Below are 72,089 nucleotides of genomic sequence, written 5' to 3'. Positions count from 1 at the left end.
TCTAAAGAAGTTTTGACCAAAAACGCCCTGTTTTTGTACGTTTATTATTGTCCTGTAGAACTGATAAGAGGAATAGTCACCAACATCTTGATTTGACTTGTGCAACTACTGAACATTCTCTTTGCGTCAGCCCTATATGAGAGAGCATAATTAGGGACAGGGCGAAGGTTAGAGCATGCTCATAAAGCGTGCTCAGCTATGTCCATCGTCTGCTAGGCTATTTTTTCTTAAAGACGACATCGTATATTAGCGAACATTTCACCAAAAGTCATTGTAAGCATGTTGAAGGTTTTGGTTTAATTTCGCGTTCCTGCAAACGTCAATTCTGCAGCGAGAAATCAAGGGAAAAACATGAGTGTAGGAGACACACTCTAATTCATGAGATAACCCGAAAATATGGTTCGCCAGAACCTCTTTACTTGTGAGGTCCTTATGTAAGACCTTACTTAAGGTCTTTAGGCGAGCTTTGTGGACATGAGCTAACTTCCTACACCAGTTTGTGGCTTGTCTCGTCATATAGCACTGTCATTCGGTTAAATCAACTCCCGCAAACGTACGCTGAAGATTTGGGCACCTGCGCATTTCCCAATATGTGTCCTCGTCCTTATTCATTCTGAAAATTTATTACACCAATTGAATACCCCCATCAGAGGTTTCTATAGTGACATTATGCTGGCAGCCGTAAAGCAGCTGTGAACCACCATAGTAGTCTAGTGGCAAAGGCACTTGACTGACGCACAGGTCGTGGGATTGAATCCCGGCCGCGGCGGCTGCATTTTCGAGGGGGAGAGCAGATGCCTTCAGCCATTGAGCTTAGGTTTATGTGCTTGTCAAAGAACTCCAGGTGGTCGAAACTTCCGGAGCCGTCTACTACAGCATTCCTCATAATTATATCCTGGTTTTCGGACAATGAAAATTTAAGTATATTATTAGTAAAGCTGATGTGACTGTCATACTCGTACGCCCTTGCAAACGTTCTAGAGCAGTGAATATGTTTTCGCATATCACTTTGCACTCGCATTGCCTAAGAGCTGCCTCGTTTTCCAGGTTGGGCAATGCCTAATCAAGCCATTTGCCTAAAAATTCATGGCGTTTACCCGGGTACTCTGGTCCGAATAAAAATGCGCTCACCAAAAAGCCCGGAGCGTCAGTCACAAGTAGTTGTGCATGTCGGGGACGTCTATAATGTGCCTCCACTTTATCCTACGTCCTCTTTCTTCGTAATCCACATCTGACCGTGTTTTTGTGTAGTTGCACAGGGGTGCCTGGACTTACGATATCCCTCAATCCATTGTTGGGAGCCATGCGCACCACCACAGTCACTCTTTCTCCGCCTTGTCTATTGAGCAGTATTCGTCTCCTTAACGAGCTCAACTTTTCGTGCATGTGGGCTTACGCAAAGCAACCATGGGCGGAGAGAAGGCTTGAAACCCATACATTGAACAGGGCTGGTTTTAGTGACGCACGACAGGAGTTAGGCAATGCGATTGAATGAGTGATTTCTGCTGTGCTTGTGGTTATTTTCTAAACACTCCGACGTTATCACTGTAAATTAATTGAGGCACTTGATCTATATAAAGGTCATGATGAATACGTGCCTCTAATACGGCCCGAGATGCCCTGAAAACTGATGATCAGCTTCGTGACTGCGAGTGCAAGAGCAATAAAGAAACAATGATGAGGGCAGGACTATTTAAACGCCAACTGAAGAAAAAAATCACAGGCATGGCTCATGACAATTAAAATCTAATAATTGCCCACGGATTGGAAATAACTTTAAATCGGAAATGCTAACGTTACCTGTTCCATGGACTGTCCATCATCAAAGACAAGTAGCGAAAAGCAGCTCACAGATTTGCTTACAACTTTCTGGCTCTGCCGCAACGGTTGTTTAACTATTTTGATTAGCCCCATCGACAGTAGACGCTCATCAATCAAATTTTTACGCTACGGGTGCTTTGTGTGGTGATTCTAACTTAACATTATCTCACAGCACCCACGCCTCATGGCATCACCCTGTGCCATATCTGTTCTCGAACGACTGAAGAACTTTTCGTATAATAAAGTTGTTCTCTACTTTCGTCGTACAACCTACCTTGAGTATCGGGAAGGGTGCTGGTGCATTGGAAAGCAAGCAAGACTCTTCAATCATTTAACCAGGCAAGTACCTCCGGGATATACATTACTAAATACCAGTGGTACCTGCAAGCTCTGTTGAAAGACTCGTAGAACGAATGGCGCTGGGGTGCTAAAAATGGTTTCTGGAGAAGGAAGTGGTATCCTAACTATTGTGCATCTTAACTATTGTGCGCTTTCGTGGGCCACCACCACAAAAGGCAACGCTCATGCACTTCTACAGCTTTAAAAACACGCGCTTCACCAAATAGCAAATGTACCTAATTTTTATTCCACTGCGCCACTTTTTCGAAAACATAAGATATTATGCGCGACAAGTCTCTGCGAAGACCGACTTTTACATTCAATTTGTTTCGGCTCCGACAATATGGTATCCTTCTAAAAGTATAGGTCACGGCTTGATTACAAAAATAGTGACTCACGCACTTGTAGCTTCGACATGTTGTCCGTACCATACAGGTGTACAAATTTCCTTGTGCAATCCCTGAGGCATAGCCTACCTTCGATGCTGAAATAATTGGACAGGGAAGCATCTATTTCTAATATTTTACAGGCAAACAAGTTCGAGAATATTTCTGCAAGTACAAATGAAGTGGTAAAGAACAATTTTTGCACTTTTCTTTTTTTTATTTTTTATAACTGCTCCCTCAGTGTTTCGATAACCGTTGTATTATACCATTGTGCCTCAAAGCCACATACTAGTCATTTTTTTACGTTGTAACCACCACTGTTTATGTGTATAGCAATGTATGAATGCATTTTTCTTTCTAAATGCTTTAAATATGCAATTTTTATAAATAACGTGTTTTTAAGTGCTATTCAAATCATGCTCTTTTGTTCAATTCTGTAAAAAAAAACGGAATTTTTTTCCCCTGGATATATTTTTTAAACATGTATATATGCTTGCTTTGATGTTACTGCTGCCATATGATGGCCTTCAGGCACATACAAGCAGTATGGTGCAGCTTTTCGCCTCTCGTACCTTAAAAGTTTTGTTGAAAAAAAAACCTTTCTTTCTGACACACAGACGCGTTGACTGGGTTCCCCAAAAAATATACACATCGCTTGCACGTGACGTCATCAACGCAGCTTATGAAAAAGACTGTTGGAGGCTTTGTTGAAGAACAATTTGCGTGTGTGTGAAAATTCTACCACAGGGACGTATCTGCACGTGAATAATGAAAAAACTTGAGTGTCATGATTTGATAACAATAATGTGAAATCGGGAACGTCACGGCTCAATATGCTAGTTCTTCTGCATTGCATTTTCAGAGACGTAAGTGCAAGCCATCTATTGACAAATTGATTTACTGATTGATTGATGGATTGATATGTGGGGTTCATCGTCCGAAACCCTCCATATGTTTATGAGAGACGCCGTAGTGGAGAGCTCCGGAAATTTCAACCACCTGAGGTTCTTTAATGTGCACCCGAATCTGAGCACACGGGCATACATGAGCACTCTGTCAATAAATTCGCGCCACCGGGCTGGCCTATTGGCTAAGGTACTCGGCTGCTGACCCGCAGGTCACGGGATCGATCCCGGCTTCGGCGGCTGCACTTTCGCCTCCACCGAAAATGCAGCCGCCGAAGCCGGGATTCGATACCGTGACCTGCGGGTCAGCAGCCGAGTACCTTAGCCAATAGGCCAGCCCGGTGGCGCGAATTTATTGACAGAGTGCTCACTTTTTAAAGAAAGGCTGAACAATATAAACAGTGGCACCTATTGACAACTGCAGTATTTTCTGAAGTTGAACATACTCGCGAGTTGTTCTGCATGACACCCTTTTGAACGCTCTTGTAGCGTACGAGAGCCAGCCAAATTTAAGAAAGAATAATCTTCTTTGCAACTGCAGGTGGTGATACAAGCTATCGTACATTCTATCATAACATGTGTCAAGGTGCAGTCCTCCGCCCAACATTGTTTTACAGAGAACTCATTGTCCTCCCTGAAAAGTTAGAAGCCGAAGTCTCGGTGTAGGTGCACGCAGATGACATGTATTTCGATCACAAGCCTAGCGCATCTGCAAGCTCAAATGAAGCTACAATAAATGGTATCGCTAACGCCCACATACATCTATAGTCGTGGACTGCAACTCTAGCCGATTAAAAAGCGTAACCTTGGTATTCACGAGACTGTGCATGGCTTCTCGTACGTAGTGATTGATGCAATGGTCAAACACTAGGAAACTCGTAAGTTCTTAGGACTCGTCTTCTGCCGTGAAATATCTCGCAGAAGCTCGTAACCGCATCAAGAGAGCAACTAGACAGGTTTGTTCCGGTCATTCGCCATGGGTCTCTACTACAGCTTTACCAGGCATTTTCTTTTTGATATCTCCACTACAGCGATCCTGCTCTTTAACTAGTTTCCAAATCTGCTTTCTATACCGTTCATTGTGCTCATGCTCCTGCCCTCGAAATTTGTTTAGGAGTAGTTCAACGTACTTCGACGTGGGACACAATCACAGGAGGACATGCTTCTCCAGCTCAGCACGTTCACTTTCAACTCGAGCCACTGCATGCACATCTGAGATTACTGGCTGTAGCCACCGAGATAGTTCACTGAAATACGTTAAGACATAGTTAGATGCTGTGTACTTGAAAGCTGTCGTGCAGCTGCAAGACATGCTGCTTTCAAGTTATGCGCAACTAGCGTGTTATCTGGAATACTTCTCTGGACAATGCCTAATCTGGTCGTGTGATTTTTGCTATCTGGGATACCCAAGAATCCCGAAATACCATTCGCTGAACGTAACGATTTCGCTCCATCGCATATTCCCTATTTGTACAGATATATAATGGGTATTTCAGCTGACGGTCTTGTCATGCAGACCTCCTCAGCAACAGCGTTCGCGGTACTTAAATGGGCGTAACGAAAGGTTTGAATATAGCACATCCTATATCTTCCACTGCCGCTATGTTGCCCGTTGTGAGACAAGCTGCTTGCTTCAAGGCACAGCATAGTTACGCGAAATTGTTTTACGCCTCGAAAACAGCATTCAAATTATTAGCGAACATATGAAGCACGCAAATACGTATATATCTATGTATATATCTATGGTGCATGGCGTGATACTTACGTAAATTTAGGCATCTTAACTTGCATATATCGCTGAAACGTGATGGGTACACCCAGTCACTTTGGCATATATGGGAACAAACAAGCTGCTGCAGAAACAATAGTAATTTATGCTAACGGCGAATTCATTTAAATCATATATACCGACGTGACATACACGCCTGGCCACCCAAGCCTAAAGAACAACTAAAACCCGCTATTGGATGATTCACGTTTCTGCTAAGAACACCTTTACAGACTTGAGCAGACCCTTGTCAGCATTGTCAGTTCTTGAAAACCGACATGATCTGTTTTGCAGAGCAATTCAGGGAAAGCATTATTGAACTTTTTGCGTGGTAGTGGCCTATTGATAAGGCTACAGCACCCCCACTCTCTTTTTATTCTTCCCGCGTCTATTTCGCTCTCCGCTTTATTTCTCATCTTCCATTTTTATTCCCCTTTCTGTTGTTGCAAGGTACAAAACAGGATGCACCTATTTCCGGTTAACCCCCTTGCGTTTCCCTCATTCCCGGCATTTCCCTCAAACACACAGGCCCACAAAAAAGGAGCCGATTCAGGCCTTCACGACTGCCTATTGGCGCGCGGCGGCTAATTTCTGTGAGTAATGGCCACCAGTTTCCGTTTCGACGAGCTCACCGAAAAAGCTCTGAAAGTAGCTTTCAGAGATGTTGTGTTTGCGAATAGTCTGAATAACTGAATCTCATAATGCGAATGATATCCAACTAAGGAAAAAATTTGTAGACCCATGATATGCGAAGCACAAATGAGGAAGGTAGATATGTCACTTTAAAATGAGCACGGCATTAGAATGCCGACGTAAATTATGCCATACACGACTTCCATATCATCATTATCATGTTAGGACGTGTCATTTACCTTTGTTCTCTATTCGCGTCACGTCATACAAAAATTGGAATATGTGGAGCTAGCGATACGGCCATGAGGACGCTATGAGCGTAGCAAGCAGTCATGTTTTACATAGCACGAATGTCAAGATTATTATGTTTGGACGCGTCATTCACTTTCGTCGTCTATTCTCGTCACGTAATACAAAACTTGGTATATGTGGAGCTAGCGGTACGGCCGCGAACAATTTGTGAGCGTAGCAAGTAGTCATGTTTCCCATGATACTAATCTCATGATTATTATTTTTGGACGGTCATTCACTTTCGTTGTCTGTTCACGTCACGTGATAACTATTTAGGTATATGTGAAGCTAAAGAAACGGTCGTGAGCACGTCACGAGCATAGCATGTAGTCATGTCTCCTACAGGACGCACGTCTCTTTATTATGATGTTTGCACCAGCAACATATATCCGTCATCCATTTATGTCCCCTAATACGAAGTTTGTAATTTGAAAAGCTAGCCAAACAATTGCGAGCGCACCATGAGCGTGGCGTATAGTGATGACTTACCTGACATGACTGTTATGATTTCCCCACTCGGCTCAGGAAAGATTGGGATAACGGGTTTAGTAAGTATACCGACGGTTTAGATGGCCACTATATATAACGCGTTCGAGCACTGGACAGGCCCAGTTGCTTACTTCATGAAAACTTCCGTTTATTTGCACACTGACGCATATTTTCAACCAAAAGGTGGGGTGGCCACCAAATCGACCGCAAAGTAAGCACTCGGCTGCATTAACGGCGGCGTTACTTGCCGAGACCTCAGTATACTTCACAATCAACAGAAACTTCTCGATGTAGTGTCAAACCCTGAATGAGATTCGGCACAAAGCACGATCTCTGCTCATGCAGAATAGCAGAGTGTGGGAATGCAGAGCCTCTGCCCCTGCATTCCCACACTCTGCTATCCTCATCCTCCAAGAAATCGACTAAATAAAAACTGTGTAATTTCTTCAACGTGCTGCCTAAAATACTTTTGTGCAACAACAAGCATGGCTAGACCATGGGTCGGCTGTCTAAAGTTAGTAGAGATGATGCTTACGTCTGTCCACACTTGCTAAGAGATCACGTCGCCACATTATCCTGTCGGGATTCGTGTCGCGACATGGACCACTTGTTTCTCAGTCTGGCTAATCATGAGAAGAACGCTTCCATCGTGCGGGTGGCTCACCAGCACAGGTGCTGTGAACAAAGGCTCATGGGTTTTCACAACAAAGGCGCGTGCAGGGGCGGCTGGCTTAGTACTTCCTCTACGCAGCCACTTAATTGCGAAGCATTTCTTAGTGAAATTCAGCGACATTGATCGTATCTATCTATCTATCTATCTATCTATCTATCTATCTATCTATCTATCTATCTGTCTGTCTGTCTGTCTGTCTGTCTGTCTGTCTGTCTGTCTGTCTGTCTGTCTGTCTCGCCGCCTACGACTTTTAGCTATCCTGGCCGTTTCTATGATGGTATCAATACCAGACTTAGTAGGGCATAACATGACTGTATGAAGAACATATTTGATTAGACACAACATGGAAATCATGATTTGTGAATATAATGACTTGTATGTCGTGAATGTCATGATTGACATTTCTTGCTCCTACAGCTTTCGCGGTGGTTGCATTCCCAAGGCATGTTGCAAAACTGGTATTGTATGGCGTGATTGCATGGCGAACACAAGCGATAGACGCAAACATGAAAATTATGACATGCGTGCATTGTTACACATGACTACAAGACACGCTCATGAAGCACTCGCGGCCGTTTCGCTAGCGTCACATATACCAAGTTTGGTATTAAAATACGTGAACGGACGACGAAGGTATGTCACTGGTGCAAACATTATAAACATCAGATGCGTGCCATGTAACAACATGACTACATTCCATGCTCATGAAGTGCTGGTGGCTGTTTCACTAGCTTCACCTATGGCAAATTTGGCGTTAAGGGATGTGAATGGATGACAAAGGCATGATACTGGTCCAAACGTAATAAACAGGAGATGCGTGTCATGTAAGAACATGACTGCATGCTTCGCACATGATGCGCTCGGGGCCGTTTAGCTAGCTTCACATGTACCAAACTTCGTATTACGTGACGCGAACGGACGACATAGGTAAATGACACATCCAAACATGGTAATAACGACATGCTTGTCATGGAACAACATGACTACATGCCACACAAATGATGCGTTCGCGGCCATTTTGCTAGCTTCACTTTTAGTATTACGTGACGCCAAGGCATGACGAAGGTATGTGACTGGTCCAAACACGATAATTATGAGATGCGTGTCATGTGAAAACATGAATACATGCCACTGTCAAGGTGCCAGTACATTTCGACGTGATGCGGTGCGCGTGGTCACCGGCGTTCATTTCGTCTTGTCATGGCGGCGTTGCCACTCCAGGCGTCTGTCCTGCCATACACTCGCAGGCACGCGCCACGCTGCGTTGCTTTGACGCATACGCGTTTTAACGCGTCTGGTGTCCCTCTGTCACGAAAAGAGGGACAGAAGGTGTTGTCTGGGTAACGCATCGGTGCGAGATGCAGCATGTCGCATTTCGCACCGGTTGACGTCAGGCCGCGCCGACGGTCGCGCCTGGCGCTTTGCTAACGTAGCGTCGTTGTGCCCACCGTGCTTGCGCGTCAATGCTACATTAGAGTATATTAAGTCTTTCATGGAGCTCCCGCGACCATTTTGCTAGCTCCACATACACCAAATTGGGTGTTACGTGATGTCAATGGACGACAAAATATATGACGTGTGCAAACGTAATAATGGTGACTCGCGTGTCATGTAAGAACATAACACACCACGATCAAGCATGCTCGCGGTCGTTTCGCTAGCCCGACATACGATATTGGCATCAGGTGACGTAAATAGATAATGAAGGTAATAGACACATCCAGACATGATAGTCATGACACGCAAGTCATGTACGGCATCATTTAGCTTCACCACGTAACGTTGTGCTGATTTTAAGATGACATATTAACATTCCTCATTCGTGTTTCGCTCATCATCGATTCTCACTATACGTGGGATCTGTCAATTTTTATTATCTTCCCTTTTGGTCAGGTGCAGTCTATCGACTGGCCATCATTCACTTGACCCAGAAATAACTGGTTCTGTCACGTAAGTTCGCCATGCACTCAGGTGTTACCATACTATTTCTCCAATATATTATGTGAACGAAACCACCGCAAAATGATCCATACCGTGAAATGTAAATAATACATTTGGCAGACCCCACGTACAGTGGGAACCGGTGGCATGCGAAGCACGAATAAAGAAAGTTGATACGTCACTTTAAAATCAGTCCAACGTTACTAGGCGGGGGTAAATTATGCCGTACATGACTTCCATGTCATAATTATCATATGACCCTGTCATTCACATTCTTTGTCCATTCAAATCAAGTATTACCAAATTTGGTGTATATGAAGCTAGTGAAGCGGCTGCAAGCATGCTATGAGCGTAGCATGTAGTTTTGCTTTACATGACGCACATATCTTGATTATTATGTTTGGACGTGTCATTTACCTTCGTCGTCTATTCACGTCACGTGATATCAAATTTGGTATATATGAAGTTAGTGAAACGGGCGCCAGCGCATCATTAGCGTTTCATGTTGTCATGTTGTTACATGGCCCGCGTGTCAAAATTATCATGTTTGCCCCAGTCATATACCTTTGTCGTTCATTGACGTCACGTACCTCCATATTTCGTATATGTGGAACTACCGAAATGACCAGGAGCGCCTCATGAATGGTCCAATATACTTCGACCTAACGTTGACGAGCGCGCACGTTACGCGAGGAAAGCAGACGCCAGGCGCGAGCAGCGGCAACCGGTGCAAAATATGACAAGCTGCATTTCGCGCCCATGACGTTACCCAGCTCTACCAAGTGAGCACCGTGTCGGCCTCTCTTCGTCATGGAGCGACGCCGGGTGCAATCAAACGCGCGTCGTCAAAGCAACGCAGGCGCAGATGGGCGCCGGGCGCGGCATTGACAGCGTGACGCGACGGAACGAACGCCTGCGCGCACGTGTGCTGGGTCACGTCGAAGTGTATTGGCGCCTTGAGTGTGACATGTAGTCATGTTTAAGGGGCGAAGCTCCTTATGGCGTGGCTTGTGCGTCCCACGTAGTACGTAACCACGAGTGGCACATACCTGAAATAAGTATAACATTTTACGTCCAAGGTGGTGCCGGTGAGAGATTTCTTCGGTGCGTTGTTTAACAATAAAAATAGTGTTCAATGTACATGCCAATGGCTGCTAATGGGGAATGAGAGACAGGAGCATTCGGCTTTTAGTCAACGCGCACGCTGCGATCCCCATCAGCAGCCATTGGCATGTACATTGAGCACTATCGGACAAGAAAGGGATGCTACATTATACTTGCTGGGTGTAACCTCCTTTGTTTTAGAAAGGTTTAGCGAGCGTTGAGCCGCAGGGTCATGAATACAATGAACTAGTATATACCATGAATGAATTCGAGGTGGTTAAAGGGGGGAAGCAGATACGAAGCGCAAGCTGTAAGAAATTAAAAGCTGAATCCTCCTGTCTCTCATTTCACATTAGCAGCCACTGGCATGTACATCGAGCACTATCTGACAGGAAAAGGTTGCTACGTTATACTCGCTGGGCGTAACCTCCTTGGTTTTAGAAAGGTTTAACGAGCATTGGGCCGCAGTGCCATGAATACAGTGAACTAGTATATACCATGAACTCAAGGTGGTTAAAGGTGGAAAGTAGACCCGAAGCGCAAGCCGTAAGGAAGTGTGCGTGTGCCACCTCTTGTTTAGTCCTTGGAATGTCCACTGAATGGCGGCGCTTCTATATGGGGAATATATAATAAAGAGATGCGAGATGGTGGGACTTCGAGTGTTGAATAGATGGACGAACGGACACACAGACAGATGCATGGATAGACGCATGAACAGATGCAGGGGCGGATGCATGAACGAACACAAGGACGGGCGCACGAACAGACGCATGGACGGTCACACAGACGGACGCATGGACGGACGAATGCTTCGACCCACTCTCCATCATTCACTCCGTGGATATGCTGCCATTTTTTGACAGAACACGCATCTCATGTTTACCATGTTTGCACCAGTATCATACCTTTGTCATCCATTCACGTCCCGTAATACCAAATATGATATAAGTGAAGCTAGCGAAACGGCCTCCAGTGCATCATGAGCGTGACATGTAGTCATGTTGTTACATGGCACGCATCTCATGGTTATCTTGTTTTCACCAGTGACATACCTTCGTCGTCCATTCACGTATTTTAATGCCAAATTTGGTTTATGAGGCGCTATCGAAACGGCTGTGAGCGCATCATGAGCATGGCATGTAGTCATGTTCTTACATGACACGCATCTTATGATTATCATCTTTGCACCAATCACATACACTGGTCTTCCAGTGACGTCCTGTAATACCAAACTTGATTTATGCGACGCTAGCGAAATGGCCGTGAGCACATCGTTTGTGCGGCATGTAGTCATGTTGTTATATGACACGCATGTCATAATTTTCATCTTAGGGTCTGTTGGTTGTGTTCGCCATGCAGTCGTGTCATACCATACCAGCTTTGCAACATATTATTTGAATGAAACCCTGTCAAGAGCTGCAACACCACGAATTGTGAATCATGACATTCATGACATACAAATCACAATTCTCCTGCTATGACTAGTCAAATATGCTCATCATATGGTCATGATATGGCATAGCAATTTTGGTTAAGATACCATTATCCAAACGACCAGGAGAGCTAAAAGTCATATGCGGCGAGATAGATAGATAGATAGATAGATAGATGGATAGATAGATAGATAGATAGATAGATAGATAGATAGATAGATAGATAGATAGATAGATAGATAGATAGATAGATAGATAGATAGATAGATAGATAGATAGATAGATAGATAGATAGATAGATGAATGAATGGATGGATAGATAGATAGATAGATAGATAGATAGATAGATAGATAGATAGATAGATAGATAGATAGATAGATAGATAGATAGATAGATAGATAGATAGATAGATAGATAGATAGATAGATAGATAGATAGATAGATAGATAGATAGATAGATAGATAGATAGATAGATAGATAGATGAATGGATGGATAGATAGATAGATAGATAGATAGATAGATAGATAGATAGATAGATAGATAGATAGATAGATAGATAGATAGATAGATAGATAGATAGATAGATAGATAGATAGATAGATAGATAGATAGATAGATAGATAGATAGATAGATAGATAGATAGATAGATAGATAGATAGATAGACTAGAAGTCGCCGAAGTTCGCTAAGAAATGCTTCGCGTATAAAGGTTTCTGAAAAACGCAACTATTTTCTCATTCAATCCTTTAAACAAGTGACTGCTATGAAGTAAAAGTGCGTGCAACGTGCCGCATCAGTGTCTCCTTTGAAGTTCGCACAAACAAGGCATAACATAAATTGAAAGAATAAACTATAGTCATAAAGATTATTGACGATATGAATAAATATGTTTACTTCAATGCTTCGTGTGAAATGGGAGCGCCTCAATGCAGATATCTTCACGTCGACATTGAATGGGGCAAATAAGTTCAGAGGCATGCCCGTATGTATCATTCAAGTTCACTCATTAGTGTAAGCTTTAGCATTTACGTTGTGAAGGTGTGTGTAACTAGGCCATCCGTAACTGCTAGCAGAGTGGGTGGCGAATAAAAACTCCTAGTGGAAGTATGTCCCACAAAAAATGATGGAACACCACAACTCACCACTTGTCCGCTGACGTGGAGTCTAATTTATCTACATACATGCCGTGTTCCACAGAGTGGCCTGACATCAACAGCAACCACTTTAGCATGGCGGCAATATTTTTCAGCTTTCCTTTAAGAAAGATTGAATTGGCTCCTCTCACTCGCACCGGGATCCAGCGGGCCAGAGCACATCGGGGACAGGAAATGCTCCCTAGCCCCGCAACGTGTATTTTTCGAGGCCGATTTTTCTGCAACACAAGTTGCCCAGATTGACCCGATGTTCACATATTAAACGGCAGCTATGAAAGCCAGAAAAAAAACTAAGTTTAGGTGCGGTAGATGATCATTCTGTGCTCTCGCACAAGTTTTTCATTAGGTAGAGGGTGGACACTGGATTGATTTTGATATACATGGGTCATATCACTTAACAAAGTTATAAGAAGAAACTAGCTCCGTGGAACTAGCTCTGTTTTTACGGGCATTCAAAATCTCTCCCCCACCAGTCACTACACGCACATTGTAACATTGTTCATTTTGTTTGGCCGTGTCAAGGGTCAAACAGAATTGGTTTTTTTTGGCACTTTTCATGAGATCCTTTGCTCTGGCTGGTTGCGATCCACCATGTCTGCCCGGTAACATGTTTTGAGAAACGTCTTCGCCGCTAGCTGGTGCCTGGTCACCTCCGGTAGCAAGATCCGCTGGGTGAGCTCATAATACGTTTTTTTTCTAGGCTGCTGCAGACACCTTTAGCTTTCCCGCTACTTGACAGATGTCCTAGCTGCGCATTTTTTCGCTCCTAAATTCAGAGGTTGTGAAATTCAGCATGAGCCTATAAAATTACAGCATATCCACAAAGAGAATGATCATGAGTGGAGCGAAGCTTCAGTGAATTTTAACAGTAAACGTTGCATCCTCCGTCCGTCCATTTATCGCTCTGCCTGTCCATCGGTCCGTCCGTCTGCCTCTTTTTTCATCCGAGGATCTGTCTTTTTGTCTGTCTGGATGTCCGTGTTTATGTCCGTCTGTCCCCCCCCCCCCCGTTCACCGTCTGTCTGCCTGTCTCTGCCTGCCTGCCTGCCTGCCTGCCTGCCTGCCTGCCTGCCTGCTTGCCTGTCTGTCTGTCTGTCTGTCTGTCTGTCTGTCTGTCTGTCTGTCTGTCTGTCTGTACCTGCTGAGGGAGTCATAAAACTAGGCGGTCACGTATCAGGAGAGACGCACATGTACAGACCTAAGGCTTAAGGAACTTCGCCTCTAAAAGAAGACGCTTGCTGATCAAATGTGTACGTGAATATCGGGCACAAAACGCCATGCGCATGGTGCAAGCCACACAAGACTGTTCATGACGTGACCAAATTACACATAATGCTAAAATGAAGAAATTCAAAAGAGTTGCCCCGCCGCGGTGGTCTAGTGGCTAAGGTACTCGGCTGCTGACCCGCAGGTCGCGGGTTCAAATCCCGGCTGCGGCGGCTGCATTTCCGATGGAGGCGGAAATGTTGTAGGCCCGTGTACTCAGATTTGGGTGCACGTTAAAGAACCCCAGGTGGTCGAAATTTCCGGAGCCCTCCACTACGGCGTCTCTCATAATCATATGGTGGTTTTGGGACGTTAAACCCCACATATCAATCAAAAGAGCCTATGCTAGAATAAAAGGGACGTTAAATACTTGTCGGCATGTTTGATTTTGGCTGTGCGCGTTTCTGAACCTTTAATCAGTATTCAGTTCACTTTCTGCTTCACTTTCTGCTTGACAAACAAGTTGGACGGCACCTTTCAAGCTGTATAATAGAAAGTAATATATAGGGTTCAACTGGTTCAAGGGGGAACCTCATTCGAAAAAATCACTCGCGCATCCGCAAAGTCGGAACTCTTCTTTGTCTTTAAAACATGAGAAAAGATGAAAACGAATGGGCATTACCACGCGCCTGCATGCAAACATTATTTTTAGGTTATAGACTGTTTTTCCCGCGAGGCTATGTTGTATAGCAAGCTGACATATACAATGGAAGCAATATGCTGTTAAATACGTCATTCGCACACTCGATTAAGCATATTACGAACCGCCGATAAGGATTTCTCGAAAATAATGAAATCTGAATTGTAAAAGTTTTAATAATTGTAATATCGGCGTACTAAATTCCTTACCATAGCCTTAACATAAACTAGACAAAGCGAGCACACCCCCTCCGTCACGGACGCCAATTTTTGGCGGCCCCGCGTCACGGCAATTAACGGGCGCCGTACTTCTCCACTGACCGTGGGAACGGCGGGCGCATGAAAGGGAGCTGAGAAGTGCAGAACGGGGTGCTCTTCTTAGAACGCCGCCGTCGACGATTGATCCTTTTGTAACTGCGGCGGCGTCTGCAAGGTCATGGAAGGCCGCGATGTACCCCGAACAAGGATTAGGCTACGGGACGCACCGGCTGAGAGCCAAACAGTCTGACCGCTTCCCATGGGGAAAAGCCTGGGAAACCCTCTGGTGGCCAAGCCGTATGACAACAACCCAACAGGTTGTCACTCTCGCTAGTTGACGGCCCTTTCCGAATTAAAAAGGGGTGGGGTCAATATATTTTTGAGGTGAAGTTTCCATCAATTAAACGCACATGATTGGACCCATGTAGAGGTCTCTTGTCTCCAAGGAAGAGAGCGAGGAGACACGAGGGGGATTTAAGCGCAGGATTTTGCCCTGCTAGGCAGACCAGTCGCTGACCAACATGGTGTAGAAACAGATCAACAAGCATTTCTTCTAGAAGTTTTTAGTGTGGCTCTGTATCGGTTGGCCACCTAAACTTAGCCGTTCGTCTAGTTGTGACGCGATATTAACGTCTGCAACGTAGACATCGGGACTTCGCCACGAGTTAGCTCAACCTACTCGAAGTCACCTGCAAGCACTAGCCTCCCGGAGCCACCAGCGTTGCAACACCGCCAACATCGCAGTCATGCCAGAACTCTCTTCGACTTCTCGCATCCGATCGTCGGGGACACAACACGGCCGGTCATCACACGTATGCCTTCACTTGTTTATATCTTCGAACTTTCTCCTGCATAGCACTATTGTTGTTAGTTTGTGTAGTTTGTAATAGTTGTCTCACGTAAGCTGATTTATTGTTTTTATATATTTTTGTTGTATCAAGTGTTGATGTATTTTGTTAGTTGTATTGAAGTGATCCCGTGTGCTGTAATATCACTAGAGTAAAGTTTGTTTTGTTTTCTCACGTCTCTGATCTCTTCGCCGTCTCTGCTTGCGTACGGAACGAACCGACCTGCTGTCATTCCCGTCGCCGACTTTGCGCTGGTGACGCTAGAGTGGCAGTTTTGTAATACACTCCTTTACACGGCATGAAATGCGAATCTAGGACTGCCAATTTACCATGTGTCCACGAAGCTTCTTGGCTCTAAGAATAAAAGAAAGTGTACATGTTACAACTTTCCAAGATTTCTGATTTGCCGCGTATAAGACTCTCTTTATGAAGATGCATTATTTCTCTTGGAGGCCCACAGTTACTGTACTCTAAGCGAGTACTTTGACATTCTTAGAAAGAGCTGCAAGTATGAGTCCACATATATACCTTATAAAGTTTACGGAGGGATGAACACCACCCTAGCTCAGTTGTAGACCATCAATGCGTTCTTCTCAGGTAGCCGGGTCGATCCTTGCCTGTGGCAAGTTGTCCTTTCGTATGCTTTTTTTTCTTTACATTTAAATTTCCATATGTTTGTAGTAACACTTCTGATACTTTCGTCGGCATCGTTGCCTGTCAATTCTCATTATTACTTTCTTCAAAAGCTACCGTGGTGTTAACTCCTCCAAAACTCATGACGATTTTCTTTTCTTTTTGAGTGCCCAAGTGATGTTAGGAAAGGAATTCAAAAACATGCGAAAGCTGATAGATGTGACTCCAAGTAAGAAAAACTTTGACTTGAACAGACGAAGCGTAGGTTCTCTTACTGACTAGCTTATGGCTACACGCACCTTCCCCACGAACATTTTCTGCCGTACACAGTGCCTTCTATGCATGCGGTTACCTAAGAAAAGTAGTGGAGGTTTGTGAGTGCATGACGTGAGTTGCAGTCGTTTGAGCGCCACCTACCCCAAACGACATTTCTGCGAGACGAAAAAAATTTTGCAGTAGCACTTTGCCGACTTTTGCAGAAACAGAGAGAGCAAGAATTCTTTTAAGCCTGTGCGGTTTGTCAGTCAGCCAAGTTTCTCGTTTCGTGAGCTCACTGTGCTCAAACATAAAATGCTTCGCACTTGTGCTTGTATTTCAAATCTGTTGTGGACAATATGCTGAACACTCCGAAAAAAGAAAACGAAAGGAGAGCCATTGCAGATAAAGCAATCGCGACTTCTGCACACCTCAACGGGCTTACTGAAATGCTATACTAGAAAGAGCTCTGTGTAAACGCCATGGTTGCATAGTGGTCGGCTGCGGAGTCGGAAGAAGTGGGATCAATCCTCAACACGGCAGTCTCATTTCTGTGGAGGCGAAATGGAACGGGCCCGTTTATATACATTTAGGTCCACGTTAGTGTACACCAAAAGGTCAAATGTGCTGAGCCCTTCCTTTAACCACGCCTAATAAGTGTATCATAATTATGCGGCGTAAAACTCAATGCACTTTCATTTTAAATGTCTCATTGTGGGGACAGTTGAATTGGGCTTTCCCATGAGGCCCCTAATTTACAATTGAGTTGCTTTTCAGTGAACTATTGTTTATGAAGTTCTGCATGCATCCAATAACAACGTATGAACTACCGAAAAAAGCAAAGAACAGATGTGGATATGTAATATCAAGCGTATCAGCTAGTAATGGTTTACGAAGACAATAAATTCAATAGTATTTGGAGGTTGGCGTGTCAAAATCATGATATGGTAAGGCAAGCTGTAGTGGAGGGATACGGAAGCTTTTGGGTCATCTAGAAATATAAAACGTCCGCTGATATCGCACAGCACACACGCCTATAAGATTTCTCCTAAATCAATATGCGATCGCCGCGGCTAGGACAAACTCCAAGCCTTCGAGCCAGCATCCCAGCGCCGTAGGTATTGTTGCACTGAGGTAGAGCCAGCGTTTATGGGCAGCAACATGCTACTCGATAAGACGGGAACACCGGACTCGTATGCGAAACAATGTGACTCAGCCCGTTCGTGTGCTTTGTTTCACTACGCGAAAGATGCAATGTACTCTTGTCTGATGCTTTATGGCAATATCGAGCCCAATCCAGAGCCTGAAGCGGAAAATATTCTGCGTGAACTTCTTGAAAGTCAAAAGTCAATGCATAAAAAACTAGAGAAGTTGGAAAACAGGCTTAAGAATGACGAAGACTCAGTGGCAATCGTTAAAGAACTCGGAGCTAAACTTGTGAATTTGGAACACACAGTGACACATTCAGATAAAAAGTCGATGAAGCTTCAGGGCAGGAGCAGGCGGAACAATCTTTTTGTTTTCGGCGTTCCGGAGCCGTCTGGGGAATCTCAAGAATCACTGGCGCAGAAAGTGACTGAGGATATATTTCGAGATACATTAGGAGTGGAGGTATCCTCCGTAAAAATAATTCATAGATTTGGCCGTCTACATGCAAACTAGTCATGCCCTGTGATTCTAAAGTGGTTTCACCATCGCAAGAAAGTTTCCGTTTTCAGCAACGATTACAAATTAAAGGGAAAGACCATATCAATCTCAGAGGATTTCTCGGCTGCCACTAGAGAGGTTCGAAAGTGTCTATGGGATAGCGCAGCTGATGACAGGTGAAATGAGACAAAGATAAAATTAGTTTATAATAACAGAAAAATCGGCAGTGAATCATGCGAGTGGGACCGAACGAAAAAGGCACGAGTACCAAGTAACCAAAACCACGAAAAGAGGTGGACCACCGGCCGTCAGCTCCGCTCAGGCGCGAGAGTCGCGGAATGAAATAAAGGCCTCAAAATACTTTCCGATGTCTTAACCTGAATGACCGAAGTATAATAAAGAAAACAGATGACCTAGAAAGCATAGTTGCCACTCACAGCCCCTATGTAACAGTTATTACAGAAACGTGGCTGCACGGTGACATAATTAACTCGGAAGTCACACCGCGTAGATACCGTATCTACCGCAAGGACCCTGATTCTCACGGTGGCGGCGTTGCTATTTTGTACATCGACTGAACGCGCGTTACACGACTACCTGACATTACCAGCATAGAATGCATATTGCTGAAAGTTCATCTCGAGGAATTCCATTTGGTAATTGGTGGATTTCACCACCCTCCGAACAGTGACGGTACTTTTTTTGAGGCGCTAAATGAGTTCATGTGCAGGAACCACGCTTATAACCTTGTGCTAACTGGAGATTTCAACACTGCACTAATTAACTGGGATGGTAATTTTCCTAAAGCACTCTGTGCCTCCGCTGAACCACTCGTAGACATTGTTTCATTACATGGCCTAACACAACTAGTAAAGGTGCCCACAAGAATACAAGGAGATAGTCAATCAATTTTCGATCTCTTCATTTTAAGCGACAGTTTTCTTGATCGTGCCCAGAGAGTTGACATATTCAAAGGTATCTCAGACCGCAAGCTCGTATGCTTAAATCTCGAAGTGAAATTCCGATCACGGCTGGCGAAAAAAGAGTGTATTGTTCCGGTGTTTTTCATGATAGTGATGTTGATATTTTGGATGTTTTAGATAGTTCATTTTTGTTTAACTCGTTTTACAAATCAGATGCCTATATGGTTGAACATATGTGGTGCTTTTTTTAAAAAAACCTGGTTTTGACTTGTGTGAAAAAGTTTATCCCACACAAACGACACTTGCACCGTACACACAATCCGTGGATGAGGAAAGAGATTGCACGTCACCAACGTAACTTAAATAAAGCGAAAAGGCAGTACAGGTGGTATCCATGCTGGAGTGATTCAGATAAGATATCGGAGTTACGCGAACAACTGAAGAACAGTATAAAAAAGCCAAAGATTTTACGAACGCGTTGGTCTTGAGAACTTTCTTAAACCATCGCCAGAAAATATTTGGCGACACATTTCGTCAAAGAAGAAAGATCCTCCTACTCTATCAATCGATGGTGTCCCTGTGACAGATAACGCAGTGGTTTCCGAAGCTCTTAATTTCGGTTCTGTATTTGTCGTCGACGACGGCCGCGCATCGGAATTCAGCAAATTGGATCATAGCGAACCTCTGAATAATGTGTCATATGTGAAGAAGACATACTAGCACTACTGTTAAAATTAGACAAAAATAAATCGTCATGCATAGACGGTATATCAAATGCATTTTTAAATCGATATGCTGAATGATGTTCTAAATATCTATGTCTGTTGTTCAACAAATCTCTGTCAAATGCGGATCTTCCATGCAACTGGAAGTACGCGAAAATCACGCCGATTTCTAAAACAAACGCGCCATCAACTCCGTCATCATATGGACCAATTTCCTTATTATGCACATGTGCGAAGGTACTAGAGCACATAATTTTTAAACATGTATCCAGCTTCCTTCAAAACAAAGGCTTAATTGGTTCCTTCCAGCATGGCTTTTGCCATGGTTATTCTACAGTAACCCAGCTCATCGAAACTGTCCACAATTTAGCAGCAGCCCCGGACACACATAACCAGGTCGACATTATATTTCTTGACTTTGAAAAGGCATTCGACCGAGGCTCACATCGAAAATTAGTATTGAAATTAGAACCAATACTCAAGAACACCGAATTACTAGCTTGGATAGAAGCCTACCTCTCATGTAGACAACAAGTCGTGGCCATTGATAATAAAACTTCGCCTGCCATTCCAGTCCTTTCGGGTATACCGCAGGGCTTTGTCCTTCGTCCTTTATTTTTTCTTCTATACATCAATGACATCGTTCGGAACATACCCGTTAAAATAAGGCTCTTTGCTGATGATTGTAAAAAATACCGTGAAATTACCACACCCCACGACCAGATAACATTAAATAAATTTTTGGACCGAATGCAAACATGGTGCACAGACTGGCAAATGACCATCAACAAAAAGAAAACTGTTGCAATGACAATTAGTCGCAAAAAGCACCCTTTAACATTTTCTTAGTGTTTTGATAATGAACATCTGTTAGTAGTAACTAACTATAAATAACTGGGAGTTATCAATTCTCACGATAATAAATAGAATGACAACAATGACTACATACATAGAAAGGCAATGAAAAAAGTCGGATACTTAAGGAGGCACTTGAGTACGTCCTCTCCAGAAGTTAAAATATTAGCCTATAAAACATTTATTCGGCCACTCCTGGAATATTGTACCGCTGTTTGGGATCCATACACAAAAGGAAACATTTCAAGATTGAAAAAAATAGAGCGGAAATCAGTTAGGTTCATCCTCAATCAATACAGCTGGGAGGCATTAGTAACATCTCTTCTAGAAACGGCTGAGCTGGAAAAATTAACAAATCGCCAATACCACGAAAGAATGAAACTATTTTGCCTTCTTTATCATGGACACTTAGGTATCAAAAAGGACACATATTTAAAAGACTCCCACCGGCGGCCTACTCGGTCCCTTCATAATAAAATAGTAAGCGAGTTCTATAGTCACACCAACATTTTCTAGTATTCTGTTTTCCTGAGAGCTGCAACCAATTGAAATTCTCTTCCTTCAACTGCAATGGATTGCCCGTCACTATCATCCTATCTACAGGCTCTTAAGTCCATGGAAGTGACATAGTTTTACGTGAACCCTGACGCTTTTTTTTCTTCCATATGTTAACGTATTCAAGTTTTCACTAATTATTTAAATATCTTGCTGCTGTGCTTCAATGAACTCGTTGTACTCTTCTTCTTTTGCTGTTATTATCGCCGCAATGCTTCATATTTGTTTATTGTAACCTTTTTTTACTCATTGTACCCACTCCTGCTTAAGGTCTGAAGATCAGACTGGCAGTATTGTAATAAATAAAATATAAACTTGTATTATGAGGACGCGTTCTCCATAGAGGTACGCTGTTTAAATATCTTTTGCCTTATTGTGCCGTAAAATGTGCTTATTGTGATGCCACTCACTGTAATCAATGTCGGCAACAAATGTGGACCTATTCGGACAACTGTCATGTCCTGTGGCGTCAGCAGCGACAGCGGCCAAGTCACTTGAAGGTCTTCATTGCCATAATGAGGACACTGATATCTACCCACCGAAAGGCAAGGGGTCATCTAACGACGACATCTGACTTGCTATAAGCGTAAAAGGAAAAAGACGTGACATCAGGGCCTCTTCATCCTCCATCTTCATGGGTGAGATAGCACCGCAAAGGCCCGAAGCCAACACCATAAGTTTCATTCCTGCATTGTGATCAACGCTTCGCAAGCTGCCTCACTGAATATTACAGAACGTCCCAAGGCCGAATCGATTGAACGTCCGCTCTTATATCCAGGGCGGGTCCAACGTCATCAGCAGTGTCTTGTAAGACGTCGAAGCTGTACCAACTTGTATGGCTTACTCAAGCCAGTGAATCAAGCTAGCCGCATCACCAGTGTTGGTCGTTTTGTTGAGCTTACGGCTTCCATCAAGACGTCGACGAAGTGACGCTAGTGTTCTATGCAAGATATGAAGAGACGATTCGGCACCTCCAGTGCGATTGCTCGCAATATAAAATACAAAGACAATATCTTCGTAGTATGCTCAACAAGTTAGATGGCCAGCCGCCGTAAGAGAAAAGTATATTACGCCATCGACTAGACTCATTATCACTGAGGAAGGCCGTAAAAGCGCTACTGAGCTTCTTGCTAACTGCTGGCCTATGTGAGAGACTAGACATAAAAATGGAAGTAGCTGTATTAAGATCAATGACGAGTGACCATACATAACATGGTGAGGCCACCACAACAGTGATAAAGGGGTGCCGTCGGCGCCGAAGTGCATCAAAGCAAGCTAAAGACTGCATGCGCAGCACCCCTTTAACGCCCTACTGCGCATATACATTCGCAACGCGAACTATACAATGGTGGTATTTAAAAATGCAATAAATTTCATGGACGCTGGGAGTTGCACTTGTTCTACTTTGCCGAAACCACAGCCATGCGGATTATTGACGGCCGGTTCAAACCTGAACATTATAGAAGAGACAGCTTCGCGTATACGTCCCCCAAATTACAGCGACATGCAGTTTCACAGTACCCATCGGCCACAGTGAACACTGAATCTGCGACTGACAGGTTGCGAGAAGAAGACAACTGAAATCTCGTAGTACTTTAATTAATTTGCACAGAGTTTGCATGTTGTATGGTTGGCTGAAATCCTCCTCCGCCGAGCCCCTGCAACAGGTAATCGATGTTCCACTTCTAGTGCTTGCGGGCTTTCAATAGGCAGCCTCATCCTAGCATGAATAGTGAAACATGATACTTTTGTACTCTTGCGTCCACTGCTGTCGAACGCAGCAATTTGGTTGAATCTCACGCCTACGTTTTTCTTTCAGTTCACCTATATCTCTCAATTTTATCATTACCTAAAGGAGCCATGCAACACTTTTTGAGCATGACCAGAAAATGTTGCCGATTGGAAAAGTCAGTTTCAGTTCCTGAGTGTTCCAGTGAACTCTTGCCACGTCCTGGCGAGTGCGCTGTGCCGTGCTATTGTTCTGTGCCGACTCCTCCTACAACGGGGCAACCACATCAGTCCCCCGTTCTGCCAGTTTCTCCTGCCGGGTCGCCCATACCGCAGTCTTCTGCTGCACCAGCTGTTGCGGTGCCAGTACCACAACCTGAGAATACGCGAGTCAATTATTACATCGCTGCACGCAGCCTGCAATTCAAAATCAATTATCGAAGTCAGCTGAAAATCAATTTCTCTTCTCTCAGCATATGACACAAAAAGCTCAAAATTCATTCATAGAAGGCTTTCTATTAGCCATTGGCTGATTTAAACGCGGTGCGCTCGGTCGTAAGAGAGATCGCCATGGGAGGGCACGGTTTGTACATGCGTGCACGTGCCATCACAATGAAAAAGCCACGCATTCGAAGAAAAAATCTCAGAATATCCACGCAGTCAATGAAAATGATTGGGGCGAGCATCCGTCCATCCATCCATCCGTGCTTCCCTCCATTCGTTCATGTGTGCGTCCTTTCAAGTGTTCATACCTCTGTCCGTATGCCTATCCGTCCATCCACACGTACGTACGTTCGTCACTCCATCCACACGTCTGTCTTTCCGTCTGTCGGTCCGTCCGTCTGTATGTTTGTCTGGCTGGCTGTCCGTCTATCTGTCACTCTCACTAGCGCCACCCGCTGAGTGAGTCATACAACTAGGTGGTTACGGACTGGTCACAGACATGCATGGACAAACGGCTTTAGGAGCTTCGCCCCCTAAATGTAGTGCTCAACGTCACAAGGTGCAGGTGACCTATTAGGGGTGAAGCTCCTCTTAGTCTAGCATTGTCCTGCGTCAGTGGTGACCGAGAGTGGAGACGAAAAAAAAGAAAGGCAGCATTATCCAAACACCATAATAAATTGCGCTGTCTTTTAGAAGTACATAAAACTGAAGTGGAGTGAGGATTATCCGGATGGCACTCTGCCGCTACTCTCAGATTGGCTGCTGGGCGGGTTGTGCCTGGGTTCGCGAGGAAGGAGTGCCCCTCCCAGTATCCTGGATCGTCGCCCTTGTAGGAAAACGTAGGTGGGGCATGGACGAAGCAGTACAGTGGGCGCGGAGCGCCGCCGCAGCTCGTGCTCGTCGCCATGTTCGTGGAGTATGGACGAAGCGGGGTAGAGGGCCTCGGCGGCTCGTGCTCGTCGCGCAAAGACAAAAATACAGACACACAGTCACAACGACGGACACATGGACGTATGCACGGACTGATCCACACACGGATGGACGGACGCACGTACGGAGGAACGGACGAATCGATGAACAGTCACACAAACACACATAGGCAGACAGAGAGACCCAGGCACCGCCAGACAGATAGCGGACGAAGGAACGGACAGACAAACGGTGCCACGACATTGTACACAACAATTGTACACTACAACCATTGCAGTGTCTGCAGAGTGACCACGAACAGTCCGAAACATGGACTCAAAGCCACTTTATTATTCAGGACACCTACATATATACAGGACATAGACACATACACAAAGCCCCCTCTCGGGTACAAAGAACCAAACAAAACTGAAACTAAAATCAAAATACAACATATTCCCTTCCTATGTAAAGAGTTTAATGGTGTTAGTAGGGATTAGAACAAATAGTTAACACTAATATGCACAATGAAGACCCGCACTACTTCGACACATAGTCCTTCACCCATGGAGGAAGTCATCGTTCTCACTGCGGCCGCCCTGTTGCTTGCGTGGCAGCAGTCCGCGCCGGCACAAGCTGAGACTGCCCAGGACCAGATGAGATTAGTTGCACACTAGTATGTAGTGGCACTGGCACCGCAACAGCTGGCGCAGCAGAAGGCTGCGATGTGGGCAACCCGGCAGGAGAAACTGGCAGAATGGAAGACTGATGTGGCTGCACCGTCGTTGGACCAGATGAGGTTGGTTGCACACTAGTAGGTTGTGGTACTGGCACCGCAACAGCTGGTGCAGCAGAAGACTGCGGTATGGGCGACCCGGCAGGAGAAACTGGCAGAACGGGGGACTGATGTGGTTGCCCCGTTGTAGGAGGAGTCGGCACAGAACAATAGCACGGCACAGCGCACTCGCCAGGACGTGGCAAGAGCTCACTGGAACACTCAGGAACTGAAACTGACTTTTCTGAAGAAGTTTGGCAATTTTGAGGTGTTCCAGTCCTACTATCTTGTAGCCGGAAGGATGAAGACCCTTGTTTCTTCCCAACTTTTGTTGGTGGTGGAAAGACACTTTTTCCTTTGAAACGAATAGACGGCTTCCTGACACGAACAAAATCACCTACTGCGATTGTAGTCTTTTTGGCAGCTGTTCTGCGGTCCGCATTCCGTTTGATGGTTTGCTGCTGTTTCTTGATCCTGAGGCGTAATCGTGAGAGCTCTTTAGCTGGGTCTTCTTCAAAAGCTGGTGCAGAAAAGCTTACTGCGTGCAGCCTGGTTCGGGGCATTCTGCCATGCAACAACGCTGCTGGCGCAACGCCGACTGTGGCATGTGTTGTGCATCTGTATACACCTAGATACTCAGTTACTGCTTGATGGAGCGGTTGTCGCTCCAGAAGACATACCTGTACATAGTTCTTAAGGGTTCGATTAAAGCGCTCAACTAGTCCATTAGCCTGAGGATCGTCAACTGATGAATTAGACAAGCGAATGGCTCGATTGTGAAGAAATTTCGTGAATTTACAAGAAATTAATTGTGGCCCGTTGTAAGTGACTATCTCTTCAGGATAACCCTCTCGCGAAAATAGGCCAGTTAGAAACTCCTTGACTGTGCTAGTGAACTGTACTGAGCGCTGATACGGCTACGTCGTAGACATTAGGTTCTGTCGGTGTCCCAGTTGACCTCCCAGACGCGGTTGGCGTTGTAGCTGAGTCGGCTGGTAGCGGTTTGAAAATGCGCTGTCCCTCCATTCCAAGGCAGGATGGCCCTGTGTCGCTGCGGCGACAACTTGGTAGCCCCAGAAGCAAGCAGGTACATCTCGAACATGCGGTGCCACTGCTCCCGTGGCACGGCCGGACGGCCGGGTCTAAGCAGGAATGACGGTGATGGAGCTCATGGCAGATGTACCCTGGACACACCGGCGGAAAAAAAAAGATCTGCGGAGCAGAGCCCGGAACGGTTGCGAAGCAGAATTACTTGCAGTTTACCTCGTCACTATTTAATTCTTTGATTGGCCAACCACGCCTGGTACGCCGACTGGGACGCCGACTACACCGAATGTCTACAACGTTAAATAAAGAAAAAAAATAACCGCAGTTTCCCTAGTGGGAACACTGGTTAGCATGCGGAGCATATATGTTGAACTGCGATAAATGTGGTTTTTAATTTGCGGCATGCGTGTGTGTTATGAGTGAACACGAGTGAACACGCACGCACATATGCTGCCAAAGACGATGTTAATTGATGAGGCGCTTTCGGTATTTTGAGCAAGATGGCTTTATGGTCCGTAAAGTGAAGGGTGAGTGCGTCTGGTTGCAGTGGCCGAAGGTCGAAATTTGCAAAGACGTGGTCGATGCACGTCCCGCGAACCATGGTCGGATGATGTTTGCCGTCGTGCGTTGCTCGTTTCAGTGAGTGCCTCGACTCCATGTGGTCGACCACACAATCGTCTTTGATGACGTCGACGTGAAGTCGGCAACTATCACGAAGGGTCATCGTTGCGGTCATTGTTTCAGGTATTCTTCCTCGGCTTCATTGACGTTGGGGATCCTCCGCTCGAAGCTGACGTCTCGCAGTTGCTTCACGTTCTCGAAGCTGGGGATCTTCCGCTGGACGCTGACGTTTGTGTTCCGCATTGCGAGCTCTTCTCAGCGCGTCCTTGTCCACGAACGAAGTCTCTTCGGAATTGCTTGCGGTTCCACCAACACATTAGCTGATGCTATAGGAAGGGACGTCAGTAAGTGTGTTTGCGGATTCGTTATACATTTTCACCAGCGACATCGGACGTGGAGCGACCGCACAAACCAACCGACGAAGGGCGGCGCGCCCCGACACTCAGTTATTTAGAGCGAACGCCAGCCCCGGCCTGCGCATGCGCGCGTTATCATACAGCTGGCGCACGTAGAACTAAAGGTCGCGCGGGGCGCGGAGGGGAGAAGCGAGCTTAGCACACGCTGTGTTGAGAGGAGGAAGTGATGCGGAGATGGCTGGCGGAGGAGGAGAGGAGGCTGCGGATGGCGACGGCGCATGACTATAGCCCCTAGTATAACATGCTCCGCATGTAAAAAACCGGCGTAGCTCAGTGGTAGAATACTGGGCTGGCACCCAGCGGAGCGGGGTTTAAGCCCAACTGTTTTATCATTGCAAGAATTCTTTATTGCAATTTCCGCGATGCGTTTACGGACACCAGCGGCAGTGGCGGACAACAACATTGCGTGACCCGAAACCAAGCCTACCTAAAGCAAGTTTCACAACAAGTCACAAGCACCGGTGTAGCTCAGTTAAATAAAGAAAAAAGAACCGGTGTAGATCTGTGGTAGAATACTGGACTGGCACCCAGCGGACCCGCATTTGAGCCCCACTGTGCCACTGCTGCTAAGTCATGCCTCCCTAAAGTAAGTTGGACAACAAGTTACAATCAATGGCGTAACTCACTGCTAGAATATTGGGCTGGCACCCAGCGGAGCGGGGTTTAAGCCCCACTCTTTCATTAGTGCAAGGTTTCTTTTTTTCCAATTTCGCACGATGCGTTTACGGACACCAGCGGCGGGTGTGGACAACAACAACTTTGCGGGACCCGAACGCAAAATTGCTGACTAATAAGCCACTGCCGAACACAAAAGAGTTCACTCGACACCAGCGCCCATTTATATCTAAGAGAGCAAGAGTTTCTTCCTGAACTGTGCCTCAAATTATGCAAAGATGCTTGGTCTGACGAAAATACAAAATCCTCAGTCTTACAACAAATAGAACTGTCTCTCCGATTTTCGCCTAATCAAAAGATCCATAGACCATTCGACATGCTTTGCACCGTCTGCGAATACGTGATTCATACACACCTCACTTTTTATGCCGCATGAAAAGAAGAACTTCCCGCACTGCAACCACTGCGATCATGTCAATGCGTCAGAGGGGCAGATTCTTCTAGAATGTCCGCAATACGATCAACAACGCGCTGAGCTGAGGGATCGCCTAAACCATTCATGATTACAAAAAATACTTCGACCATGGCCTGCATTCGGATAATCAAAGGCGCGCAATGGACCCCCTTTGCGATTTTTTATGAACAAACATCTAATGAACTGTTTTTAGTTTGTATCATACCTTGCCGCTATCTGTGCGGAGTATATGCGCAATGTGATCCTGATATATTAACTGAACTATGACCATACATACTGTGCCTATTTATGCATTATATGCCCTATAATGTATGCAGTATTGTACATATTGCCTTTGGCTCGTTTTTTTTCCTATTTTATTCTTATTTTCTTGCTCATTTGTGTGTTTATATTGTACGTTACTGTTATAATGTTGGGATAGCCGGCTCTAACGTAGCCTACCTTCATATTTTCTTCCAAATATAAAACATTAACAGCTTTCACTGTTACGAAGGGCGTGCTTACAGTTAGGTCAGTTATTCAGCTATGTTATGTTAATTCAGTTATTCAGTTATGCAAGCACTCTCCTCAGTGCTTGCATAACAGTCTGTTTCGTCTTGAAGGACGAGGTAAAGCTGCTCTAAATGATTTTCACATTAGAACACTTATTACAGTTCTCGTATATTGAAGGGGCCTATACTCTACGAAAGATTGGCTTTCCTAGGGCGAACTGTTCAAATACGTGGTGTAAAAGGTGCCCTTAATAACAATTCAGAATCAAACATGTCATGTGCAGCTAGAAAACGCGTTATTTACGGTCTACTGTCAAGCGTAGAAACGCATGTGAAAGCATTTCTCATGGGAGAAGTGGTGGCACCAAAGCGGGAGCAAGGTGAACTAGGACTGTCCCGTTGACTTCAGCAGCACGCAATAAGCCGATCTTGTTTTTTGTCCAGTGGCCGTGTTGAGCAAGAGACATACGTGCGATTTTCTCTGCAATTCGGCGTGTGGTGCGACGATATGACTGCTGGAGCGGTGACGTTTCGTGACGTTTCGTGACGTATCATCGCGTCGCACCGCCACATAGCCGGTGCGGTGAGTATCAAACCGGCCAGATATTTTCGTCGCAGCATCTCACCGCTACATGGCAGCAGTCAATCACAGCGCGAGCATGCGAGTGGCATCACGATGCTAGTGGCGCCATTTCCGTGTCGCCGCTCCCATCACCCCTGGTCCAAGGCACGAGGCGAGTCGATGGAGCGGTGCGAGCATGAATTTGCTGACATCGCCGACTGCGGCGGCGTGACAAACATTGAGTAATATCCCTGATGACGTAATATTAGTACGGGTTGAATAAAGTGATGCTTGAAGTGTGCCTTTTCTGCACGACAACGCCCGTTTTGAAACCGCTTGCGAGATCGGAGATCGTGAGCAGCGATGCAAGGTCATATCGCAGGTAAACACAGCTACCGGCGTATCTGCGCTGGCTCGCTTCGCTTCCACCTTTGCTCTTCAAATCGATGGCATCGATAAAGTAATAATGTATGCTAACGCATTACATACGAGCGCAATGCTTGATAGTGTTGTCAAAAACAAGAGCTCGATGACGAGCTCGCCTGTGAACGGCGTGGGTGGCGGCCGGCGCCCTCGATGCTAGGCCTACCTGTCGGAGTCGTGAATAATCAGCTGTTGCCGTGGTTACGAAGTGCTTGTCGTTTACGAATGCGATTTATTAAATAGTTTTATAGAACGAAGCGTGGCTGTGCAATGTTGTTTGTTTTCAGCCTCATTACGAGGATACCAAGTCGTTCAACCCTGCATGCCGAGGCGCCACATGCGGGCGGAGCCTGCCACTGATAGCTCCTTTGCCCTCGTGTGTCCCGAAACGTCGCATTCGCACGCCGCACCATGCGGCGCCGCGCGCCGCATCGCACAGAACATCGCACGTCTGTCTCACGCTTTACTACATACATACATACCTACAGATGACGACCAAACCACGCCTTGAGAAGCTTCGTCCCTAAAAAACCTGCAAAATTTGCTCGATACGCCAACTCGTACTTTGCGCTCAAAAACGACGCGACGCGGATAGCGAAATGGTCTGCTATTTCTTTGTCAGGAGGGGATGCGGGTGTTTGCAAGGTGTAATGTGACGTCAGGGCCTCTGCTGCATATTCCTTCTTCTGTGAGTTAGTCACACAAGAAGCAACCAGGTGATCAAACGGGCCTTGGTATTCCGTTGGTCCACGGCAAACGCGCGCTCTTGCATCTTAGCTGCAGTAAGCACTTTCGGTCCTTAGAGCCAACATAGTTCAATACAAAACGCACAAAATGTCAAATTAATAAATGTACTTGACGAGAACAGTAAGAACGTTCTGCTTTGCTAAGTAACTGTTGCACGCAAAGAAAGAAAAAAGCGTAATTCTGTGAGGGCTTCCAGTCTAGTATTAAAATGAGGAACTGCCATACATGAAGCCCTGGATAACTAGAACACCTTGATGGTCATGTCGACACAAGGGCACTCTGAGAAGAACAGCGCGTTTCTAACAATGTTCCAAAAGAAGAAGGGAAAATGTTTCCAAATTGAGAGAAAAAGCAAAGGGCCCAGGTAGAAATTGGATGAGGGGTTCAGGTAATGCTGCAAGTTGACATGAAATCGTACCACAATCAGAAAAGTTGTGTTAAATGTAAGCGAAAAGGCATGTGGTCATTTTCTAATACCGCGTCATTTCCAATGCTGCGTGTGAGATTTGATATGTGTTTGTAATATTCTTGTAGTTACATACGCTTTTAGCTACAATATCCACCCCCTGTGTGCGTGTGTGATTCGCTATTGTTATTATTGACGGGGAATATCAATCAAAGGGCTCGTTTTTAAAATGCGAAGCGTTTCTCAGCGAACTTCGGTGACTTTGAGCGTATCTATCTATAGAGCCGCCTACAACTTTTAGCTTGCCAGGCTCTTTCGATAATGGTATCAATACCAAACTTTTCATGGCATGACATGCCTGAATGAAAAACATATTCGACTAGTCATGACTTGAAAATCACGACATGTACGTCATGAATGTCAGAATTTACCTTTCATGGTCCTACAGCTCTTGCGGTGGTTTCGTTCACATGGCATGTTGCAAAACTGGTACGGTATGACATGATTGCACGGTGAACACAAGCGGCAGAACCAAACATTAAAATGATGACACGCGTGTCATGTAACAACATGACTACATTTCACGCTCATGATGCGCTCATGGCCGTTTCGCTAGCGTCACATATACCAAATTTGGTATTACGGTACGTGAATGAATGACGAAGTCGCGTGACTGATGTGAACATGATAATCACGAGAAGCTTGTCACGTAACCACATGATTACATGCCACGCTCATGATTGCTGGCAGCCATTTCACTAGCTTCACTCATACCACATTTGGTATTACAGGACGTGAATTGATAACGAAGGTATGATACTGGTGCAAACATGATAAACATCAGAAGCGCGCCGACGGGCGCTAGTTGTGCCAAGCGTCAAACTATACAGTGCTCGCGTGTTGCTGACGTAGCGTCGCTGTGCCCAGTGTGCGCGCGCCTCAACGTTACATAGGAGTATATTGGGCCAATCATGATGCGCTAGCAGCTGTTTTGCTTGCTCCACATATACCGAATTCGGTGTTACGTTACGTCAATGAGTGACAAAACATATGGCTGGTGCAAACTTGATAATGCTCACAAGCGTCTCATTTAAGAAAATCACCACGTACCACGCTCACAGCGTGCTCGCGGCCGTGTCTCTAGCTTTACATATACCTGATTCGGTATCATAGGATCTGAATAGATGCCGAGAATAAACGACACATCCAAACATGATAATTATGACATGGAAGTCATGTACGGCATCATTTACCTCCACGTCGTAACGTTGTGCTGATATTAAAGTGACATATCAACATTTCTCTTGCGTGCTTCGCATATCATTGATTCTCAGTGTACGTGGGATCTGCCAATGTTTTTATATTCATGTTTCTGCTTCGTTACCTATTGCTTCTGACTGTTTCACTGCTGTATTTTACTAATTTGATGTATATTCTTTTACGCAATGAGTCACAATGGTACGTAGCGCCCAGCCGCGTATCCTCGCCTGCGTCCTTTGTTATCAACACTGTAACCAAGAGTAGAGCTTCACGTGGGAATGCATATTGATAGAAAAAAGAGGCTTTATTCTGCAAAGTTGGCCAGCATTTTCTTTTTGGTAGCTTTATTTGGTGGCTTGGAGAGTCCCTGGACTCGGCCAGCATCGTCGGCTTGCCGGATGGCCAAGCGCTGCTTGTTCCGCAAAGAATTTGTGACTTAAATTTGCAGATACCATTTGCTGACCTTGAGGCATGTGTTTTTGGTGTGGTACTTGAAATCCTGTGGAGAAAGCACGAGATGTCTGAGTAAACGTAGGTGAATACTTTGCGGGTGACGCCTGACGTTGAACACTTCAACAAGCAGCACACCGGTTCTTCAAGTAAGATTGGAATAAGAGTCACACTAGAGCTCATAGGTCATGATGGTGACTGGTATGGGAAGACATTTATACATTAAGTAATGGCATTCAGTACACAATAGGTTTTTATCGCATAAAACAGCTTTCTTCAACTATGCAGCACCTATTAGGCATCTAAGGTAGATTAGCTGAGAGCCCGCGCACTTCGATGATCGGCATAACGCTCAAGTGTTACGTATACCCTTTCAAAAAGACGTTTTAAATAGCGTGAATGCCGTTGACTGAAATCTCGCTATGGTTTGAGTTCATACGAAAACAAATATAACAATGGTAACAAATATAATGGTCAGTGAATAAAGGTTAGCAACTTATATGTAAACCGATCGTGTTGGCACGAGCAAGGACTATTTTAAGCTGCGAAACAGTAAGTAATGATTGCTGGATACGAGGGGCGCTTTGACAGAGATCACCACTGAATGTATTGGTGATTCCATGAGAAATGAGCTTTGTCATAATATGACAAAAGCCAGAGAAAAAAGACATTTGATTCGCATGCGCTCGCAGACACGAGACTGAACATCAGTTTCACAAACGTGATGTGCAACCGTGTTACATCTCGATCAGACTAACAACGCCCACTGCCGAGCAAAGGCGTCTGAATGTTATTGTTACGATTACGTTATCCCTGAAATTTCTAAATCACATGTTTGTACCTAAGCTCCTTCTTTCTCAACGCTCGACATACTCACCTCAAACTGCGAATTTCTTCGGGTGCGCAAATTCCCCCCCCCCCCCCCATCGGTGACATCGGTGGGTGCACAACTATCAGAAGCATATAACAAATTCTGCATTGAATTACTATCTGGCAGCTTGTTCGTTCATCACATTTGCTAAATGTGTTATTTTATTCTAGAAAAGATCCCTCCTTGTAAAAATTCACATTTCAAATCTGCGTTTCAATGAAAACTTGAGCTCAATATGAGCATGCTTCCTACAGCCAAATGGCGATCAATCGATCAGGCCGAGAAATAGTGATCGTGGTTCTCCACAATCGCGTGAGCGATGTGGTACATCCGGGAGCTCGATATAGAGCCACAAAAAGAGGCGTTCGGGGGGAGATTAGGAAGAAGGGTTACGTGGGATAAAAGTATAAGCACTGCTCAGATCCCCCCGTGCAAAGACGCCCGTGGCTGGCGGTCGGCGCTCGTTAGTGCGCGCAGCTTTATCCAGATTTGAGCTCCTGAACAAACGCCTTGGCCTTTCAGCTGTCGGCTTAATAAAGAGTGGCTCAGGCGAAAAAACAAGAGGCAGCGCTTTGGCGATGCGGGTCATGGTGGTGCATGAGACCCTCCTCACATTACGAGTGGATTAGATGGAGGGGGGTTCGAGGGCCATAGTCGCAGCTCTCTTGCTGTGGCCACCGTGTTGTCTTAATGTAGCAACTGAAATCATAAAATATTCGATGCGTATTACGACATGGAGCGATCTGCAGGCGCTTGAAAGAGGATGTTTCTTAAGTGTTTGCCGTATAGGAACTTATTCGTACTAAAGCCGGCAGTTTGGTGCAGCTTTTCTTTAGAAAGCGGTTGAAACCGCCATGCTACACAGTAGACGTACGCGTTCAGGTGGACGGGCTCGAATGCCGTCTTTTCAGCGAAGAGTAGCACATTCCACCCATTCGACTGGGTCTATTTTTTCTGGCATTTGCTTCCTCTCTAGAAAAGAGCCATCCTGGCGACCAGGAATCTCTCATTTCAGAACACAGTGGGATAACCAGGGTTAACCGTTGAAGCGCCTCAGACTGGCAAGCCGAGGTTTTGATAGGAGGACCTATCTTTTTCAAAGGCATCATATCATCCTTGGCATGTTAGTTTTAAAGGGGTTAATCACGTCAACTCCTGGTTGTGGCGCGGGTCCTTGTTGATAATCGCCATCTGGAAAGCAAAAAATCTATTAGGCAGAATATTGCTCCCTTCGCTTCCCTTCAAGTCAGGTGGTAGTGATTCAAAATTGTTCTCGAAGTCAAATAAAAAAACACAAAAAATCCGGAGACCCCACGTACCTGGGAATCAGCGTTATGAAAAGCATGCGAAGGGATGATGACCGTGTTGAAATTTGTTTATTGAGCAACTCGTCATGACATGACGCTAAATATATGTACAACTGTTGCACGCACATACATATGTTGAAGAGTTGCAGATATTTATTTAACAAGTTGTTTGCACTTGCGCAACGATGCTAAATGGAACATACCTATTAGCAACACCAGAAGCCGAAATGAAGCGCTGATGCTCGCGAGGATGCCGGCCCTGGACACTGCTATACATAAATCAACTTCTGAGCATGGACACTAACCACAATTGACGTTAGCCCGACGTGACGGCTGTATCAAAGGAGTACATCTGTAATGTTTATTAAATTGGGTAGGTAGTATACTGCAACCACTATTCACGTTTCAAGAAGATTAGCGTCTACTTGAAAAGTAGTTCCGAGACCTGGCATATCTCTGTGGTGAAATGCTTGATTGCCACGCCGAATGCTTGGGTTCGATTTCAGCTAGGACCCTGACATTTATACTTTGCATTCGTCGGGTCGACGATACCCATGTCGGGTATTTTTCACGCTTGCGCGTGAAAATTGCGCATGTGTGTTCTTGTCGTTCCTGAGTAGATACTATGTGTCGGCGTCTCTCATAATCAAATAGTGATTTTGGGACGTTAAACCCCACAAATCAATTAGATACTATGTGTCTGTAAATCCCCTGTGGCACATACCGCATACCAGCGCACATACCTCTCCATTGGTATGTGCCACTGCGTGGCGGGAAGTGCTTGACAACGTACGTGACGAGATTGTGGCAATAATAATGCCTTGACCAGCGCGTCATATTCGTCGAACTATCCTACCTTTCTATGCTAATTTTGGTTCATGACAAGTCAAGGGGTTGACCACGAGATCACCCAAACGTAAGCGGCTAGATAGATACGCTCAAAATTGCTGGAGTTCGCTAAGAGACGCTTCGCATTTAAAAAAAAAAAACAAGAAAAAAACGCAAAGTTTAGTTGGTGGGCTGGCAAAGTAGTGACCCCGTCTTACGCGAAAAAACGAAATAGCTTAAAGCTTCGGAGCCGGTAGATGGTCACCGCGTCTGGTCATCATCAGGGGTTGCCGAAGATAACGGCGATGTTCGTTCCCGAACACTTATAAATGGGACGCACAACAAGAACGCAGGTACAAACAGGGGGAGAAGCAGGCGGTGTTTATTTAAACGCAAAGATGTCGAACGTAAGCGATTTCAGATGGCTTTTGAAGAGTGCGTGATTAATAGATAAGGTCATTGGCAAATTATGCTTTCTTTATCTCCATAGGTGGCCCGCTCAGCGGAATTGATTTAAGAGTTTGGCGGCATGTTGGTTGACGAAAAGGAAAATTGAGAATGCAAAAAACAATGAGCAACGAGGATAGAAACACACACAAAAAAGGGGCTATAGGCGGGGGGGGGGGGGGGGGGTAGGTGAGACGTTACGGCAAACAGGCGGGAAAAAGAAAAAAAAGAAAAGACAGTGAGGAAAGTCGCAGAGAATTTTCTGGGTTGGCAATGTCCTCAACAAAGCGCGGTAGGAGTGGTTTTAGGAAGAGAGGAAAGAGGAAACATAGCAGTGGTTTAACGGTTCAAGCAAATAAAAACTTCGTAGTTGTATGCAGACACATTTGTATCTATAATTCAAATTGAAAAATTAAAGACAACACTAATAGTAGGATATGCAGGCTAGAAGCAATTCAATGTAGTACCGAGGTCCCCACGCAGCGTGTTGGGAGTATCCAGGCAGAGTAAGCTTCACCCCTGGGGCGACGCGTCACAGCCCCTCGAAGCCCGCCTGTACCCTGTTTATCTACCGGTGGGTGGCCGGCCGGCACTGGGGATCGAACCCCGCACATCCCGTAGCTGAAGCGGACGCGTACGTGCAATGCCGCAGCTACGGTTTCAATGTAGTACTGGTTTTGTCTATTCGAAGGTTGAACTTATGTTGTCTGTAATATTGCCGCACTTATGACATGGATTTCAGTGATTCCAAGTTGATCAAATATGATTCCATGTATTTTCTTTCTCGTGTTGACCGGAAATTAGTTGTAGAACGTAAACCTTTGCTTGGTCGAAATTGTGTTCTTTTTTGTTTAAGTGACCAGCCACTGCGTAAGGTAAATTGTATTTTGTGTCTGCATGGTGGCCGTTCAGTCTTACGTGAATCGGCTGCCCAGTTTTGCCTATATGTTGCTTTCTACAGGTGGCACACTCAATACAGTATATTAAGTTGTTTAAAGTGCAGGTGAAGCTCAATGTCACCTTGTGAATGTAATCAAATGCTGGGCTTTTGACGCTGGTAGCCGGCTGTATGTGATGGCAAATGGAGCATCTGGGCCAGCCACAGGGAACAGACGTTGTCCTATTTTTTTGTTTTAAACTTTGCGGGAACAAGCATTTCTTTAATGTTAGCGTTGGGTCTGTAGACGATTTTAGGTGGTTCGAGAAAGATTTTCTTAGGTCTTTGGTTGGCGGTAGAAATTAGATACTATTTTGTGAGGATGTTGTTTGTGTTTGGGAGTGCAGTAAAAATCTTTGTATTCAGAAGAGGAGTAGTTGCCGTTGTGCTCTTAGAGCTTGGTTTGAGTGCTTCATTGTGGTCCAGTTCCAATGCGTTCGTATAGGCTTTGTCAAGGAATGTGTTAGGGTGGTTTCTGTCTAATAGTGTTCCTTTTAGGGTGTTAAGTCTGTTTACGTAGTCCTCATTTTCTACGCATATGCGGCGTAACCTTGTTTCCTGGCTTTTGAAAATGCCCTTTCTACAGTGACTTGGGTGATGGGTGTTATTATCTAAGTATTCTTGCTTTTAAACGGATTTTCTATACAGAGTTCTCTCTAGTGCACCATACTGAAGATAAATGGTCATGTCAAGAAAGTTGATGCGCTGAGTCGAAGTATCGGAGGCGAATTTCATTGTTGTGATATATGAGTTCAGGGATGAAGTGAATTTCTCTAGATTGTGCTGCCCATGCCCCCATATTATATTTATGTCATCTATGTACCGAAGGTATGTGTGAGGTTTGTTGTCATAGTTAGATTGGAATTTGTTTTCCTAAATTACCATGGATATATATTTGCGTCGGTTAAAGCAAATGGGGTACCCATGATCGTTCCCTGTATTTGAAGGTAGCAGTTCTTCTCTAACTCAAAGTAGTTGTGTGACAGTACTAATTATAGTAGTGTTAAATATACTTCAGTACAGTGTTCTGCGCTTCTGTGGGGATAAGCTTAGCTCAACTGAAGCTAAGCCCTCGGGGATAGCAATGTTCTTACACAAGGCGGTGACATCTAGTGTGACGAGAATGGCGTCTTGCGGTAGAGTATATTAACTTTCTCTATTATTCTCAGTAGTTGGGGTGTATCTTGCCCAATTGACGGTAATAACTTTAAAATTACACTTAGAGAGCGGTTTGGAGATATGAAGAGGTTCTCTGTTTGATTGATGTTTGTACCATTGGGAGCCCTGGAATATTGGTACTGTGTATTTCTGCGGATGATATTTTGTGAATCTTCGGAAGCATATAGAATCGCCATGCTGTTTTGCCATTTGGTTTCAAGAATTTAAATTTTGATGGAGTTACCTGTTCATCCACCAGAACAGATTTAAGCCGGTTGGTAATTGTGAGTGTGTATTGCTCTGTTGTATTGTTGTCTAATTTACGGTAGTGTTCACGGTTGTTTACTTGTCTGTGAGCTTTGTGTTTATACTTCTCTATTGGCCATATCACTATGCTTCCCTTTTATTCGCCGCCCTGATTAAAATGTCTTCACGTGGCTTTAGGCTAGAAAAAATGCAGCTTTCTGAAGCAGTCAAGTTCTTTGGTTTCTTATCTGTTTCAGATTGATTTATCATTTAGGCACTAATAGCTTTAGGATATAAGTCAAGTTCAGCTGCTTGTTCTGAATCAGGATTTCAGGTAGACTGAGCCCTTAGTGTTGTAGTATGTGTCTCTGTTCCATCGTTTTCGGCGAAAAATGTCTAAATCGCACCCGTCGTGAGAATTCGATTATGTCTCTTTGAGGCTCAAATGCGTTTGTTGTATTGTTCGTTGAAAAAAAGTTTAGGCCGTTACCTAGGATATTCCTTTTTCTCTAGGCTTCTTGACGCTGAATTATCTAGGACATTGGACTGCTTTTTAATTTGTATGGAGGTGTCAGCAATGCTTGGTACTTCTCTGTTTTTGTGGTCTGTTTTTTTTTGCGTGATGATGGTAGATGCTCTGTGGAGGCCTACCCAATTCGAAATCAATTTCTTCTTCTGCTTCTGCTTCAACTTTCTTTTTTTTGTTTTTTTAATTGTTCCAGACTTTTTGTCGGTTGTTAGGACTATATTATGTAACATTAAAAAATTCTTCAATTTGATTGATGAAGTAGTTCTTCAGTATGTTTAGGAGAAAAAAGGAAGAGTTCTTGAGTGTTGTTTGCCAGTTTGCAGGGTATTGCGAAGATGGCATGTGTAGAGCAGGTGTCACTTTTAATTTGAGTCTTTTCGGGATGATGTTGTTATTTATACAGTGGTTGTATGTGGCGCAGTGGAAGGGGTAGTTAGTGAGCGTTACGTTAAAACCTAACGATATCCTAATACTCACATCGCAACAACAACAGTTGTAGAACCACTAACAACAGCTGAACGAACACGGCTGGTTGCCCCCGGAACGTATTTCCTCATGCTTCATGCTAGGGGTGCAGCTACGTTTTTTTTAAGAGTGACAAATCACGGTTTGTAGAGTAGTGAGCCAGCCTGAATAAATGGAACGTGATATATGTGCACGTTTAGGTATAAGTCTAGCAGGACTTTCCAATGGATATTTGTGTATCTATCTCTGAGAGCTTAGTTTACTTTTCCTATGAGTGGTTCCTCACCAATGATGGCGTCCGAGTGCCATAATTTAGTCGGTACCAGTTCCCGCCTGAATGCGCGAGCCAATACAGTGATCTTTCGCAGTTCAATGCAGTTGTACTCAGTCGGGTGGTCGTTACCAGTGTTGAGAAAACATCCCCGAATAATATTCTTTTGTGTTCCTGCCATATAACTTTCTTTGTTCCTCACGTAAATGCATGTACAGCCCGGAAATGCTCCATCTAGCTTTACAGGCGCTAATTGTCTATGCTGTAAAAAAGAACTTAAGCAGACACTCCCTCATAGCTCAGTATATAGCACTCAATCATCCATTTTTTAGGATTACTAAGATGCACTCATTTGCACTTCAAAATTTCTACGACGTATATATCTTCCTATTGCTAGCTGCTGTACCTTTACAGAAAACTAAGAGTAGCTGTGCAAGTGGACATGTGGAAAAAAAAATGAATGCCTGAAATGAAGCGTACGTTGCTCGATTTCTTTGTGTTTCTGAACTCCTGTCTTACCTATCGAAGGCTGCCGGAAGCTAAAACTTTAGCTATCCTTCCACTAGGCTATAATAGCCGCTCAAAATTTGTAATAGAGACACAGTCTTTGCGGCAAAAGAGCTAACGGAATTATAGTGTGTTACAAATTGAATCGAATTGCAAAAAGAAAAGGTGGGCATAAAACATGTCTCAGAGAAGAACAATTACCTCTCACTGTTCCCTTGTGTCAATCGAGTCACGGCAACTTTTGATGCCTGCTGCATGATGAGTACTCCACCCTCTGCCCTTGAACTTTAGAACTGTACGCTGAGCACGAGATGGTATGCAGTAATATCATCACTAATGTTAAGGCGAAAGAAGTTCAAGAGACAGGCACTGCGAGAGAAATTTCATAAGGGCTAGAGTGTCTACCGGCTTAGGAAGTACATGTAACTCATTGTCGTTTATATATGAAAAATTGGTTTTGCTGCTTCGGATATGGATGAAAGTTGTTAGCCGTTACGTGAACGAAGTGCGGAAAGGTTATACAGAGGACATAGCTTCGCAGTGTATTCTCTGTGAACAATGTGGCGATGAAAATAGAATTTAATGCCGAAAATTGGTAGCCTCCGCTTAGGCCATATATTACGACCCTCGGGCGGAAACTTCCTAAAATCACGATATGAGCGACGACAAAACAAAAGGCCCCAGAAATTTCAGCCGACTGTGGTTCTGTAACACGCACTTTATTCTAAGTTGCGTTTCGCTAATTAGAATGCTTTGAAATGCTTAGAAAGTGTTTCGCTACTTTCAGGCTTCCCGTGAAAGCTTTTCGCTTCGGCAGGATTGCTGCTGCCATCGACGGAATTCAATACCGCGTCTCTGTGATGACATGTCTAGCACCGTACTCATGAGGCCAACAAATACGGGTAAACAAACACATACTTTTTCTCAATGTAGAAGTGATTGGCGTTTCGCTCTTGCATTTCATCTTTTCAACGTTTCTTCCTGCTGGCATACTGCAGCGTAGGAAACAGCAACGTGGTCATCTCCAGAATTTTTTCATTTTTGGTATCTGAATTTGTACATGTATAGAGTTTGTTTAAACATTTTATTTCATTTCATTTCATTTTATTATACCGTCAGCCCCATTTGGGCTATAACAGGGGTGGAAAAAACCAATATATATACAAAAAATAGGTACTCCCTATACAACTTCTATTATACATAACAATGAATGACAAGAAATAGCCAAAGCACTCTGCTCTTGAGGACATAGAATAAGCAAAATATAAACTATACATCTTTATACACGACATCCTTAAGGCCCTTCAAGAAAGAAGGTACACATTCCGATAAGGCAGTGGAGTTCGGCAGCCTGTTCCACTCACTGATCGCTCGCGGAAAGAAACTGAACTTAAAACAATCGTTGTGTGATCTGGGAGGGGGGATGTACATGTTATGCCAGTGCCTTGACGTTTCCCCAGTTTTTATATACATATACTCCGATTTGTCTATTTTTACTTGTTCTTTAATGATTAAAAAGAGTAATTTAAGTCTTTCATACTCTGGCTTTTGTTCTAGTGGTTCAAGGTGGGCCAGCTTGCAAAGCTGAGTTGGGGAGTGGCAGCGCTGGTATTTGTTAAATATGAAACGTGACGCCAATCTTTGTATTCTATCTAGTTTAATGCGATTACTTGTTGTGTACGGATCCCATACCTTCTTTGCGTACTCCATAATTGGCCGTACGAGAGCCTTGTAAGCCAAGCATTTGATTTCCGGGCTAGCATGGTGCAGATTTCTCTGAAGTCTCCACAACGCTTTGTTAGCCTTAGCACAAACGAAGTCTACATGCAAATTCCATCGTAGATCGGAAGTTATTAATAAACCCAAATATTTGTGTTGTTCTACTCTGCCAAGCTCATGATCGTTTATAGAGTACGTCGTATTTAGAATGCGTTTTTTCCTAGTTACGGTGATCGTTACTGTTTTTACGGCGTTTAGATCCATCTGCCAAATGGTGCACCAGTATTGTATTTTTTGGAGGTTTAGATTTAGTTCTGATTGATCGGTAGGAGACCTGACTGTTTTATACATTACGCAATCGTCTGCAAAAAACCTTATGGGGACCGTAATATCTTTAGATAAATCGTTGACAAAAATCAAAAACAGTAGTGGGCCCAAGACACTGCCTTGGGGAACTCCAGAAATAACATCGGCAAGGGCAGATTTTTTCGTGCTGACTTGAACATACTGCTTGCGATTGGAGAAATAGGAGGAAAACCACTGCGTTAGATTTGGGTTTTTAAAGATAGTGTTTATTTTTAACAACAGTTTAGCATGGGACACCTTATCAAAAGCTTTTGCAAAATCTAAGAGTATCATGTCAACCTGACCTTGCGAGTTAATTTCAGAGGAGAGATCATGAACAAGTTCAACAAGCTGAGTAATAGTAGATAGGCCTTTTCGAAATCCATGTTGCTGTGAGTATAATAGGTTGTGAACATCTAGATAAGCCAAAAGATGCATCGAACAAGTTCAATAATGAAACAAAAGCAAAAAGAAAGAAAGAAAACACAGTAACGACGAAACCAGGTGTTCGAAAGTCAACATAGAAGGAAGTGTACAGTTTTAGCGGCATGGTAAAGGGTTACATAAGATCGACCTTATATACACATCTAAGTACAAAAGTGCACTCGTACAAAGGGGGAAAAGAAACAAAGCGGTATATGTATGTAGTTTACAATAGTTGTATTTTAGAAGGAAATGTAAGCAAGTCAAGAGAGCGCACGTGGCCAGGCAACAAATTCCAACGCTCAATTGTTCGCGGAAAAAAGCTATATTTGAACGTGTCTGTGCGGGGATGATACGGGGAAACGTTAAGGGTGTGATTGCTTCTGGTCTGAGTGGGGCTTGCATATGTGACATATTTGTTCGATGACAGGCGATATGAACAGTGAATGATGCGGTGAAAAAAGGTTAGTGATTCAATTTCACGACGGGCAGCTAAGGTGGTTAGCTCTAGAGATACGAGGGCTGTGGTTGGTGAAAAAGCGCAGTCATACCTGCGACAGATGAATCGGATGGCTTTCTTTTGAATGGCTTCAATTTTGTTAATTTCGCCTTTTCGGTAAGGGTTCCACACGGAGCATGCGTAGTCGAGTGTCGGTCGGATTAGTGTTTTATACATCAGGAGTTTGGTGTCTTTCGGTGCTTGGCTGAGTGTGCGACGAAGATAACCCAGTTTCTTAAGTGACTTTGTGCATACATATTCGATGTGTTTCGACCAGGATAGGTTACTTGTGAAAATAATGCCAAGATACTTATATTCTGTAACTCATTGGAGGTTTATGTCAGCGGATGATTACGTGAAATTAGACAGGGAACGTTTGTGAGTAAAAGACATGGATACTGTTTTGTGGAAATTTACGGACATCTGCCACGTTTTACACCACGCGCAAAACCTAGAAAACGACTCGTTTAGTTTTTGGTGACACTGCGGTGTGCTAATGGTGTCATATAGTACGCAATCGTCCGCATAAAAACGGATTTTAGAATTGATGTTGCCAGGCAGGTCGTTTATGTAGATCAGAAATAGCAGTGGTCCAAGGACCGAGCCCTGGCAAACTCCAGAAGTTACGTTAGATTTATTGGATACGGAACCATTAAGTTCTACGAATTGCGCGCAATCTGAAAGAAAGTTTTCTATCCACTTGACCAAGACAGGGTTTTTTAATATGGTAGTTATTTTGCATATCAGCTTAGTGTGAGATACCGTGTCGAATGCTTTGGAAAAATCGATGAAAGTGGCGTCGACCTGCCTGGAGGACTGGAGGACTGGAGGACTGGAGGACTACTTATGGAGGACTGGAAAATAATTGTCAAGTACTTCGAGACCCAAACTGCGTACCTATATAAAAATTCATTTGGTATTCCGTCAGGTCCTGCACTTTTCTTTTTGTCGATTTTAAGGAGCAACTTCAATACTCCTTGTTCACTAATCGTTATTCCTTCTATGGCAGGTGTGTCAGAAGCCTCACTAAAAGTCGGTACTTGTCTGTCATTGTGGGTAAATACTGACGAAAAAAAGGCATTAAAACTTTCAGTACATGCTTGTGAGTTTTTTTTATCTGCATCAAGATGGGTTTTTGTGTTTGGATTCACGTATCTCCAGAACTTTTCGGCTGCTTCGTGCAAGAACTTTTTTAGTTTAACAATATAAAAATTATCTTTGCAATTTTTAACTAGACGTCTCAATTCCTAGCTCATAGTGTGAATGGTTTCCTTCCCTTCAGGGCAAGGATTCTTTGAGTGAGCTTTCCGTTTTCGTTTCAGTTGCCTTTTGGCATGGATCACGTCACGTGTTATCCAAGGATTTTTCTTTGCTATTTTTTTTTGTCGTGTTGGAATATAGAATTGAATGCATTCAGTGACCACCTGCGAGAAATAATCCCATAGTCTATTTGTACACGCATTTGAATTTTGCAGGAGAACAAAAGTACCGAAAGAGTTTTCAAGTTTTTCTAAAACAGAGAAGTCATCAGCAGCTGCGAAGTTCAGAACTGTATTTTTGTAATCCTTATGCGACCTAGCGGATGCCATATCTAAGGAAAACAGAACCATCTGATGATCTGATATGCCCTCGACAACATCACATGTTTTAACATTTTCCTCCAGGAGTGAAGATACAAATACAAGGTCGAGAACAGAGGATACAGCCTCAAAAACACGTGTGTAGCTAGACACAATTTGGCCTAAGTTAAAACAAAAGGCAATGTTCAAAAGATGTTCACAATGAGCTACTTCGTTTCCCATAATATCATGCGAATCCCATTGAATGCCTGGTAAGTTGAAATCACCAATCAAAATTATTTTGTCGTCCTGGTGCATATTAGACTCCATAAAACATCTTAAGTCGGTCAGAGTCGTAGCAGGAGAACAGGGGGGTCTGTACATAACTCCAATGTACACAGGGTGATCATTTAATCGAATATTTACCCATACGGCTTCAATATCACCAGCATCTGGCAAAGTTTGATACTTTATGTCTCTTTTAATCATAAGTGCTACCCCGCCTCCTCTCCCGCCTCGGTCCTTCCTTATTGAGACGTAACCTGGTGGTGTAACTTCCACATCATGTACATCACTGTGCAACCATGTCTCGGCGATTGCCAATATGTAAGGATCATGTTCCAAGGTTACACTTTCTATTAAGTGACTTTTGTTCAGTACGCTGCGAGCATTTAAGTTGATGATCTTAAATTCGGCCTGTTTTTGTCTTTCAGGTCATTGTTGGTTGGGTTTGGCAGATGCTTTGCACTTGATCTTCTCCTTGGGATCATCACTCAAGGTGTCCAAAACATTGTTGATGAGAACTTTGTCATAAACCAGTTTAACTTTCGCTCCTTTCTTTCTTTCTTCTAGACTTGAGATCCACAAGTTTCTCCGTATCTCAGTTACACGTCTTGAGTAGTCCTCACTAATGTTAATATGAGTGCCTTTTAGCTTGAAACAAGTTTTCAGTATCTTTACTTTGTCTCGGTAGTCTGCCACTCTAAGGATTACAGGGCGGTCTTTGCCAGGAAATTTCTTTCCCAGTCTATGTATTCTTTCTATATAATTCAGTTTCTGGTTGATAATGAAGCCAAATAAATCGTCATTTATTTTTTTTTAGTAAGTCATCATCATTCTCAGGGCCTTCTTCTTTTACGCCTCTAATAATAAGGTTGTTTTGTCTCGAGCGGTTTTCTAGGTCGTCAACCCTACTGCACAGAGCACTCAATTCTGTATGGCTCATATCGACTGCATTCTCAAGCTTTAGCAGCCTACCATCCACTTTATCTATGCACTCTAATTTTTTTCTCAATTGTTAATAATCTGTTTTGAACTTGAATAATAGCAGGCTCAGATGAGGCCTGTTGCTCTTGCATTTGCGAAATTTTAGACAAGATAGTTTTTTGAGTTTCTAGCAGTTCCTTAAACATTGCATCCGTAATAGGTCCAGGGTTTTGCTCAACATCTCCCGACAGTGAAAGCAACAGACCCGCTAGCGCAAAACAGTCACTTATGCAGTTTAGAATGGTGTGTGGACACGGCAACACTATTAAGCAAGGATCGTCACTACGGAAACCATATTTCCAGTCACTAACCTGCACGAGTAGGGGTACGTTAGGTGACATCGTCGTGGCTTGGTTGCCGTGTCCACTGCCACTTGAAGCAATTGGTGTCCCTTTTATAGCCGCTGGCGTGGTGCTGGCGGGCTGAACTGGTGACGTCATCATGCCACGTAGGTGTGTGCAGTAAAGATGATGCTCGGGCTGCAGGCGCGGCGCCACTGGCGTATCAAAGATATCCCCAGCAACGATACCCGTGCCGAGCTTGAACGGTGCATCAAAGGTGTGACGCAGATCAAGCTGGCCCGTGCAAAACGCCGATGAGCCGGTCGACGAAAAAAGGCATCCCGTCAAAACCTGCACGAGTAGGGGTACGTTAGGTGACATCGTCGCGGCTTGGTTGCCGTGTCCACTGCAAACAATGCAAACAAAGAGCAAGACAAGTTAATGAATAATTGATCTGGCATGTTTGCGAATACACTAAGTGGCACCTACCACGATGTCTGAACGGGTATAGTAGATTGGTGCTTCTTAGGTACAATAAATAAATTATGGGGAAGTAGGAGTTGCGCAAGTGTGGGGCCAAAAAGGAAGAGAGGTTGCAGCCGTGTGAGCTGAGTGGTAGTCAAGAATCGCACGCACACAACACACCCAAATACAAACAAGCACAGACGCACACAGAGGTACATGCACACCCTTTGAATCTCTAGGCTCAATGTCATGATGAGAATGATTTGGGCATTTTGTTAGACCATGGGTCGTGCTTGTTTTGCCGAAACGCAATGACTCATTGCTTAGGCTGAAGAAGATTATAACACGCCTGGTTTCGATACCTTATCCCTGTAATCATATTGGATACAATGAATATAATACCTCAATAAAGCTACTATAGGTGTCTTGATAAGCAGCATTTGCAGGTTTGCAACGTTATTGAGCAGATACAGTTGCTTATATATTATAAGATGGTAATATTTAGTCTTTAATTATTAATAAATGAATTATGCCTCAGACTAAATTTTCTTCACATTTTTCTTAAAGTTAACTGTACAATAAGAGTGAAAACAGTCATCGTTTCATCGCAATTTTTTAACGCATATTTTTTTCTGTGCATTAATGGGCCAAATTGTATTTAAAGTAAATCGTATTTCTCAAGTGGCCCTACGTGGAACTGAGCCGGATTCGCGACTCAGTCGCGTTCCACAGGACAAAAATCAATTTAATTTCTTATATTCTTTTTTTCTTCGAGGGGCACGGTGGACTTAAATAGGCATGATTGTCGTCATCAGAAAATGACATGTAGTGCCAAATAGATATGAAGGATCGGCAGAAAGGCAAGCTATTAACTTTGAACGCCCCTCCAATGCAAATTCACTTTGAAAGTAAAAAAGTGCAAAGAGAATTTAGCCTGCGACTGGGTTACCTAGAACGTCAGAAAAAAACATACATATCCCTCAAAAGTAAGGGATTCTAGCAAGAGAGCTTTTAGAGCATTTTACAATGATAATGTTGCGCTATGAATGTGAAAATTTTTTGTGACTTTATCGCCGAGAATATACCGCCACAATTCTCGCCCTATCAACAGGATTCGAAAGGCAGTGTTTGTCAACACAACGCAAATTAACTTATTTGCCAACATATGCACAACAGCTCCGCAAAAGAACTAAGAAGAGGGCAGGTAAGAACTGCATTGCAGGTACGATTTCTCCATAGAATGAACTGAACAAAACATGCTTGGAACTGGGCGTGTCCAGGTGACAGAGGGCCTCGCGGTCACAGTGGCAACTGAAGAGGAAAGCTTCCCAAAGACTACAGAAACCGCAGCCTTCGGTGACCAACCGTAGAGAAGAACAGGACATCCCAATCTGCATTGCTAATGCGTTCGTTCATGTTCAGCTTACACAGTCTGACAGTCAGCCTACCTGGTCAATACGTCCAGGATCTCGCCCTCCTTTCTTCAGTGTTTGAGTGTCATGAAGCCCAACATATATCATGATGCCCCCATTAAACCTTTCAACGCTCGCACTGACATCTTTCGGTGAAAATTTTTTCTGGATGCCATCGAACAATGAAATCGTTTACCCCATTATGTTGGGAATAGTAGTGATGTGCAATCTTTTGACAGAGAAATTGATGCTTATTTTGGTCATGGTTGAATTGAACTACTGCCAATTTTGGTTTCTTGTGTGTATTGCTATTTGAGTGCCAGTTTGTTTTGGTTTTCTGTTTGTACGTAATACTTTACTCCCTCCCTGACATGACCCTCAAGCGAGGGTTGACAGTAGTATTAAACAAATAAATAAATAAAAACACGGATGCGAAGGATGCGAGCTGTGGCTCTTGTCTTTTGAGAGCACTCAACCATGACAGCCTAAACTGTATGTTCAGAGGCACACGAATGACGAAGCTTGAAGAGGCCTGTATTTTATCTCGAGCTTTTTCTCAATTTCTTGAACCACAAGTGCTGGCTTCGACGGAAGACCTAATTGTGTGCTTCAATGCTACGAAGCCCTAAAATCTTCAAGTTTACACACGCATTATGTGTCGCGAGGCAAAAGGCAAAAGACGGTATTCGCTCATGCATGTAGCACCTTCTTAAACCACGGTAGAATAACTTGCATACGCAAGGTGACCCGTCCTCTCAAACACTGTTGGAAAGAATCATGCTAGTTTACGGCCGAGTGAAGAACATCTCGGTGCGTAGAGCAAAGACTAACTTGGCGCATCACATAGTTTTCGATTTGGCGAATATTGAGCTGGCGCTGAAGTGCCATATGAGAAAAATTGTTGGAACCCCCAAAAAGTCAAGAGTGGTAGATGCAATTTTGCACTGTAAAATAAAAAAAAACTTAGTCTTCAGTACTGCCACAAAACAGCAAAATGGGAGAGCTCGACGACACTTGGTCATTACAAATTATAGTTATCAATGAGATCCTTTTCATTTCTCTCAACCTAAAGCAGGTTGAAGAAAGGGTAATGGCGTAAGCACTCACGCTATCCCACACGCTTCACGGAATTTATACAAGGAAGCTGTTTTGTATTTTACACATTGACAAGCCCGGGGGGGGGGGGGATAAGCGTCCACACGGAGCATTGCTTAAATGACCACATCATGGGGTGTTATTCTGGTAACCTAAACCTTTACAGTGTAACGCGGCGGCGCAATACTGATGTTGTTTGCTGATGATGTTGTAGATGTCTGTAGTACTGTGGCCCAGCACCCACCATTTTTGTTTCTTTTCGCAACCAGCTAGTGCCAGTAATCAATTGTGATTCTAAGGCTGTAAATTCATACATTCATTTTGTTTGTTGGTCTTTTAAGGTTATACCTATTAGAAAAATACGTCCGCGAAGCTTCTCTTATAAAGAAAAAAAATTCTGGGCTGAAAAAGTTCATTCTTTCTTTACCCCGCCTGTTCAAATCAATCACCGATGATTGACATTTCAGATGGTCTACTTTGGCATGCAAAATTTGTTTCTCGCGCACGCAGCACTTTCTAGTTCAGTGACTCTACTTTCAGAATCAATTTTAGTGTGCCTGTTTTGCCAACATAGTGATTTTTGGCAGAAATGTGTGTTAACTAACGTGCGTGTGTTCTTGGAAACAAGCACTAGGCTGGCGAACTTGACGAAAGTGTGTGCCCCTCGTGATTATGCTACTGCAACATCAAGTTTATGTAATGAAAATAACATTTGCAAGTTAAATATCGAATTAAAGTGTCAGCTGCAAAATTTGGCACTGTTGAGCAGTAATATTTGTCTGAAATTTATGCCAGCTATTTGTTAGAGAGCGCTGGCTATAGAAGTCAGGGATAACTTATTTTACAAACATATTTTTGAAGGTCCGCCGCTTTTTAAAAGTATTGAGGGGGCTTTCTCAGCCAGTTTCCAGAAGTTTCGGTTTTTATTGTATTGTTATATCAGACACAAGGTTGCATGCAGTGTCACTATAGACCTTTTCACCGAAGGCGTTTCGGGCGCCACCATAGTCCTCTCTGGGCTGTTGTTAGTGCGCGTGACCACGCAAGAAACGCACTGCCGAGCCTGTGACGTTGGCTTTCGTACACTCATGCAACAGCTCAGAACAAAAAAAATCTGTGTCTTTGTGAAAAAGGTCCATAGTCGCTCCTATGGCATCACCGTAACGCGCGCATGGGTGTGCAGTAGCACTGAAACACGAACGCGCCACTCGATACTGTCTTGCAACCGCACCTGAACGAGCTTTCAGTTCGAGGATCACAGCAACTCAGCTTCAAGTTTTACGGTGACGATGTTCTGTGTATGCCTGGAACATCCGCAGCCATTCATAGATTTGTTTTGTTGACAGCCCCAAGTTGTCTTCTCCGCCGCAAGTGTGTAGCTGCCGAGCTTTGTGCGCAATGTTATAGCTACTCGGGTTCCTTGCAAGGCCCATACTTCGCTAGGGAGTGGTGTGCTGTCACCGGCTGCAGAGCTTCTTCTAACGACAAGAAGGCGACAGGTGCACAACTTGTCCCTGACTACTGAGCAGCACGAGACGTTTTAGAACTGCGCGCGATCTTGATCTTTTTTTATATGATGTGGAAAATTCTAAGAAACATCATTGGATGCGTAATAATATAGGTACATATGGATGCATATGCGAACCTACGCGCAGTGAGCTGGCTCATAAAAAGAGGTTACGCTAGACAAAATAACATAGTTCTTCTGATATTTGATTTTTAAACAGATTATTCACATCACGGTCGTCTGTCTATAATAAAAGACTTAGAGGCTCCTATCGCAAAAAAAAAACACTGAGATATGTGTGCGAGATAACTTGCGTCTCTTAAAAATCTTAGCAATGATTCACCACATGAAACGAGCCCTGAAGCAGCACCTAGGTTCTGATTTTCTTTTTTTACTTGAATGGAACCATTTTGTTCAATATTTATTATTCTTTATATTGTTGCTGGGTCATTTATCTTAAAAATGTATAATCTGAGTTTTTTTTCTTTTGAATATTTTTTTTTTATTTCTAGTGTTTTTACTGTTCTGTTTACTGGATGGCAATGAAAAATCACACTTTTCATTTTTTCATTCATTCCGCATATTTTTCTTGCTCTAGAACGAAAATTTATTGAAATAGCATTTCATCGTCAAAAACGATCTTCCCGATACAAATGAAAAGTAACCACTTATGTGCGGTAATGAAAGAGTAGTTGAGAATCATTCATAACTGCCACTGGCAATGCACGTGTAACTTGTTTCGACCGGCGATCGAAAAGCTACTCAACGCAATCGATGTTCACAACTGCGTGCATCTTAAGCCCGTCGCCACACAAAATTATCGCCTGTTCTAATGTAGCTCGCTCGGTCATTGCCCTGTAAATTGAGCAGGCGTCCTCTTCCTGCACGTGTGATTGGCTCAGACAATTGTGATGGCAGTCGGGTGACCGAGACATTGAGCAGCGAGTGACAGTGCCAAAGCAGTCTTAGGAACCAAAGCGGTCACTTGCAATTCGCAACCATTCGCGACTGCATGCTCGCTTCGCAATAAACATGGTTGCGCAATCACTGCTAGGTGCGAAATGGCCTATGAAAGTACTTAACGTGCCGAACTGCTAGTCCCGATAGCGTTAGGTATTTTTTTTTTGTTTTTCAAACAGACACATGCTTCACAAACGTTGTAGCGAAACCACTGCTAGCTCCTAAATAGTCTTTTAGAGTTGTTGACCTGCCGAACTGATAGTCCTGACATCGTTACTTATTTTTTTTTCTTTTCTCAAACAGACACATATTCCTCAAAGGCGTCCTGAACACTTGCCAAAGCTGCAGTCTGCTTTTCTGTCAAATCAATGCATTTGTTACATTGAGGCGTCGGTTTGGCAACGACCAGCCTATATAATAGGGAGTTTTAGAATAACATTTGCAGGTGCGGCGGGCATAACCGGCATAGCGGGCGCTATATGAGCTTTAGAATAGCGTTTGCTCTCCTGCAAACCAAAACGCACAATCGCGGGGACACCGTAGCCTCGAAACCAGCGCTTGCGAGCCGCAAACGTGGCCGCTATTTCAGACTTTCTGCGGGCGGGCTGCGAACGCGACCAGCGAATCGCGTTACGACGCATGCGCAGTGGCAGTGACCGCACCGCAAGGGCTTGCTATGCGCTATTCATTCTAAAGCTCCCTTATACCTCTCTCCATTTAACGCTGCGCCTGTTTTGCGGCTTGCGTAGCGGCTATTGACTGTTGTACCTCGTCAGCTTGTAGCTGCCACACAACCGCACTCTAAAAATTTTTACACCCATAAGAATGTATTTGTTTTGTCTCATGGGCAACACCCTTTTAGGGTGTCTAGGAACACCCTAACAACAAGGTGTTTAGAAACACCTTGTAATTGTAGGGTGTAAAGATACGTTACACCCGACTTTAATGGGTGTTCATGAACACCCCTAAGCTATGGGTGTTAGATGAAGCTACACCCTTGCGAGTGGGATGTAACACTAAAAACCCCCTTGAAACGATGGCAGTTATATGGATAAGCATAGTTGATCAAGCGAAGCGCAATTAACGGGACAACAAAAGCAGAGACAGAGGAGGTGACGCTCAGTCTTGAGTGTAGAGGAGAGCCATTAATAGCACTTCATTCCATCAAATATGCATCACAAACTGGCCCAAGCCTCAATTGTTCTCAGGGGGAAGCATATATGAACCTTCTCTGCGGCTGACAGGGAAGAAGGAAGATACGGGTGTCTACGCTGCACTTATACCTGCATGCATGCAGCTGATAAAATAAGGTGCCGTGGTCTTGAATGGGCTGCGTAAGACCAGTGTATATATGTGTAGGTATACTGGGCTGAAAACGACAAAGTTGGACGCGGAAAGCACTCATACACTCGCACACACACACACACACACACACACACACACACACACACACACACACACACACGCACACACGCACGCACACACGCACGCACACACGCATGCACACACGCACGCACGCAACACACCACAGTAGTGCAAGAAGTAACGTATAGCGTAAGGTTCGACCGAACATAACGCCGAAGCAAAAAACAATTTAGCCCATATATTCACATCTGTTTTAGATGCGGAGCATCTTATACTCGCGCCTTGTAGTGCGCCGTCCGCACCGTCCGCACCGCTTCTCGAACATTCGACAGCTGACGCGCGCGCATGCGCCGTCGCGCCGTCGCCCACTCTTCCACCATCTGTGCATCCCTTCCTCCTCTACACACCGCGCGCGCTTCACTCCTCCACCATCTGTGCACCCTTCCTCCTCTACACACCGCGTTCGACATCTACAATTCTCCTGATTCTCCAGTGGACGCGCATGTGGCGTCGCGCTTCGAGAACATTCAACAGCTGACAGTGCATGCGCCGTCGTGCTGTATATATACTCAAGGTCGGCGCTCGCTCGCTCAGTTGCCGCTCGTCGGTTGGTTTGTACGGCGCGTCGACGTCCAAGGTCGCGGTGAAATGAATTCCAACGAATCCACAAACACAATGATCGACGTCCCTTCGACCAGCGCCGTCCTTTCGCATACGTGTGTACGTGTTCACTCATTTAACACCCCCTCCTACAACCACGTTAACCAATTTAGCCATCGACCCAAGTAAGTCGCAATTTAACACCCCATTTCACAACCACGTTAACCAATTTAGCCATCGACCCAAGTAAGTCGCACTTTAACACCCCGTTAACCAATTATATGGTCCGCATCCTCCTCAGTGTTCCCCCGAGGGAAGCTGCGGGCAATTTTTTTATTACTGAAAAACTGCAAGTGTGACAAAGAAGACTCTGATGGCATTCCGCAAAGTTTTGAAGTATCTCACGTGACCAAGCTTTTTTCTCTATACTAGAAAGTCATTGTTTTCAATACAATAAATCCCCACTACTTTCAAAAACATTTGCGCTTTTCGGGCAAACGACTGAGAGGTATGGCATTGATTGACACCTATACAATAGAAAAAAACACGTAGCAAGAGTAAGCTAGTTTCTGGAGTCACATTTACAACCAATCTCGCAGTATAAATTTCGACATTAAAATGAGAACATTCGAAAAGGTAGTGTAATTGGGGCGTATTCATGCGATGTCACTGTTGGTATACTTCTAACTGCAAAACCACTGCTCGTCACTGCTGCTTGCACAATCATCTTCAGCTGCTGAGATGAATGGTGCCTTCGAGAGAAGTGAAGGAAGACGAAGTGATTCTCTTTTGGAACACATCTTGTGGTCTGTGCTGTTTTTTGCGTTCCACAGCGCAACAGCGGGGTCTCCAGCCCCCTACATCGCGGTCATGGATGTACAATCCCCGGAGATCCCGCCGAGTACCAGTTCATCCACGGGCATTGCTTCAAGAAAGCGTGGTAATCCATCTAGTAAGAGCGAGGACACCGAGCTGTACTCTGAATCAGACTACGAGTCCTCGGAAGACGACTTCGAACCTGTGCTCTACCGTAAGGCGAAACGAAGAATCATGAACGCACCATCGGCATCAAGTGCAGCCACTGTGAGGACAGCGCCTCAGCGATGGCCTCACTCCATTCTGTTTGTGCCGCAGACTACTACTGCCAATCTACGCTTCCTCAACAGGCAAGCACCATCCTTGTACCTCATTGTGCCTAACGAGATTAAGGACATCAGGATAAACACGAGGAAGGATATTTTGGCAATCGACGTGAGGAATCCAAGTGCACTGAACATGCTACAGCATGTGTCAGAGCTGGGAAACATCAAAGTCCGATCCATCATACCAGCGAATGGTGACACCGTAACAGGAGTTATCTATGACATAGAAACTGAAATCGCCAATGAAGATCTTCCTGCACTGATAAAACCAGTGAGTGAAAACAACGTCATTGTGCATGCTGGTCGCCTGGGCAACTCTCGTTGTGTGCGACTAACATTCAAGGGTGACTGTCTTCCCTCTTACGTGAAGGTTGGCCATTTCCGTCACCAGGTTCGCCCATTTATTCCAAAGCCTATGCAGTGTTTCAAGTGCCAGAAGATTGGCCACGTGAAGGGCGTTTACAGAAATTCTGAAGTGTGCCCCCGATGCACTAAACATCACTCAGAAGCCGACTGTAATGCAACTACGTTGCAATGCCCCAACTGCCAAGGAGCTCACAGTGCTTCCTCCAAGGACTGTCCTCAGATTAAGAAAGAGATTTATATTCTGAGGCAAATGGTGCGAGACAACTCGACTCACAGAGAAGCTGCGCAAAAAGTAAGGCGAAGGCACCGTCATCGTCAAAGGTCCTCACGAAGGACAGTGCAAAATCGGACGAGAAAGTCAGAAACTCAAGGGAAATCGACAGGCGCGGCTCCTAGCACGGCAAACATCTGCGCAGAAAGAGAAGAAGCTGGAAGATCTCTCTCTCCAAAGGAATGGCCACCCCTTCAGCCCAGACGATCTGTTGAGCTTCAACAGAAGCCGCCTACACGACCTGTTGAGCCTCAACAGAAGCCGCCTCAAGAACAAGCACAAAATGCTGCAACGACCAGGAAGCCAGATCATCGCGTGATGGTGATGCTAAGATCATTAGTGGACACCATTCGCATGTTATTAAGCGACATGAATACACCGTCAGCCAAAAGTGCCCTTCAAGTACTGGGCACGCTTACTCCAGTGCTAGCAGCCCTAGAGTAGACCATGGCTAACCCACCACTGTCTTTCAGGGATAAGGTTTGTAAAGCAGCGATACTGCAGTGGAATGCCAGGGGACTGAGATCGCGCATTGGTGACTTTCGTCGATTTGTGTACGTCAATATGTTTCCCGTAATCGTCATTTGTGAGCCGAACTTATCGAGTGCAGTACGACTCTCGGGATACGAACCTTATATGTCGTCTACTGTTACTGAAACCAGCAAGGTTCTGGTGTACATTCGCCGAGACCTCACTTACATCCTTCAACCTGTACCACCTCATGACGGAAACCAATACGTATGCTTAAGAGTGAATAAGAGGAGGCTCAACATCGCTGTGGTTGGCGCATACCTATCACCATCAAGCCGTTTCGATCAAAAAAGACTACGAGACATCATAGCGTTAACTCCTGACCCGTGTGTTATCATTGGGGATTTTCACGCTCATCATAAATTATGGGGAAGTCAGAATACTAACATGAAGGGCAGAAGCTTGGTGTCTTTTGCCTCCGACAACCAACTTTGGTTACTGAACGATGGCAGTCATACATTTTTACGTGGCTCCACATACAGTAGCTGTCTCGACTTGGCTTTTGTTTCGCGAAGCCTAGTGAAACATACTGAATGGTTCACGGATTTAGAAACGCACGGGAGGGATCACATTCCAACATATGTCAAGATCAGAGGATTGTCGCCTCCTAAAGTGCGCGACATGGTTAAAAGAGTGGACTGGAAAAAATTTCAGTCCCGTATGGAAGACCAATGCCAAGAACACATATCCGATTTACAAGAGGCCATCAAGAGCACTGTAAAAGAGACTGTGTGTACGACCCCATGCCCTGTAAGAATCATGGTGATCGACATTGAGCGGGAGCGGCTTCGAGCCTTGCGACGACGAGCTGAAAGAAGGTACCGGCGCACGAAGGACATAGAAGATTTACGGACTGCTATACGTATGCAGAAGAAGATCAAACGTCGGTTGTACAAGCTAGAATTCCAACGCTGAATTACTTTCTGCGAGTCACTCGACCCTCGTAAGCCTTTATCGCAGATATGGAGGACGTTTAGAGGTTTGCGGTCATCGCCCATTCAGAAGTCACCATTCAAGGCCTTAGCCCTTCACCAAAATCAACCAGTTGTGGACGTTGCTGAAGAGTTCTGTGCCGGATTATCAGGGCAAACTACAGCCATCAGCAGCTCACCACTTTCGAGCAGTTGTCCGCCACCACGTGACTTCTGTATGGGCTTCCCGTTCACCATTCAGGAGCTCAAAGCAGCACTCGCTTCATGCAAACGGACCTCCGCACGGAATCTCCTAAAGAGCCCTGTGTCATCTGAAGGAGCGCGCGAGAATAGCTCTACTTCAGCTATATAATGATTGTTGGCTAGAGGGCGCTGTCCCCTTAAGTTGGAAAACTAGTCGTCTAGTACCATTACTAAAACCTGGCAAATCACCATTGGAACTCTCCTCCTATCGCCCGATCGCATTGGCTAGTTGCGTGGGTAAAGTGATGGAGAGTATGATTCTTGGCCGACTCGAGTGGTACTTGGAGTATCATGAGATCTACCCAAACGCCATAGCTGGCTTTCGACGTGGTCGATCATCGATCAATAGCGTCATCGACCTAATTACGTACGTTGAACACGAGAAAGGCCATAAGCGTCTTTGCGCCTCTCTGTTCCTTGACGTCAAAGGAGCCTATGATGACGAAGCCGTCCTAACCACACTAGAAGAGATTGGAGTTGGTGGCCGAATGTTTAAGTGGATACGCATTTATCTCCAAATGCGATCCTATTTTATGACTACAGAGACCGGGAACACGTCTACACATTTCAGTTGTCGTGGCGTCCCTCAGGGTGGTGTACTGAGCCCCGTGCTATTCAATATAACACTAATCGCTCTCCATGCGCACCTACCAAACAATATTTATCTATCAACATACGCTGATGACATCTGCATCTGGACATCTGTGGTAACTCGCCTGCAGTTACGAGCGAGAATACAGAGAGCTGCTACTGCAACTGCTTTGTATCTACGCATTCGAGGCCTGGAAATTTTCTCCGGAAAGTGCGCTCTTCTGGCATTTACGCGCAAACCTATGTCGAATTACAGTGTCAATTAACGGTCAAAATTTACCATATCGTCGATCTCACAAATTTCTGGGTGTCATAGTCGACAGAGACATATCATGGAGCCCTCATGTGTCGTATTTGAAAAAGCGATTGACAGGCATGTGCCATCTTTTCAAGTTTCTCGCTGCAAAGACTTGGGGAATGCAGCCTAATGCTATGTTACGACTGTACAGGGTGCTTTTCTTTGGCTTTTTACGATACAGTCTGCCTACATTATCAAACGCCAGCAAAACAAGTCGACGCATGATACAAAGCGTTCAGGCACAGGCGCTTCGAATGTGTCTAGGTCTGCCTCAGGGTGCCTCAACAATGGCGACTATAGCTATAGCCAAAGACCACCTCGTGCAGACCCATATTGAAATTGAAGCTTTGAGGACACACATAAGGCATGTGGGCCAGACTCCCCAGTACCACCTAGCCTCTCTACCAGTGGATAGACCTCATACTTCCTTTTGTCGAACAGTAACTACACATGGTGACTCCCTACCAACTGGTTTGACGCCCGCGGCGAGACCTCCAATTCCTCCATGGTGCCTCAAACAGCCAGTCATCAACCTGACAATACCAGTCATCCAGAAAAAACGAGATTTCTCAATACCAGCCCTCAAGCAACTCGCCTTACGTCTGCTGTACGAGAAGTACCAAGACTGCACCCACGTCTACACCGACGGCTCCGTCCTGCCAAACAGCTCAACAGCGGCGGTCGTTATTCCAACGCACGCCACAACCATCAAATTCAGGACAACTCATGCAACCACAACAACGGCAGCAGAGCTTGCAGCGCTTCGCGCTGCGCTGCGTTTCATTAACGACCAAACCACGCAACGGTGGACGATTTTCTGCGACTGCAAGGCGGCGCTGCAGTCACTTCTGTCAAATCTTCGCCGTGGCCCACACGAGCAGTTGGTATTTGAAACAGCAGAAATGCTACACCATATAACAGAGAAAGGACACCACGTTATATATCAGTGGTTGCCAAGCCACTGTGGAATTATCGGTAATGAACGAGCTGATCAAGCTGCCCATTCAGCCCATACAGAAGACAACGACCAGTCAATACCTCTCTCAAGGACGGACGCTGCTAGGAGGCTCCGCATTCTTGCTCGCCAACGCTCCATGGCTCTTTGGAATGAGCCTCTCTTTACGCATGCAAGATTACGATCCCTTAATCCAACGTTAAGCATGCAGCTTCCAACAAAAATTCGACGAGATGATTGATTGATATGTGGGGTTTAACGTCCCAAAACGATTATATGATTATGAGAGACGCCGTAGTGGAGGGCTCCGGAAATTTCGACCACCTGGGGTTCTTTAACGTGCACCCAAATCTGAGCACACGGGCCTACAACATTTCCGCCTCCATCGGAAATGCAGCCGCCGCAGCCGGGATTCGAACCCGCGCCCTGCGGGTCAGCAGCCGAGTAACTTAGCCACTAGACCACCGCGGCGGGGTAAAAATTTGACGAGGCGATGCTACTGCTCCGTGCAGACTATGGTTGGGAGTCACGTTTACCCGTGCGTACGCGTTCCGCATAGGTATGGCCGACACCACCGACTGTGCACACTGCGGAGATGAAGAAACAATTCGACATATCCTGTGTTATTGCCCGAAATACAACCTGGAAAGACACCTTTCTAATAAACTAAACAGGTTAGTTGACCAGCCGCTGTCAGAAGAAAGTATACTGCGCCATCGTCATGACTCATCGTCACAGAAGAAAGCCGTGCAAGCGCTACTGGGCTTCTTACGAACTACTGGCCTGTTGGAACGCCTCTGAGTGGACTGATTTTGTGTGTGCGTGTGTGTCGGGTTTTTTTTCTCATTTATTTTTTAACTCTCCCTTTCTCTTTCAACCCCCTATTCCCCAACCCCAGTGTAGGGTAGCATACCGGATACTAGCATCTGGTTAACCTCTCTGCCTTCCCTTTTTCTCGTTTCTCTCTCTCTCTCTCTTTCTCGAGAGAGAGAGAGAGAGAGAAGTGGGGCAAAGCAGTTCTTTCTGTACAGGAAATTCAATCACGCAAACCTAAAATAAATACACAAGGAACAATGTCCAAAATTCACAAGGATTGCAACATACAGTATGCGCCCTGCATAACTAACTGCTTTCTTATGTGTAAGTATAAATTGAGGGCATAGCAAGCATATCCAGCGGCATCGGGCTCCACTGCAGTGAGGTGTGCTAGAAAAAATATGCTGAGCAATAAACGCGATAAAAAGCGCGCTCTAGCAGAATCATTATACCTTTCGTGCCGTACACATGAACCTTACTTTACCCTTTCAGCTTGCTAGCGCAGGCAAATAAAAAAGCGCAGCTCCAAGTCGATAATGTTTATTTAGCTTTATGCATCGACCAATCTAAGTGAATGTCAAGTTCTACGCTTAAGTGTGCATCAACGCAGCTGCATGTGTATTTCTGCAGATCTATCATGGTAGTCATTCGATTAGTTTATTAAAAGGAATATAGTACGACGCGCAACAACATATACATATTTTGACTGTATTGCACAAAAAACTCAAAGCCACTGAGCATACATGACAGTATGCGCATTGAGAAGGTATTCAGGGCAGGTAACTTGTAAAATTAAGTATTGTACAGTTACGCATTAAAATGCGAATGATACTAGTGTTATTGAACTAGCTCACATTGGCACGATTATATGATGGAAGAACTGGCTATTGGGTCATTCCACGCCAGACGTCCCAGCCATTTTGGCGACCATCTCAAAAGTATTCGAAAAAAATCGCGCTGATTTGACTGCCAAAGGTAACTGCTGGAGTATTGCGCAGACAAATAATTTTTGGTCACTTGGCGACCTCCTGAACTTCCCGAAATCTCGTCTGGATGTTTGTGAAAAAATTACTTCATAAGTACCTTTTCTTCTTCCGTGCCAAATTTGGTGTACAAGTGAAGGGCTTGCGTAAAGTGTTTGAAGCTCAGTAATATTATTACCATTTTCGACCACATACGCCTCAAATAATATAGCCGAAATGTGTTATGTCTGAATTTTGTCTACATCAATACTGCACTTTCAATTATTATCTGAGGAGTGAATAGTTAATCCACATAAGGTATATTTGGAGGAAAAAAATTTTAGACCTCTCAAGCTGTCAAGCTTTACGAGAAAAAATCGAGAATTTCACAAAATAGTTGTTTTGTCTATAATGAGACGCAACTTGCACCATGTGGTGGTTGAAATAAAATAGGCTTTGTACCGAAATTGAAAGCAAATAAACAGTTCTTTTCATGCGCCAAATTTTTTCATGGCAATTTATGTTTTGAGAAAAAGATCACAGTATATTCACGGAGTGAATGATGATAAGTGGGGCGTAGTGTTCGTCCGTCCGGACGCACAAACGGATGGACAGACAGCCCGACGCAAGTATGGATGGACAGAAAGACGGACGGACTCTGGGAGAGACCTACACACGGAAGCCCGGACGGATCGATGCACAGACGAACGGAGGAAAGCACAAATGTACGGACGAACGATTCGCCCCACGAATAATCATTTTGTCCGTGTATATGCTGTGAACACCACTAACGCTATCTATTGTGCAACTCATAAAGTGGCTACATAATACTAGTACGACTACAGAGGAGGGAACGACCCACGGCCTCAAGAGCTTTGCCCCTAAATGATTTCTGAAGTTCCAAGTTACCCATTTGCCAATTGGTCATTCGGCAGCCGACGCCTCGAAGTTCCCCATTACCGTTGATGGGAAAATTCAAAAATTATTTTATTCCTTGAAATTGTAATAATGAAACTTGTCACATACAAAGAACTGTTTATTTGCTTTCAATTCAGACAAAAGGTGATTTTTAATAGGACCACCACGTGGTGCGAATTGTGTCTCAATACGGACAAAAATAAATTCTGTGAAATGAGTGATCTTTTCTCGTAGAGGTTAACAGCTTAAGATGTCGAAAAATATTTTTCATCAAAATATCTTTTCTGTGAAGTAAGTAGTCACAGCTCAGAGATTCATACAAAGTGCAGTATCGCATTGAGAAAATGCAAACATAACAAATCTGGCTAAATTCTTGCAGACGTATGTGCCCGAAAATTTGTATTACTATTACTGAGTTTCAAACATCTTTCATAATCCTCATTACTTAGCATGTACCAAACTTGGTATAAAAAAAGGAGCGGTAGTTGTAAAATATTTTTTTCCACAAACAACACTCAAACAACATTATGGAAAGTTCAAAAGGCAACCACGTGGCCAAGAACTTTTTTCTCTCCGAAGTATTCAAGCAGTTCACCGTTTTCCGTGCAATAAATCAGCACAGTTTTTTTTTCAAACACTTTGCATAGCCAAAAATTTTGCTAGAAAATTTGGAATAAAGTGACCTTGCTACTTTGACTCAATCACCATTGCATACTGCTAAATTAGGGCCATTTGATTCAATCATGCTGGCAGGCTGAGAAAGCATAACTCCTTCCCGATGCAGCGTAGGCTGTTAAGTGGCTGTGCGTGTTGTGTTCCCAAATAAATATATGCTGCGCAGTCTTACATTTTGGCTGCAACACATGCTCAGATACCATGCAGTAGGTACAACAATAAAGTGTTTTTTTCAACGAAAACACTATTTAAACGCTTCACATAGCGAAAATATTTTAACATCTGAAGTATTTAGCGAAGTTAAACGCCAAAGCGAGGCGATGACAATAAAACTCTCAATAACAAGAATATTTTGAAAGTTACACATGATGAAAACATTCTGAGTAAAATGTGCTCGAACGTTAGCAGTTATGTTCAAACAAGCGTTTGCAGTGTTCAAGTAGGCAATTCGACCACACACACAGACGAAAGGTCTGTTCAAACAAAAGTCCAGCTTCAGTGCTCGATCCGCTACACAGGCACTGCTGTCGGGAGTGTCACGCTACGTTGCGGGTGAACAACAATACCAGTGAAGACCAATTCAACGAAATTGAATGTATTAGCAAGTAGGGAAACTTCGCCAGGCGCACCAAACGCGAAGCAATATGCTGTGTTGTCACCCGATGCATCAACCCGAGTTATCACGCTAGTGTTACCACACAAAACAAAAAAGAACCGAAAAGAACGACATGGACACCACGCCCTTGTTTTCCGTTCTCGGTCTTTTTGTGCAATAAGAAAAAAAAGAGAGTAAATGAACAACCGACATGCCCAAGGATATGCGTCTTAGATACGGTTGATGCTTAGAGCTAACAGGCGCCGTCCCCACACATGTAATAATTAAAATTGATCTGCGTCACGAGCGGGCCCCGTTAAAAACGGCTGCCAACAAAGGGAACTACAAAAATCTGTTCAATTTTTTCGCTGAACCTCAGCGGCGCACGCTCACTCTGCTTTCTACTCCAAACAATCTAAACAAACAAACAAAAAAAACCTGCCCACAATCACACTTTGCCATCTTCCCCGTGAAACAGTTCGGACAAATATTCTCGCTGAGTAAACAAATGCTGATTTGTCATCAACTAGTTAAAAACAAAATTGTTCGAAGGCGTTATTCTCGCGTTCACGCACTTAACAAAGCGCTGAACGGAACAACGTGGGAGCGGTACTCACTATTTCACTTCGAGTGCTCCACAATTTGAATCAACAGGTCCAGTCTTCAGAATGGTGCACCTTCGCAATAATCAGCACTGACAGAACACACAGGTCGAGCACAGAGCGCAGGCACATTTCAAACTAAACACCGACTAATTAACTCTACCGATCAAGAAGCCACGCGCACCACACGCACACACACGGGAGGGTTTTTTGCCAGCGCACGCAGTGAACCGTAAAACGACGCCGGGCCCTTTCCCTCGCTCAGCGCATGGGTGAGCAGCAACACCGGGTAGCTAAGGTTGTCAAGGTGACGAGACCTCATGGCGTCGGTGCGCTCTCAGACCGGTAGATGCGGTTTAACGCTAACTCCGGCAATCTACTGATAGCGCGAGCGCTGCTTTTTTTTTTTGCTTTTTTGCGGCAGTGATCTGTTGCGGTATACTCATTTCTTAACAGTGCATCTGAATTGCAGTGAACATTGTGATGGTGCAGTGCGGCCAGCACGAGCTACCAGACAGAACGCGCATTTGTAATAATCAGGAGCAATTTTTAGCGCACCTTTACCGACCTAGTGTAGTGAATACTGGTAAAAAAGCTAAGCTGATGCTTTTTACTTAGCTCTATGGGTCTTTAGGGAGTGCTCATTCATGGTCACGCAGGCGATATTTTATCAGCACTTTCATTTCCGGTAAAGGCATTGCAACATTGCATGCATCGGCTGTCACAGTATGAGACGAGAACATATTGCCACGTGCGTACTGCTAGGAAGACGATGACGACAGCGCATACGCGCATCTGCACGATTTTATGCAGCAGGTAATAACAAGAAAGAAGAGGAGTGCTCTGGTGCGCAGTAAATAAAAATACTGACCTGCTGCTACTTTCTCAACCAGTTAATTACTACTTCTGTGTTCACGTTGCGACATTACATTTGTACTTAGCTTGCAGTCCTTGGAACAAGACCACGGCTGAAAATATTTCATCAATGTTGTTTTCTCACTACCTACAATGTCAAGGCTTCGACCGAAGCACGTCTGCGGAAGAAGTTACATAAATAAAAGAAGGGGATCCACAAGAAAAACGGAGAGAGAGATTGAACTAGAGAATGCATTTCGGCTCCCCTGAGGAGAGCTTTGTTCGCAATTTAGTCAACAAGGATACCGTTATTGTGAGCAAGGCGGCGCCAATGTCACCGAAATGTCTTTATTCTGCATTTTTCTTTACGGTCGGTGTCATCTTCCTGATTTCCATGAAGCACTTTTAAGGAAACATGAAGAGGAACATTCACTACAGTGATTAAATGAAACGTGCCTGCTAAAAATACATGACGTCAATGTTCGTTTTTAAGGGACCTGATGGCCTGCTGACGTGGTGGTTATGGCAAAACAGCTATGCTGTTGTTTTTTTTTTGCAGGTGTCAGACATCTTATCTCCAGCTTTAAAAGCTTCGATCTTATAGGGGAGGGGGGATGGGAGTGTTTTATGCATGGCTACATTAATGTGCAAAACATTACCTTGTTCAGGCAAATCAGTGAACTTTGTGAGTGTTGTCTAATTACCCAAATGACACAGATGAAAGAAACAGATACAGGCGAATTGGCCCTTACTCTATTGAACAAGCGGCACTCCTACTGTATCTTCCGTCTTATTGTAGTTTGCGTGCTTTATCGATGAAAACGGCGTTTCCGTCATACAACTTCCTGCTTCAATTCATTACTAGACCCAAAAGCAGCTAGTAATAGGAGCTAGTAACCGCATAATTAAGCGAATGTACTTTGTGATGTGCTTAGCGTTGCGAAAACGGCATTTTTTTCACATTTTATTCTTGTGTAACCAAATTTGTCTAGGCACAAAACTTGAAGTGATACAGCCTATTACTTAAAGTACAGCTTAGTGAAACAACAGTGGTGGCCCTAAGTCTCACTTCCCGTTTGAGTTCGAGCCAAACGCTGCCTTTCGTTTCAAATGCCGCAGCCATTGTAAACAAAGCTACCATTTGAAAAGCGCTGGCTTACTCGTTCTTGGTGAGTGGACGCAGCAGAACCTACTTACTCGAACGAGTTCGGAGCGTGGACCACCCCATTCATAAAGGCAGACCTGAAAGGAATGTTTTTACTGCTTTATTATTCTCTTGCGCCTTCCATAGGAGCCATCAATACAATCACCGCCCACGTGTCCGTCCGCGTGGTCTTCTAACAAACTTTCAAGCGGCTGCGCGTTGACGTTTTGCTGTTCACTTTAATTATTCCGTATCTTCATTCCCTACTCGTCGGCGTGTACACCTTCACTAATACTAGCGAGAAATCTGTCGTTGAAAGCATGATGTCAGTGCGGAAAGAAATTACAAAAATGGATCTTGAACAATGCTGAGGCCTCGCGGACCACTCGCGTGGGCAAAAGGCGCATACAGAATTTTCGGTCAAGCGACTTACTCGACTAATCTAGCATTGGATCACCGAAAAAACCTGCGTTTCGTATACATAACAGTTAACAAACAGGATTTCACACGCAAAACCTAATTACGTGAACACGTTTACTTCATAGACAAGTGCATTTACGTAGGAAACAAGCGTGCTGCTACTTAAAACAGTTTTTTGTGCGTTGCGAGATTTCATTTTAAGACCGACATTATTAGATATTGAGACTCGTTGCAAACAGAAACACCGTGACATCACAATAAATCTTTAGTCACTAAATTCGGACAATAATGACAATATATAAGTTCACTATAGCAACATTCACTTTACTAGACTCACTTTGGTTACAAATTCACAGGCTGCAATTTTCGAAGTCATGTGTGTGCTGTTAATTTTTTTAATTTTGAGCATATCGACCAGTTTCTTCCTATATGTTCCACTCGAAAGAAATTGCAGAAATTCCTGCGCTGGGCGAGCCACACAGTGATTACACAGCCTGTTATGGCCCGACAGCACAAGAATTCTTTGTACCCTTGAATCACTTATTACTTATGTAAGGAACGCATAGCTTCCACAAATCTAGAAATGTCCGGCTGATCTCGTTCATAATATTCGACTTATTGAAAGATGTAGCTTTGATAGGAGTACTGAACCTTCTTGCAAATGATCAAAACATGGGACTTTTTGAAGAAAAGTGGTGCCCACCCTACCACAGTTGCCTTGCATGAAAAAAAAAAAAATAAAGAGCTCCGAAAGCACACCTCGAATGCTGTGAGTGAATGACATGGCAAGGTTAGCGTACGTTCCGGGCCTGGGATTGAATTCCAAAAGTTGCCAGAGCTCAAGCTAAAAGAAGAAAAAAATACCTATGGGATCCAGTTTCATAGCTACATTGTAGCCAAATTAAACAGAATCTCTATTATAAAGATAATTCTTCATTGCGCTATAAATAGTGCTATTTTGCACAAAAAAGCGCTCTAAAATAAAAACATAGCTTTTCTTCTCTTACTTCTTCTTGTAGGAATAAAGAAGTTGCAACTAAAAATTTGTTTAGGCGTACCGTAGATATAGTTAATGTGGAATAGCGTGATTACGAGATATAATGTTTTCTGAACGGTGCTGTCAACAAGTATATACAAACGTTCGCTGCTGAAGCTGGTTTTACTTTAAGAAGCAGGTCGAAGTACATTATACAGGTTACACGTAACTGGTCTAGCTCCAAAAAGCGAAATCCATTATATGAATGGTCCAGATTTATTTCACAGTGAATCTTGGACTTTGACAAAATCGCACGAAAAAATGCGCTGAGAAATTAGGAAGTTGAACGTAGCATCAAAATCTATGTAGGAAAACTCGAGCACAGTGTTTATCTACGCGTCTTTATTTCAATTCAATCAAGTTATTTCAATCAATCAATCTAACATTTATGTTATCTCCACACTTCGTGTTTGTTGACGCACCATGCCTTTCGTTGAGATACTTGAGGTACCAGCCGCGCCGGCCTGCTGGTACGCTAAAACAGCTTGAAAACAGTCTGTTTCCCCTGCAAATGACATTAGGAATGGCTACTTAATGCACCTAAACTTACGTTAAAAGTAGCCAATTAAAACTCGGTGGTATGCCAAGCAGTACACCTAGCAGTTCAAGCTTAGAGAAGACCTGGCAGCTTAAGCTCGAGCAAAAACACTTAATGATTCCTTGCTAATTCTATCTGAACAGTGGGGAAATAAATGTTTTGCGCTTAAAGCATGCGGCTTCGTAGCACTGAATAGGGTGCGATATCGCACATCAAGATAATCAATTTCGGCCTTGCTGTTGAGGGTCCCGTAGTCTCTCTTTAAACATGCCAATGAACTCGCGGTCAGGAAAGCTAATGCCCTCAGGCATGGTTGAGAAGAAAATTAAAACCCATACGACGACCTAAACGTGCCGTAAATCTACCGCGTTTCGCACGAGCTATAAGCCGGAGCCCCGCCTATAAGAACCACGAGCCGAATTCGACTAGGCGGTTCGCTTTGGTCACTCTGTAGTACAATGCCCTTTCTACACAAGTTAATTGTGGATTTTACTGATCCGTTAGCAGGTTCTTTTACTATAGCCGAAATATGGCGAAAATGCAGATCTAGGGACATAAACATTCACTGACACTGCCTATCCTCAATATCCTGTAATTAATAGTCTTCACCTAGAATAAGGCAATCATCGACTACTCACTCTTGCAGGACACACCACCATTCCTTTATAAAGCAAACTACAAGCAGTACGTCTGCACGTCACTTCCAGTGTACCATTTGTTTTGCTGCACCAATTTCTGGGCTAGGCTATTGCACTTTCCTGCGTTTAAGGCAAAGCTGCTCCTCTATCATGACAAAATAGCAAGTGTTAGGTGCCATCTAAACAACTCTTCCGATTACATTACTACATTTCTCTAGTTTTGCTTCCAATCCTTGAATGATTGATAACGCTACGTCTCGCAACACCAAGCGAAACCAGCTGTACATGTGGGTACTTTGTATACCAACTAGTTCACGTGACTAATTGAAAACTGTTGCTCTTCATTCATGCTCTGAATGTATTGGGTATTTGTAAACAGACGTTGCTTCAAGCAAAATTCTCTCAGGAGAGAGAGAGAGAGAAGACAGGGAAAAAGGCTGGGAGCTTAACCAGGGTTTATCACCGGTACGCTATCCTGCACTGGAGGAGCGGAGAGGGGGAAGTAAAGTTATAGAGGAGGAGAAAAAAGGTCACTGCCTTGGCTGACGCGTAACAGTTTCCCATCACAAACAATGAAACACGCCGGTGTCTTTGAGAAAACGCAACAGATCGTGTTGGTTGGCCTAGTGACAAAATGAGCCTGTAGGTTACAGGAGGTTTTAAAGTTTGTAGTGCTATAAACACCAATACTAGATATAATACGACCCTGTTTAAACTCGTTTCAGTGCTCCATTCTATGAAACTCTTGTTTTTTGGATGACAATATGAACAATGATAGGGCCCTTCAAACATTCGTAAAAAATACTCGAATGCAAAAGCTAAGCGCTAATTATTTTACCGCTCGTCTGTCATCGAACACAAAAGTTCACTATTTGATCGTTATCTGGAGTTCAACGTCCCAAAACCACCACATGATTATGAGAGACGCCGTAGCAAAGGGCTTCGAAAATTTCTACCACCTGGGGTTATTTAACGTGAACCGAAATCTGAGCACGCGGGCCAACAGCATTTCCGCCTTCATTGAAACAACGTTCACTATTTATTTCCGCTATTGTCGCCATGGTAACTTGGCACTTTTCATGTTGTAGTAAAGGATAATTACATTGCTCCATCAGGTCCAGCTTTCGGTATGCGAAGTCTCTACATCACTCGCCTGCGCAATGCGTTGCGCTGAACATTCGCTGCTTAGATGTGACATCGCAGTGCATGTTAAAAGAATGCATTACCCTTTGTATACAGCATCAGCGGTCATAAATTATCGTTTGTTACTGAATATGAATATCTTGGCCTAGTGATCACGTCGGACCATAGGTGGAATAGTCACATAGCTTACATTGAAGTTAAAGCCACGAAATAGCTTACATATCTGAGGAGAACCTTGTCTAAATTCACAGTAACATAAATTTATTGGCATACAAGACATACATTAGGCCGCTGTTAGAATATGCTGCCCCTGTCTGGGGCCCCTACAACCAGTCAACCGTAAGTGAAATCGAGATCATACAACGAAAATCGGACAGATTAAGTTTTAATTCCTATCATCGTCACACATCCGTTCGCGCTTTACTACAAACGCGAACCTCGAACCTATGGAGACACGATGCCATCGAGAAAGAATTAAAATGTTATACCTAATTTACCACGAACACGTTAGAGTAGGCAAGGATTTGCACATCAAATCGTGTGGCCAGCGCCCTACTCGCTCATCTTATTCGCTGAAATTAACGGAATATTCTTGCCGAACCAACATCTTCAAAGTCTTTTTGTCTTCGTACCATCCATGAATGGAATGCATTGCCTGAATGCAGACTGCTAAGCCCAACAATATTGTCTTTCGTCCATGCTCTTACTAATGTATAACACAAGGTGTATCAACACAAACGTATTCTTTTTGTTGCTGAGCTGAGCGCTCAGTAATCAAGTGCTGTTTTGCGCAGTCTCTTCATATTTTTCAATTTTTTTTTTCGTTCCTCTGTCGTTACTTTTTTAGCTACAATTTGTTTATTTTGTTCAGTTGTTTTTAAGTCATGTATTTTCTTGCCGGCATTGTCATTTGCAATACTTTGCGTTTTTTATATTGTAATGTTTCCAGTATTTCACACGCTGTAAATATTGTTGAAGACCGATTTCTTAACATTTTTTTTCTTGTTCCCACAATGTGTATGTAAAGTTCACTACTTAAATTTCTTTTAGCTTTTTGTAAAGCCCGCTCATGCTTATGGCTTGCAAAGCAGGCTAGCAGAAGTAAATAAATATATAAATAAATAAATACGTAATAACGTCAGTGGAACGCTGCCTTCGAGTCAGCCGAAGTACGGATACTAGTCATCTTCGTGGGATTACGCATTCATATCTTTAGCTGGGAACCTTGAAATAATGAACCGTATGGCGACCTCTTCGGGAACGCTGAAGGTTCTAAACCAATAGTCAACTTGGTGAAACCACGCGTTTAGATCTTTCCCGAGATGCGGTGAGGAGTTCGCCGCGAAACTTGAAAGTCTGTCATGAGCGTTTTCACTGTTAGACATGCACACGGGAGTATCACTTCTGGCCTGTCTTTGTTCCTTTCTCGAGCCGTGTTTGAGATTCATCGACGCATTGCTCTCTTCTGCACTCCTGCTTGATTCTGCATCAAAATTTTAGTGAGATATAAATGCCGAAGCATTTCTTAGCTAACTTTGGCCAATATATCTATCTATCTATCTATCTATCTATCTATCTATCTATCTATCTATCTATCTATCTATCTACCTATCTATCTAGCCACCTCCGACTTTCAGCTCTCCTGGCCGTTTCGATGATGATATCAATACAGAAATTCCTATGGCAAACATGACTGTATGAAAAACATATTTAATTTGTCATAACACGAAAATCCTAAAATGTACGTGATGAATGTCATGATTTACATTTAATGGTTCTGCAGCGGTTGCAGTGATTTCGTTCACATGGTATGTTGCAAAACTGGTATGGTAAGACATGATTGCATGACGAACACAAGCGACAGACGCTAACCTTAAAATCATGACATGCGTGTCATGTAGGAACATGAGTACATGTCATGCTCTCGATGCGCTTGTGGCCGTTTCGCTAGCGTCACGTATACCAAATTTTGTATTACGGTACGTGAATGGATGACGAAGGTATCTGACTGGTGCAAACATGATAATAGTCAGATGCGTGTCATGTAACAACATGACTACATTCAACGCTCATGATGCGCTGGCGCCCGTCTTGCTAGCATCACATGTACCAAACTCGGTATTACGTGACGCGAATGGATGACATAGGTAAATGACACATCCAAACATGATAATCACGACATGCGTGTCATGTAACAACTGACTACATTCCGCACTCATGATGCGCTCGCGGCTGTTTCGCTAACTTCGCATATGCCAAATTTGGTATTACGTGACGTCAATGAATGACGAAGGTATGTGACTGGTGCAAACGTGATAACCACCAGATGCGCGTCATGTGAGAACATGACTACACACCGCAGTCAATGCGCCAATACATTTCGACTTGACGCGGTGCGCGTACTCACCGGCGTTCATTTCGTTATTTCACGCTGGTGTTGTCA

General features: G+C 44.2%; 1 protein-coding gene across 1 annotated transcript; it reads right to left on the bottom strand.

Annotated features, from left to right (window-relative positions):
• Positions 1 to 32,746: 32,746 nt before the first annotated feature.
• Positions 32,747 to 46,952, bottom strand: LOC119180742 (uncharacterized). The gene is made up of 2 exons (XM_037431876.2): positions 46,602 to 46,952; positions 32,747 to 32,962 (listed from the first exon to the last, which is right to left on the bottom strand). Exons 1-2 carry the CDS (start codon positions 46,950 to 46,952, stop codon positions 32,900 to 32,902), a joined length of 414 nt encoding a protein of 137 aa, XP_037287773.1. The 3' UTR covers positions 32,747 to 32,899.
• Positions 46,953 to 72,089: the final 25,137 nt, after the last annotated feature.

This window comes from Rhipicephalus microplus, unplaced genomic scaffold (assembly GCF_043290135.1).
Source record: "Rhipicephalus microplus isolate Deutch F79 unplaced genomic scaffold, USDA_Rmic scaffold_22, whole genome shotgun sequence".
In the NCBI taxonomy this organism is placed as follows: domain Eukaryota; kingdom Metazoa; phylum Arthropoda; class Arachnida; order Ixodida; family Ixodidae; genus Rhipicephalus; species Rhipicephalus microplus.
This window is presented reverse-complemented; position numbering and strand designations above follow the sequence as displayed.

Excerpts from the sequence above, each read along its gene's own strand:
- LOC119180742 (XM_037431876.2), bottom strand. The coding sequence starts at position 46,952 with ATGTCACCTAACGTACCCCTACTCGTGCAGGTTTTGACGGGATGCCTT. Across the intron at positions 32,963-46,601 it reads ACGTACCCCTACTCGTGCAG|GATTTCAAGTACCACACCAA; the intron begins GTTAGTGACTGG and ends CTTTCTCCACAG.